This window comes from Martes martes, assembly GCF_963455335.1.
Source record: "Martes martes genome assembly, chromosome: 4".
Taxonomy (NCBI): Eukaryota; Metazoa; Chordata; class Mammalia; order Carnivora; family Mustelidae; genus Martes; species Martes martes.
Window position 1 is genome coordinate 53,394,155 of NC_137891.1, and position 72,089 is coordinate 53,466,243.

The following is a 72,089-nucleotide window of genomic DNA, read 5'->3' on the forward strand; positions in this document are numbered from 1 at the left end:
GATTTGAAGGCAAGCATTCATCTAGAGAAGTCGGCAAGCTCCAGCCCAAATCCAGTCTGCCTCTTGTTTTTGTATGACTAGCAAGCTAAGGAGAGGGAGAGTTTTACATTTTTATTTTTTTTACATTTTTATTTTTATTAAAAAAAATTTTTTTTAAGATTTATTTATTTGTCAGAGTGATACTGCGCACAAGCAGGGAGAAGGGCAGAGGGAGAGGGAGAAGCAGGTTCCCCACTAAGAAGGGAGCCTGATGCCAGGCTCGATCTGAGGATCCTGGGATCATGACCTAGCTGAAGGCAGATGCCTAACTGACTGAGGTACCCAGGTGTCTGTCCCTGGTTTTACATTTTTAAATGGTTGAAAAAATTTTTTCATGGCATGTGAAAATTATATGAAATTGAACTTTGGTGTGCGTAAGTACAATTTTAGTGGAACACAGCCACACTCATTTGCTGAAGTATTGTCTATGGCTTTATTCCCAGTGCAGTGGCAGAGTTGACCAGAATGATAGAGACCATATGGCCCCAAAGCAAAAATATTTACCATCTGACCCCTTACAGAAAAGGTTTGCCGACCACTGGGCTCAAGATAAGCTTAGCTGAAAAATAATATAGATGGCTGTCTTAATAATTTTGAAGTGGAGAAGGTCTTTCTAAACACAGAGTCAAATCTAATGCAGTTGTTAAAATGATGAAGTGGACCCACACTGTTTATTAATATAAAAAGATGTTACTATGTGGTTACATGAAAAAAGGTGCAGCTTATAGATCAGAGCACATAATATGATCACATTGTTTAAAATATAAAAACAGATCAGCCAGTGGATTGATCAACCAACTGATTGATTGCGAAAGGGTGATAATTACCGTATTTTGCTACCAGTAGGCATAGACATGAAACCACCAGAAAGCTGCCGGTTGTAAATAGCTGATACGCTTATTCATCACTGCATATCCCTGAAACCAGCCCTGCAAATAGACATATGCTCATAAGCGTTATTTGGAAGAATAGACGAGAAATGCTAGCAATGGCTATTTCTGGGTAGTGAGATTATGGGTAATTTTTCATGTCTCTTTTTTATTTATTTATACTTTTCTGTATTTTCTTTTTTTTTTTAAACTAACAGCATCATTACCCTTATAATCAGGAAAAAGAAAAAAATCTGTGTCTGTTTGGAAAATAATAAAGCAAACAACTAATCACTCAAAGAGCATAATTTCCATAAACTAAAATGGAAATGATGTTTGTTTCCTAAAATAAGAAATGCCTTGATTTATATATGATTTATCATATAATTTTCTGAGTAAAATAAATGTTTATTGAAGAGAATTTGGAAAATACAGTAAGGGATAAAAAAATAAATTATCCTAAAAATTAACATTTTTGTGTATTTATTTATAGCTTGTCTTTATCTTAATATTTAGATAACACACTAAGTTATCAAATATTTGAAAATATTATTAATGGGTACCTAATATAATGAGAAGCCTAATTTATTTATTCCTACATGATTAGAAATGTTATTTCTCTCTTTTTTTTTTTAACATTTTAAGTAATTCCTACACCCAACATGGGGCTTGAATTCACAACCACAAGATCAAGAGTTGCATGTTCTGCCAACTGAGCCAGCCAGATACCCTATTTTTTTTTTCTTATAAGTAACATTTTGAAAAACATCCTTGTATAAAAATCATCTCTGCTGTGGGACAGTTTTCTAGAAGTGCATTTGGGGGAGCATAAACATTTTTTAATGACTCTTGAAAATACTACCAAATTGTTCCCAGAAAACCTCTACTAGGAGTCCTGATAATCTTAACCTCATACTTGCCAATTTAGAGTATTACAATTTTAAAAAATGACATCATCCATTTTCTAGAATGTTTAATTTATATTTGACTAGTTACACTGAATTATCTTTGTATGCTTATTTGCTATGTAAATGGCATTTTGATGGCAAGTGCTATTATCATAGCACTATCCTGATGACAGTTACATGATAAATAATGGGCCAGAAATTTATGGAAAGGTTTAAAAGAATTTTTTTTTAAAGTAGGGTTAAGGAAGAACTTTATCTGTAGCTCTTATTTCTGTAGATTCCCCCCACCCAAAAAGTGATGGCATTCTGTTAGTCCACCACATGGTAGTATTCTGATATTATAGTATTTTAATTTCAGTTGTTAAGTGAGAAAGAACTTTTGGTATTGATACTAGGACTAGATCATAATTATTCTACTAAATCACTAAGGAATAAAAAGAACTATATTCAACTTCCAGCATGATATTTGCCATTGATATATATGTTTGTAAGTTCACATCCAGAAGGACTTTTTTCTGTGGAGTATTTTTCATGCAGTTAGTATGTGGTAGCATCAGATAACTGCAGAGGTGTGGTTGCTTACTTCACACACACACACACACACACACACACACACACACACCCCAAAACTAGGCTTAGATGCTTTAATAAAGTGACAGAATTATCAAGGAGAGCAAGCTTTTGAAACACACATAACTAACCCTTTCTCACCAAACCTTAAGTGCTACCAAATACCATTTAATATAATCCTGGTATCATCTCCAGTCTTAATTTATACTGTTTCTTTCTCCATTTCTAAAATCTTCTCTTAGAATCACACAGTTCTTTGGTTGGCTTTTCTCTCTCTACTTCACATGTGCTACCAATGCTAATTAATGCTCCTTCATGTAACTGAATCGCTGGCTTTGGCTGACTTTTCCTGCAAGCCCTGATCAGCTACGAATAGGACAAGTTACAGTTGGCTGCTTTAATTTCTCATTTGACAAAAGCAAAGCCCAGGAGAAAAGAGGCATGTGGAGCTCACTGTACACTGCAGCCATAGAACTTTCCAGCACCCTCACCAGCAGTAGGTGCTCCTTTCAACTCTCTTCAAAGAAATTCCTAGTTGGTAGACTAGGTGTCATGGGAGCCAGTCACTATGATTCACTCCCCTGACCACTGCTCAGCGAGTTCTACTTTTACAGTTACTGGAAAGAGAAAGCATCAGAAATAGCTTTTAGGAAGAAACTTTTTATTCATATAGAGAACATTTAAGACACATACTCAAACATTTTTATGAACAAGAATTTAATGGGTTGCATGATAATGGTCATATGAAGATCATTCCAATATACTAATGTGTTTGCTGAATGAATGTTAAATAATTTCACAAAAGAAATTTCTATCCATTTAAGAAAATATGGATTTCAATACCTGTTTACAGCAACAAAAAAGTGATTTAAGATGTCTTCATGTATTGAAAGTTATAAATTACTTGCTACTAACTTTCCATATATACCGTATTGAAAAAAATTGGTTGAGATTGACAGGTAAGAACAGAGAGAAGTTTCTAAATATAGTCTTGCACCTCTTTTGACCCTGTCTTGAGCACAGAAGCTACTGTGAGTCATTTAAAAAGTCTTGCACCTAACAGGAAAAATTTTATTTGAGCCCAGCTTTCCCTGGTAAGAATGGGCACAGCACAGGAACCATTGGTTACTTCCTGGCAAAAGCGTCCAGCTGGGGGTTGGGTGTGTGTGTGTGTAGCTTTTTTAAATGTTTGGACATTCACCCAGTCCTGTAGCTATGACATTCCTGGGCCGGGCCTGCTGGTAGTGGAAATAGTGAAGGTTGTTCAAACCACTAAATTCTCTACAATATGGAAACTGGCAGACTCATCCCAAGCATAATTTCCCCATCCTCTGCCTCTACCTCCACCCCACACTTAAAACATTAGTTCTCAGAATACTAATTACTTTAGGTCCTTATTCCAGTAGGCACTCGAAGAGAAGCTTAAAAATCCTAACTGTCATAATTATGAGGATTGTATAGTGTTTATAATGATCAACTTACACATTTATACAAATTATAAATATATAAATACAGAAATAAAAATCCTCTATTAGAAGTTGGTAAAAGTGAGGATGATATAACTAGAGATTTGTTCATAGAATAGGTTCATCATGAAAAATGACATCTGGATCAAAGATAATTTGGTGTTTTTCTACTACTACTGTTCGAGCTGCCATTGGCAACACTTTTGGACTTGGAGGAGACTTTCTAATCACAAGTGTGAGGTCACAGGTATCTCACCTTACAGTGAGGAGGTGGGGAGAAGTAAATAGGTCTTATCTTGAATGCCAACACCAATGGATCAGGAGTGACTGCCCATCGCCCCTTGTGGGGGATTCTAAGGCTGTGTTGGTGATCCTTGAGAAATAGAGATTTTAGCCATTCGCCCTGTCAGCCTCCAGTGTGGGAGCAGGACATGGCATAATGACCTTACGTTCACCATTCTTGACTTAAACTAAGACATTAATCAGCACACCAGGTAGCCGTGACCCCTTGGCTAAGTTAATATCCTTAAGCCTCAGTTTCCTCCTCTGTAAACAGGGATAATAAAATGCTTACGCTTAGGGACTGTTTTAAAGATTAATGGATTAATGTTAGAAAATAATTAAAGCAGGGTCTGGTGTATGATAAGCACTCTATAAATAAAAGCTATTACTATTATCATCCATGAATATTTTAAAATTAAGTTGGCAGTTACAAATTTTTTAAAAAACACTAGGCTGTGAAAGCATAAGGAATCAGATAAAAGTGAAGCTGTGCAGAGGTTTGGCTGAAGGCCTAGGGCCCTGCCTGTTCTACTCCAACTAACCCCACACCGAGAGAGACATCTTCAAAGAACCCCTACAATCCTTGAGCACAGTTTGAAAATCCCTGAAGAAGGTTATTTAGAAGTGAAAACAATGCTCGTCTTTTGAGGTTTGCTCTGCATTTGTTAGCCAGTTGGGCTTAACTAAGAAAGGTCACAGTCAGGACAGAAAGGTCAAATTTAAGGTAGAGAGAAACACACTAGGCAGTAAATTTACATGGTTACCATCAGAATAAAAAAATCTTTAATTGACACTATTTTTGGCAAATAAGATTAAAGTGGACTTCAGGTTAGTTTGAGAATGAAGTGGATCCTTAGCTCTGTGTTGTATCTAACATACAGCTGGATACAGTTGAGAGAAGTTGGCCAAAGATCAGATGAAGGTAAAAAAGGAGCTCAAGTAGGAAACTCAGAAATGAGGGTAGAGAATGTGGAACTGCCTATTTAAGCACAAATGCAGACAGGGAACATAAAGTGTTCCCACAACACATTCAGTTTGCAAGAAGTACACATTATAAATAATTTTACTGTATTATTTATTTTAAAAAATGAATATTGCTACTAGCAATTATCCTACGAAGTGTATTTTCTCTTTTAAGGATGGATTTTAAAATAGAAATGCCTTGATGGATTTGAAGAGTTTCTGCTAATTAGTCACTATAGAATGCAACAGCAAATATGGTAATGTGGATCATTGTAAAGAAAAAACAAAGGGTCTCTAACAGAGCTAAAGAAATGTATCTGATCTGACCGATAATAACAATCTCATATACCAAATGGACACATGAAAGGAAAACATTTTTTAATTACTCACCAAGTTTACCTGCTCAAGCATGTAAAATTCCCATGAAGCTCAATCATTTATTCTAAAAACTTTCTAAATCACATCTACAAATAATGAAAACTTTTGTTTGAGGAATCCTCTTTCTAATACAGTGTACCTGGTGAGGCTTGTATAAGTTCCTTTTCCAATGACTATGAGTAAGAGAGCCACAGAAATGAGTTAGAGCTTTACCTCTTAGAAGCCTCGGAAAGCTTTCAACTCTGAAACTAAAATATTAAAGGGCTTAAATATATACCATATTCTCATTTTTCACCCACAAGGAAAATACTTTAAACATACTTCAATTATTACAATGGAATGCAATTATATAGTACATTAATCTTTTGTTTCAATTGCCTAAGACTTTGCTTTACTGTCATGCTTAAGTTTGGCTTTTTGTTTGCACCTATGGCTAAAAAATAACACTGACAGTTTCTTAGATATGCAAAATGCAATTGTCTTACTGATCATCTCCAACAATGAATTATGTTAATAAAGGTGAGAATGTAAGAAAAAAGATCCTATTAAAAAGCAGATCATTAATGGCAGTATAATATATTGGGGAAATTCTCAAATCAGATTTTCAAGTCACTTCCTTTTGCAGAACACAGACTCTTAGAGTGCAAAACAAACTAACTCACATTTATTTTCTGCTTGCGGAAAATATGATGTCTGCCTCATTTATGCTTAGTTTCCCCAAAATGGCCATTCAGAGGTCTAGATTAGAGTCACAGTAATACTATAAAGAAAGTGCTTACATTAAACCTTAAAGCTGTAACAAATTGGCATGTTAGTGATAAATGCTTAAAGAGTGAAAACATCCCTCTTTTTCTCTCATATCCATAAATGTCTGAAAATGGCAATGACATTCATCACCTACACCTAGGCAAAATGTCCTCAGATTCTCAGAGCTAGGATTTCTGCTGAGACAAAGATGAAGGATATGATGTAACTGTCAAACAGCATGTGATAAACTTTACAAAATGTGTTTTTGGTAACTATTTTTTTTTAAAAGATTTTATTTATTTATTTGACAGAGATCACAAGTAGGCAGAGAAGCAGACAGAGAGAGGAGGAAGCAGGCTCCCTGCTGAGCAGAGAGCCCGATGCAGGGCTTGATCCCAGGACTCTGGGATCATGACCTGAACCAAAGGCAGAGGCTTTAACCCACTGAGCCACCCAGGCGCCCCTTTGGTAACTATTTTTATGGAGTTTCCTGATTCATATTTTTAAAGTTCACACACTGAGAAAAAATATTATGCTAAGGAGCACTGAGTAATTTTTAAGACTTAATGGCTACACTAATAAGGACAATATTCCATTCTTCCATTTTAGTGACATAAATGCACTAGGAATGTCCTCATAAATTTTTTCAAAATAAGTATAAAAATAAAAACAGCCATAATTATAAATGTATCCTGCTGTTTAAGGAGAGAAATAGTTTGGGCCTGAAGGACCTTAAGTTTTGTAAGAATTTAATAAAAATGAAAAACTTCTCACCTCTTTCTATGATCTAAAATGCAATTAAAGGAAAAAGTAACTCTTCCTTGTAATACATTTTCTAAAGGGAGTTGCATCATTAAATTTGTGTTAAAATTATACTGCATTTAAAATCAGTTAATTATGAAATTCTTAAAAGCTTAGGATTAAGCAACATTTAAATTTTTATATCAAGCTGCAAACTTAATCATATCTTGGAGAAGCAAGTTTAATCTTATATTAAATGTTCTATACCAGTGCCAGCAAATTAATATGCTACTTTATAAGAAATATTTTTGAATGCTTTTCTTGAAAATATTTTTGGTTTTTTATATTAAATTCTTAGCCTTAAGAGTGAAACAATTAAATTGAAAAAGGGTGAACAGCATGATTTTCTGGTACTATATTTACAGGATTGAAAACATACAATAAGGGACGCCTGGGTGGCTCAGTCGGTTAAGCCGCTGCCTTCGGCTCAGGTCGTGATCTCAGGGTCCTGGGGCTGAGTCCCACATTGGGCTCCTTGCTCGGCAGGGAACCTGCTTCTCTCTCCGCCTCTGCCTGCTTGTGTGCTCTCTCTCTCTCTGACAAATAAATAAATAAAATCTTAAAAAAAAAGAAAACATACAATACTGTTTTATAGGAATGGAAAAAAAATTTTTTTAAAGATTTTACTTATTTTTATTTGAGAGAGAGAGAGAGCAGGGGTGGGGAGGGAGGGACAGCGGACTCCACGAAGAGCCCCCACGTGGGGCTCGATCCAACGACCCTGAGGTCAGGACCTAGCTGAAATCAGGAGTTGGGAGGCTCAACCAAGTGAGCCCCCAGCACCCCTAGAAATGGAAAAATTTTGTCCCTAAGTACTTCTCCAATATAGTATACTCACCCCTCCACCTTCCAATTTCCACTGTTACGGAGACTATTACATGGAAGGATGAGAATCTGTGTAGCATTAAGAGATGGAATAAGCGGACTTCAGCTCTACTCAGTTTAGAGAATAGAGAAGCATCTCAGGCTAACATGACCTGCAATGTGAGGTAATAAGCTAGAGAAGAACGTTTATGGAATGAAATCAAGCAGAGGCTGGGTGAACATCAAGAGCAGATGTTTCTAAGGTTACTTCAGTTCACAGATTCTATTGATCTGTATAATTAACAGAGATACATACTTGTTGATACAATAGCTAGATACCACCCCACCAAATCAAGGGTTAACCTGGTTGGATGCATTAAATATCTCCAGAGAAACCAGGATTACAGTTTTTCTAAAGGTGCCTTTGCGATGCAGTATCAGCTCATGGTAAGACCCCATACAGTAGAATATAAACTTAAAGACTCTTGAGGTCATCCAAGAGAAATTAAAGAACTGTGAGCCAAATGAGGGTTGTGATCGAAAATCCTTTGTGTTTCAAACAACGATGCATGGTGTCATTTCAACAAATATTTGTAACCTCTGAACAGAGGTCAGTTATGAGAGTCACCAAGACTTGTCATTGTGATCGTTTGGGCTGAACAAGAACACCAAGGGAAAGAACACTAGAGGAGTGCCCGGCATAGAATTAAGAGAATACCAATACTTACAGGGTCAAGTAAGAGGAAGGGTGTTATGAAGGGAACCAGTCATTAACAGAACCAAATGCTACAGAGATGAGGATTTGGCAACCAGTCATCAGTGGCCTTTATCAGGATAGTTTCACTCAATCATTGAAGTTGCAATTGAGATTACAGTGGATTGAGTGAATGTTCTGCCCAGAAGAGAACCGTGCTGCATTCTTAAGTGACTATGTTCTTTTCAGAGTTGTATCATATATCCCTTCTGCATATATTTGATGCTCCTGATGGGACAGTATCCTGTTAGAAGAGCGACAAAAGCTTTTCTAAATTCCTTAAATCAGACCTCCGATTAATTGGGGCCTTAATAATAAGAAAAAATTCTTGAGATTAAATTTTAGGTCGTTGAAACTTTTTGTTGTTTTTAAGGTTTTACTAGAGAGGGAGGGAGGGAGACTGTGCACAAGTAGAGGGCAGTGCCAAGCAGAGGGAGAAGCACGCTCCCCCCGCTGAGCTAGAGACTGATGCAGGACTCCGGAATCATGACCTGAGCTGAAGGCAGACGCTTAACTGACTCAGCCACCCAGGTGCCCCTGAAACCGTGTTTTAAATAGAAATTTTGACTATGAAGAGTTGTGTTCAATACTTGTTGACATGTATTTAGTAAAAGCCTGCTATTGCAGGAAACTCAGCAACACAAGACCACACGATTATCCTCAGTAGGGCTTAAGATGGGGAGTTAATGTGTCTGAAACAAGGACAGATTTCTGGTTCAGTTTGGTAGTCTTTAGTCTTGGGCTCAAGGGCTTAATGGAAAGTATTTTTCAGGTCAGACTCTTTGGCTCATTTACTCACAAGCTTAGCATTTTTAAGCTATGTCCAAGATGACTGACAAGTCTAATTTATTGGCATCTTTTATGAAAGGAGATATTGAAGATTACCAAGTAGTTTACATTCTAAAAGTTATGGAAAGTCAATACTGTAGAGCTCAATTAAGGTTGAAGCCTAATTTGAAATAATCTTTTAACATGGTTTTGATAAAGTGGCAAAAAAGGGTCTAGATTAGAAAAGCATGTATTTTTATCAAAAAGCAGGGTTTCCTTTTTATTAAACACTTAATGTATTTCTGAATTGGATGTATTCTTTCTCTTATTTAGGAACCAGGAAATGGGGCTGGGGGAGGACACCCTGTACTGCAATACAGTACTTAACCAGGTTCCTAAACAGGTCTTGCTGTCTAATCAAAGCCAAGATGTAAGGTGTTTATCCTTCTCTGCTAAAATGGTGCCATGAAAGTGTTAAATCTTGTTGTGATTCCAGGTCTGTAATTCTGGAAAGAAAAGAATTGATATTAAGAAGGCACAACATTATTTAATGTATGTATTGCAAGAACAAGAGAGTGAGCGAGAGATGAATACATGTGGAGCGCGGTGAGAAGTTAAAGATCAGGGGTCAGCAAAGTGCAGCCTGCTGCCTTATCTTGGAAGGAAAGCTTTATCAGAACATAGCCACACTACTCATTTACATACTGTCTGTGGCTGCTTTCATGATACAACAGCAAAGTTGACTAGTTGTAATGGAGACCTTATGGCCCACAAAGCCAAAAACATTTACTATCTGGCCCTCTAAGGATAAAGCTTGCAGAGACTCCCTACAGTTAGAATCCTGACCAAAAAGCAAACTAAAATACAGGGCAAACATGGGCAAAGTGAGTAAGATTGGAATTTTGAAGACTATTTAATATTGAGACTCAATGAGATGTAAATATAGTGCTTAAAAAAAAAAAGGCGCCATCAAAATTGAGTATGATACTTAGGCTATTACTTTCCTTAAAAATTAACTTGGAGTTTGGGGGGGGGTGGACTACAGAAGCTCGTTTAATTTCATCCTTTGAGAAAAGGTGATGTTCTTTCCCTCTGCCAAAAATAAGTGGACTGAACATTAACCCCAAAGGCCTGCATTTGTATTGAACTTCTTTACTGGATAGGAAAACTCCTCTCTAGGTCCAAGTAACTTCATCATCCCCCCCGCCCCCCAATAGGAGGTAGACTCTGTTAAGGTGTCAGTTTCCCTGAGTACATAAATGGATCTTCTGAATAAGATCTTACACACTCGTCTAATATAGTTCTTGTCCTATAGAACTAGGAGGCACCTAGAAAGTAGTAATAGTCCTATCCCAGAAAAAGATAAATAGCTGATACAAACATTTTTGTTTGCCGTTAATATTAAGGTCCATGCAAAAACTGTATGGCGAGCAAATCTTTTTTCCCTGTGACTTCAAGATATATTTTCAAGGTAATAAAAGTATTCCCTCCTTCTACCATGTTGAAGGGAGACAATGCAAAGTGCCATGTATGCATTTTCTTAATCTGCACCACTTTGTATCTTTAGTTATCCTACCCACTCACAATTCCCAATCATTCCTGCTTTTCAAAAACCACTGAAACAAAGGGCCTATTGGTTCCCTGCTTGCTTTTCAATCTTTTTCCATTGCAAATGGCATGTAATAATTGAGAACATAATACAGCGTGAAGTCATTATCCATCACAGATAACCATTTTTTCACAAATGAGTCTTCGGTATTTATCTGTTGAATACATATATAGCTGAAGAGAAGAGTCCATAGGCTAAAATGGGAGCTCACTTTTGAATACAGAGTAAGTCACCAGCAGTAACAAAGAAGGGCCAGAAAATAGACTTGGGGTGCCAGTGAGTCAGCTACCTTCAGAAGGCACAAATAAGGGCCAAAGTTCAGAATGCCTCCAAAAAGCTGCCTGAAATCTATTGTAGGATTCTAACATACATCTTTAGGTCTGTGAAACAACAAAATCCTAAAAGAGACAAATTTAAAACTGCCAAAAAAAAAAAAAAATTCCATACCAATGCATAAAAATCTGTTTCAAATCTCCCTTGCCATGGGTGACGGTAATTCCCTGGAGTACTCCTCTTGGGAGAGGACTCAGTTTGTAGACTTGCTCTTCCTTGGAATGACTGAATTGATTGAATGCTTTGGGTGACAATTAAAAATTACTGTGGTAAAATGTACTTTGGAGAATTAATTACCCATGTGTCTATGTAAATGCCAACATCCCAGTTTAGGGATCCAGGTCTCAGCAAGAACAGGGAAGAGGGTGAGGGTGACAGTTACATACTCAGCTCCATCTTCCACATGAACACACATTTGTGTTGCACATGGTGAAATATAAATGCCCACTCAACATGCCTCTAACACATACAAAAATCATTAGCAACAAAAGCATCAGATCTATATGATCTTTATTGATGCACTGTTGCACTCTACATAAAGGTATAAACTCTAACGGGGTCTTCTCTAGGTTTTACATCTTCCTTATATATACTATGAGACACTTAGTGGTGACAAGCCAGCCATGATTTTCAAATAACTGTTTTGCAGCAAATGGCTAATACTAAGTTTGTCACTAAGTACTCCAAGTTAAGCAGACGATGTAAGTTAAAAAAGCCTAAAGGCTACTTGCACTGAGATTTCTATAGTCATATTTGCTATAGGTTGGGTTTGGTCATTATGTCTTCAGGTAAGGTCACCTAGGGGCGTAGCAGAGGACAAGGGGGGGAAGTCCCAAGGGATGCCACATTCCCTGTGCTTCGCAACACAAACTGCTTGTAAACCAAATTAACTTGTTAACTATATGCTATTAGATACTAACAAGCAAAATCATAAAAGTTGCTGATATCTTTTAATAATCACTTAACTTTGAGCTCAGATTTATGTGCCAGGAATTACATCTGAATATATTTTGTAGTTCCAAATTTCCATTTTCCCCAATCTTAAATCATTTATCAAACGGGTTTGAATACAGGTAAAATACTGAAATGAAGTTCAGAAATCCTGGATCCCAAAACTGACTGTAAAATTACTGTAGTAACCTCTCTCGCCTTCAATTCCTTTTTGCTCTCAAAATTTTAACCTGAAACATTCTACAATTATCTTGCAATATTTTATGTGTTTTCTTACTCAGTGTTGGGACATGTGCCAAGAAAATTGTCTTTTGCTTATCTTGCACTAATATTTTAAAACATACTTAATTATGCTTGGAAGATTAGTTAATTTCTTATTGCCAAACTTTGGTTGTGTTGGGAAAAAGTATCTGGCTGGCAGACAGAAGGTAGTATCGCTAACATGTAAAGGCAACATGCAGTCACACAACCTATTTTCTTATTCACTTTAACAGAATAGATTTGTGGTTCTTTTTTTTTTTTCTTTAGTTCAAAACTCAAAAAAACTTATGACAAAGGGCTACGACCCAAAGGACCTTTAATTTTCTCATTTAACCATGGGTCCAGTAATTTAATTTCCTACACCAACTTCCAAATATTGGTTGTGATGATTTGCAAAGTGAAAAAGAAAAAAGCTCAAATAGCAATTTTTTCTATACAGTTAAGCATGATTTCTAAATTTCCACTGTGTCTTTCTGGTGTCATGAGATATTTATGCATAACTTTATCCGTGTTTTTGCTAAGCAAAACAAAAAGCTGGTTAACTACAATGGTGCATAAACTTTTAAGCAAGAAAACCAAAACCTATAGATAGGAATGTTTGGTCAATATTACCTTAGCCAAAATGCTCTAGAACATCTCAAACAACAGATTTGGTTTCTTTCTGAAGCAATTACATTTAATCTTTTGCTGATGATTAAAAGCTGCTTTTTAATCTTGAGCCAAGTGGTCCCAGTCTTAACCTCTCAGAACCATACAGAGTATACCTAATTATTCTGCCACATGACAGCTCTTTTACAATTTTAATATACCAAGCCTTATGTTGTTACATGGACAGCCTTCTCCAAACAAAACTCTCATTTCCTTAGTAAAGTCTATCTAGTCATTTCTGATTTCCTTTATTCTATTACTAACACCACCACAAAAACCTAAACACACCCAAGTAAGTATGTTTTCTCTATATTATTAGTTTCAAAGACTTGAAACATGTATTTACTAGTAATTTATTGGTCTGCTAATATGCAATAAAGATGGGATGAAGTAATTTACATTTCCTTTTTTAACCACTTACAAAATTATGCACACATGTAAATTAGAGGGGAAATATCTTAATGTCTTCTAAGACCTGTAAAGAATCCCCAACAAGTCATAAAGATGAAAAGATAGGTGAAATGTTGATTACAAATCACTATTACCTATTAGAGCAGTTCTCCAGGCATCACTAGGAGGTAGTCTGAGTCATTTATGCACTTCATATGAAGACATAAAACCCAAAAAACCCTAATATTCTGTAATTCAAACTTGTAAACCTTAAGTAAATAATCTGAATTATAAGTTTACAAAGGTGTTCCACTACCCCGATTAGTCTAAATTAGTACACTTTTAATGCAAAGAAATCTGAATTAAATGTCAGAGTCAACAAAATTCACGAAGCCAGAACCAAGTTTAGTGCTCACAAGTTTATATTTTTAGGTTTGATAAAGATTCTTGTGTATTTTCTAAATACACAGACAAACAGTTTTGGAAGTTTACATACATGTCTTAGGACACTTATACTAGGTAGGTAAATTACATTTAAAAAAATTGGTCTTCGTAAAAGATCTTCCCAAAGAGCTTTTACAAACAGCAGGCAGAAGAAAGCGTTATGTTTACAGTGTTTAAAATGCTGATTCTCCCATTTCATCATGGCCTCAACCATCCCTCTCTCCTCAACCCAAAATCTTGTTCTCAATAGCCAGTGTACTCCAAATAAGTACCCAATGTCCTAAAATTCCGGGCTAGAAAACATCTAAGTGTGCTTATCCCTAACACATTTTAAACTATCTAGAACGGTTCAACTTCACTTGAAAGCAGGGATACAGCAGGAAAAAAATTTTCCACTTTAAATCCTAAAGTGACTACAAAAAAACACCTGTTAGTTCTAAGCACATATATTATGTACCATAGTTAAGTTTTAAGGATCTGGGTGACTGAACGGCACAAAAACTGGGGTTCACATCTAGTTCTTCACTTTAAAACCATCCTTTTAAAAATAAAAATGCCACAGCCAATTAATAGCATGTGCTACACTGAGGTCAGGTATCTTATTTATAGTCAAGTGACAAAACTGCTGAATTAGGAGGAAAAGAGTGATAAGGGTATTTGAGGAAGGAAAGATTAGACTCAAATTCCTAATGTAGATGGTTTACAGGGAAAATAGGTCTCCACAGAGAAACTTCTTTAAAGCACTGAAATTCTACAAAAGTTGTTTAATGAGGCAGTTAATAGAGCCCCCTAAAAAGAGCATGGGCTTCATTCAGAATCTAATCTGGTCAAAACCCACCTAGCTCTACCACTTAGTAGCTGTGTTATATTGGGGAAGTTATATTATGCAGATTTCTTGGAGAATTTCTCTTCCATAAAATGGAGACAGTAGCACCTACCTTATCGGGAATTAGAGAAAATAATGTAAAGCTCAATGGCACATGTAGGCACTAAAAAAAAAAAAAAAAAAAAAAAAAAAAAAGTAGCTTTTGGAATTATTCGGAAAAATAAACTCTATGTTGACAAAATCCTAAAAATACACATAAAGTTTACCAAAGTTTTGAAATTTATGACTTTTTAAAACTCCTCTTCCATCACACTTTCCCCCATAGTATACTACTCCAGTCATCTTCAGGCCTTTTACACTTCGTTGTATGAATATAGTTTCCCAACCCTGATCCTTTCATCTTGTCTCCTCCCCCTTTCCTCCTGGTTTGCATCTATTATTGAACAAATACTGAACTATGTACTAGGCCTCTACTATGTACCAGTGTTTACAGCATTTTTGTGAATTCGCTCGTTCTATCTCCCTCTTCTCCATCAGGATGGCTCTACCAAAACCAGCTAGTGTTTCCCCCCCAAATTTCAAAGCCATTTATCAGTGTTCAGTTTCCCCTTCCTACAGTTTTTTAAGCTCTTAGTTGCTAGGGTGCTACAATTAGCAACATATCTAGTGAATATGAAAAATGAGGGCCAGTAACAACGACAAAGCAGGGACCATATGGAAGTAACTGTCTCTGAGAATCCTAAGAAAGATTACATGATCTTAATTTATATGAGAGGGTCTGTTACTAGAGTAAATAGCAAAGAAACAGTTTATATTTTTCCTCTTCATTAAAATTACAAGCTCTAAAATAGGTTTCATTTAAAATATAAGTTACAAGAGAAAAATTCAGCAAATGTGTAACACATAATTCTGCCAGGGCTCCACAGACAAAATTATGAGTATTCCATTGTCACCTCTGAGACCAATTGTAAGTTCTTAGTATCTATCAACTTCCTGAAATTGTACTGTAAGTCACAAAAAGAATATACTTAAAAAAAAAAAAATAGAAACGTCCAGTAGTATACCTTAGTACTAAAACTATTTTTTAAAAAGACCTAGAAGGGAAAAGGCAGTCCCTCGAGATCATGAAACAAATAAGTTAGGCAGTCAGCAAGTAGAAAAATCTGTCAATTCTGTTTCTGGTAAAATGTTTACTTTAAAGAAGAAATTTTTATATAGGCTGAGGCTAATATATTCGAGTATAAACATTCCTTTGGATTACCTTTCTAAAAACAAAACTTTTAAAGTATATTTCAGTTGACTAAAAATATAGCCAAATCTGTCACAATACAACATAAAAGGTAATGGACAATTATAGAATATTTTAAATTAACAGTAATAAGCCATCTACATCAAACTTTGTTTCCAACTAAAACCAAAACAAAATCACAACAATCCCGTAGTGTACCAAGTGTGTATTTCAATTTACTGTATGCAGTCTAACAAAAATTTGGTCATAATTTACCAGATATACATAAATGATTTAAGTAGTAAAAGAAAATTCAGTTTAAAGAGTGTAAGTTCATATCTTGAGGAAAAGTAAAAGTACATTAAGAATGTAAAGCCAAGTCCAGTTTCTATGTAATAAGTGAACTGTAGTCTAATAAAGCAGATTTAGGTGATCTTCAGATATATATCTTTTCTCTTTAATATATATTTATATATAGACAGATCTACCAATTGTAAACTATGGTTTATTTTAAAGGAGGGGGATAAATGGGATGAAAGAAATCTTTATACTATACTTACATATTCACAAAGCAGAACATTTTAAGTTTAAAATACTTTTTCATTCATAGTATCTTTGCCCAACTAACGTCTACTTTGGACCCCACCAGAATGACATTATACTCATTTGTCTAGAACACGGAGAATAAGATGTACTCTTCAGTCTTAAACAAAAATCAAACCAAACTATTCCTGTCAATTTTACAGTTATGTAGAAACTACAATAAAGTTTAGATGACAGAAGATGTATCTAAGCCTGTAACTGTACTTTTATCTTGATTCATCCTAGCAGAAAACATCCATGTCTAACATGAAATCATTACACTACCGAAATCTGAGACAATGAGAAAGTTTGTCTCTTAAAAAAAGTATCAACTTTGCAACTTTGATCAGATGGAGCACCAAAGGATTATGTCTGTCAAAGTGTACTTTGCAATTTTTTCCACACAAATAGCATAATTTACTGACCTGATATAAAATAGGAAAATATACTCAATTTCTATTTAAAAGAAAGCTGAAAATAGGATATCCCTCAATCTTATATAATATACAATATGTTCCTGATAAATGTCATGCATGTTAATATTGATTATGTGAAATGCTGCTGTCAGTTTAACAATCAGCTAATTCATCTGTCATCAGACTCAATAAATCTGACCATTTCAATTTAATATCACCCCTTGTACCCTAAAGAATTTAGTTAACAGAGTAATTGTAAAGCCTCTCAATATTTTATTTGTTAAGACTTTTGCAGACAGTTGAATCATGGTGACTACCAGAAAGACTATCTATGAAGTTGTAGTAAAACTTTGAGGAATTGAAAAAATATTTATCTATCATAATTTCAAAACGCTCAATATCCCAGTAAGTATCAAACAAAAGAGAATGCACTTTTTCTGTTATTTTTAATGATAAAAAGGGCACAGGAGTAAAAACCTGATATTTCACTTATATTGCATAACAAGCTAACCAAACTGGACATGGAGGTCAAATTAGGAAACAAATCATTTTACTTATTGTTTCTATGACTTTTCTTTTGATTAGATTTCTGTCTTTTCAAATAGGACTGAGGTATAGTACACTGGCAAAAATATAAAGAGGCAAACAAGAATAGTGCCAAAGTAACAGATACCCAAAACCGAATACCATGTCAGAAAACGTCATGTAATAACCATTTATCAGATTAGAGCAGCAGGAGAAAGTTACTTCTAAATCATAATCATTTTAGTGGTATTTTGTCAACTTCGCCACGTTAACTTTGCAACATCATTTCTTCATTTGTGTAGTAGTAAAATTCATGTCAAAAAGGAAAGGGGGAATGGAGGAAGTCAGTTAGTTCATTCCAATAAATTACCTCTCCAGTTCTTATAAACATGCCCATCAGCACAAAATTGAGAAATAATACCTAAACTAGAAGAGACTTGGTTTAAGTTATGAAGCAAATTAAAATGGAAAAATACAGAAAAGTAGAACCAATGGGGTTGAAAAGGCCCCTCACTGAAAATCTGTATTAAAAAAAATAAAATTAATAAAAATAAAAATAGAAACAAAACTCTACTAGTACAAACTAGCCTGAGTGGTTTGATGGACAGAGTAATTGGGTCAGCTGTCACTGTAGTCTTATAAATGGACTTTCTTCATTCATGTTAAAGTGACACATGAATGTTAACCTCTTTAAGGATAGGTACAATATATTCGTAGGACCCAAACAGTTACTGTATATCCTATAAATAAAAAATATTTTTACTTTGATAACTGACTGAAGATGTGGGGACTCCATGTAATCCAACCACAAGGTTGTTTGCTGTACAGTCCTGTGCAAATATAAAAAAAAAAAAAATTTTTTTTTTTTTGCTATAAGGCTTTTTGACCCTACAGTTTTCACAGCAACATAACTACCATCCAGCATGTACCATATTTTGCAAGCCTTCAAGTTCAACAATTCAAATTGTCGATTCATATTATGTCCAAATGCAGCATCCTTGAGGAGTATAGGTCAGTTAATCATCTAGAGACATACAAACATCTCCTGATTCATCCCACCGAGATGGATCATTCTGATCTTCTCCATCATCAACCAGCTCTTCATCAGCTTCTCCTACTTCATTCTCTTCATATTCTTCATCCCGAGGGAAATCTGTATCCTGTCCCTGATCTACACCTTCTTGCCCTCCTGGCTGTGATTTATCTGCACAGTCTACACAAACACCATAGCGTCGAGATCCATGTCTTATTCCAACACTGGCTGCTAACATGAAGATCTTCTTACACACCATACATTTGTATTTTTTATCCTTTTTATGCACCTAATTAAAGGGGGGAAAAATCCAATATAAGGACAGTATAGACAATAACGCGTTTGAACCATTCAATTAAACCACCCATTTAACAGTAAGTGAATGTATGCTTGTTTTTCTGTATGAAGTTCAGTTCATAAATCAATCTTTGTTTAAAGCAATTTATTTAACAACCAACCTTCCCTAAATTTCAGGTAACAGTGTTAAAATACCTTAAACTTCACTGACATAAATACATTTTATCTCAAAGACCAGTTATATGTATTTAAAGTTACTTACCAGGGAATGTCTTTTCACATGTTCTCTGCGAGTAAACAGTTTTCCACAAATATCACAGCTAAATGATCTGACTCCCGTATGAATGAGCAAATGCCTTTTTAGTGTTCGTCTGTATTTGGCTACATAGCTACAATGAGGGCATTTTAACTTGTTCATGATTAGAGATGATTCACCTTTAAGAATTAAAAAGAACACACACACACAAAAGTAATTATATATTAAACAAAACTGCTGTCAAAAGCTTGTCTATACCTAAGAATAGGGATTATTATAGGACTACCAGTATCTTGATTTTTTAAAACCCAGGACACGGAAAGCTTTTAATTGTGAAAAATCATTTTAAAATTCCCATAGATGTTTAGTTGACTAATACTTGCCATTTTCCCAAGTTTCTTGTTTTGGCCAAGATTCCGGCAATAATCCATACTTGAAATCGTTTGAAGCACCTGGTATCAATCCATACTTGAAATCATTTGAAGTACCTGGCAGCAATCCATACTTGAAATCACTTGAAGGGCCAGGCATCAGGCCATACTTGAAATCATGTGAAGTACCTAATGCAATTGAAAAGTGATTCTGATGTAATGATGGTAATGAAGATCTGTCTCTTACCAAAATTTGAAGAAACCCAGAAAATAACTTTACTGTTTAAGTATTATGATAGCTTATTATAAATAGCTAGATAAAAATCTCTACACTGTAGTCCGAAACAGAAATGTCTTCATACTTCATTATCATAATACCCTAATTGGCAAGCATCTTAAATAGGAGAACTAAAATTTAAAATACAACCATAGGGAGGGAAAAATTCAGTAAAATATATTTCAGTAATATTTAACAGTGTATGGAGACCACACGAAACTACTCTTTTATACTGAATTTCAAACATATTCAAAGCCAAACTCTCTCTTAATTGTCGCCCTATAGCACAGCTTTGGAACAGGAGGATAGTCCCCTTATTGTCTCCAAAACAATCACATGATCTTGTTTTAAGACTTAGCAGTATAGAAAAATGGACTAAGAATGAGAAATATAAATACAAGGAATTACAAATGCAAGGTTCTTGCTATATTATACCCTTGCTTGTTGTTTTAGACACACTAGGCCCTCGTGGGGTTCATCAAAACCTCTTTCTAACTCCATCCTTAAATGAATGAAAATCGAAAAGTAGAATTAAAATAATCAATGTCCCTTACGGAATCTGTACCTGAGGATCTTCAGACTAGCGAAGATAAAAATTACCTCACCCCCCCAACCTTTTTTAAAAGATTTTATGTTTAAGTAATCTCTACACCCAAAAGTGAGGATCCAACTTACAGCCCTGAGATCAAGAGTCGCATGCTCCAGCATGAGCCAGCCAGGTGCCCCCTGGATAGGATTCCTTCTTGAATATATATGGCTTTACCTGGATCCAGGAATCCTCTTGACAATGTAAACATTCAGAATTCTCCATAGCTAGCTATTGCCACCCTGATCCAATCAACCATTAACTCTTACCTGTGGACTATTTTCAATAGCCATCAGAGCCATCCCAGTTCATACTGTTGCCCTCTTACAGTTTGCTCTCAACCCACCAATTGGAAATTGTTTCAGAACTTTTAAGTGAGAACCTGGCACTTAAAAGCCTTTAAGGACTACCCATCTCAAACATAAAAACACCAAAGACTGACAGTATCTTATACAGCCTTACCTAAATCTAGCCCTTTATCTAACCACCCCCTTGGGCCACTCTGTTTCAGGCATACTGGCCTTTGTACTGTTCCTTCATGGAAAAATGGCTCCCTCTGCAAGACCTTTGTACTCTTTCCTCTGCCTGAACACTCCTTTCCAGGCTATATGCTAGTTTACTTGTGCATTAATTTATTAATTTTCCTTCCATGAAAACTATGGATTTTTTTAAAGAATGCTTGCCAAAATAGGTTTTCTAAAAATTCATTTTCCTCCATCTATCTGCCAGATACCCCACTTCTCTTAAAAATTAAAATAACTCAGTATTTCCTCTTCGATGAAAGTATCAATACCCAACAATGCAAACAGGTCCCTAAGGTATTTAAAAATTTCATTACTAATAATGTAAATTATTTTATACTTGGAATACCTTCACCCATTTTTTAAATGTTAGGAAAGCCTTCTGATTTCATAATTATATAATTAAACTACAATCTGTTTTTGTTTGAGGGAAAGTTTTCAGAATCCTGAAGTGAGACACGGTATCTGTGGGGTGGGGGGGGGGCAGGGAATGGAAATTAGGATAGGGGTAGTAGCCTGTGAACACAAATCTATCAATTTTCAGCTTTACATTTCTAAATAAAGTTTGAGCTTTGACTCATAGCTCTTGATCAAATCAGTGCAAAAAAGTTAAGCTCTGAGACCAAGGGCTGTGCCTGTTTTACTCACCTTTGTATTTCTAATGTCCAAAGTATACACCCCTTCAGTTATTTGTTGAGTAAGTGTATCTAGCATATGCTAACACGTATGTATTTTTGACTTGCTCAAAATACTTGTAAAAACTACTGCCAGAAATCAAGTTGGATATGTTAAGACCCTCAAGTTAGTATTATCATTACATATAAGAACAGAATAGCCCTAAAATAATTTATAGGGGGCACCTGGGTGGCTAAGTCAGTTAAACATCTACCTTTAGCTCAAGTCCATGTCAGGGTCCTGGGATCAGCCCCACACATAAGACTCCCTTCTCAGTGCAGAGTCTGCTTCTCCCTCAACCTCTACCACTCCCCCCACTCATGCTTGTACTCAGATAAAAAAAATCTTAAAAAAATTTAAAAACTGATAACCCCAAATTCAGAATTAGAAGTTCCTAATACTTGAAATTCCATGTTTCTCTGGATAACCTATAGCATAGATTAATAAAAAGCATCCATGGTAACAGACAGGAGACACTGTATCTAGAATACAAAATGGTAACTCAAAAAACCTCATCCCAAACTTCTTTCATCTGGCCAAACTCTTTAAACAGTAGAGGTTACTTATTTAGAAGTATATGAGCAGATTGACAAAGGTATTGCTTTTGTAATACAATCACTGAAAGATGATTAAGGTCATTCAAGTTCTCCTTGAAAATTGTGCTCACTGCTCAGTAATATCCTTCAGGGTACGTTTTTCCATAATGGCAAACTAAAAAGAAAGCAGCATTCTTTTGAAGTCAAAGTCAGAAGACAAAGGCTGGTCTCAGTTGCAAAAACAAAAATGGATCAAAATGTCCCCTAAAGAGAAATGACTCTAAATCAAGAGTTTACTTTTTTTGAAAAGGAGATGAATTTTATGGACCATTCTCCACTGAAAATATTTATGTGGAGAAATGAAAACTGTGTATGAATTCACATACCCTGTCTAAACCCATTCTTCAATCAGATTTCTAAACCAAAAATAAAATACCTTGCACTATTCGTGATTTTTTGTACAAGGAAAAAGTCTTCAAAATTCAACCTATATAGATCTGTAAATGGCTCATTTCAAAACTTTCTGTAAATTAGTTTCAACAGTTAAGAGAAACCACCTTAAGGCAATTTCTTTTCTTCAAAATTACATGGTTTAACTGTGGTCAGAAGCCTGTGAAAACGGAGTACCCCTAAGCTGTCCCCCTCCCCATCAATTTTTTAAAGAATTCCAAAGCTATGAGAAGTTTAATCTATGAATATCTATATCCCTTTGTGTATCTTCGACAAATGTTAGTTTTGCCACATGGGCTTTCTATGAATCCACACACCTTTTATGTATTATTTGAAAATCTTCACATCATTGCTTCACCCCTCAATATAGCCAAGTATCTTCTAGAACTTTCTCCTACATAACCACAGTACCTTTATCACATCTGAGAAATTTAAAATTGTCCATCATTTAATCCATACTATTCAAATTCCCAACTTTTCCCCAAATGCCCCCTAGTCATTTTAGAACCCTGATGTCATCAAGACTGACAATGCATTTAGTTGGTTTGCTCCAATCTAATGGTTCCTCTGCTTTGTTTTTCATGACATTAACATTTTAAAATCCATTTTAAAATTAGCTGGATTTGTATAGACCAGTCTGATGTTCTCCCCCCCTCGTGATTAGATCTGGGTTAAACGTTTTGGCAAGAATATTACATGGGTGATGTCGTGTGGTTGCTAATGCATTATGACAAGAGGCATGGTATTTCCGATTTTTTTTTTTATTATAAAGCAATCTTTCCCTCTTTGTAACTGAAGTAATCTGTGAGATTACATGGATACCATGTGAATATGCTATTACAACAGCCTTTTGCCCAATCATTGTGATAAGCCCATCAATAGTGGCTTAACATCCACAGATGATCTTGAATTATCTCCTGTGGGGTATTTTTTTCAATTGTCATTCTGTATTTATTAGCTTGGCATTCTTCTCTAAAGAAAGCTTTTTCTGTTCCTAATTTCTTTATACTCATGTTGTTCTCTGGAATATTTATGGACCCTCTCCCTCTATGTGTAGGATACTCCCCCCAAAGTACAACTGATAGAAATACTGCTATTTAGAATTAACATTTTCTATCTCCATTACCAACCATACTTTTTACATCAATGTTAATTAAATACATTAATCAACTATTCGGATAATGACCATTTTCATGCTACGTATATACTAGCAGGAAGTCACCAGCTCTATTAATTACTTGATATTTATGAATTTTTAAAGCCCTAAGTAAGTGCTCCCTCAAACAATAATAAACACCCTTCCATGTGTAGTGATCAGGCTTCCAAAGTCTTATCATAAACAGCTAACATAAGTTTAAAGTATTTACATTTAATACTCTCCTTTAAGGGAAAGAAATTGCAACAGGTCCTTAATCATGTACACAAACACTTCCCAATCTTCAAATCCTCTTATAATATACTCTTACTAAAATCCTACTGTACCTACCAGCATCACCTCCATCCTGACTGGAGCCGGCTTCAGCCAATAAATTTGTATTCACATTCCTATCACAATCTGGCCCTGAGAGTAGAGCACCATCCAGATCTGAAAAGGAGATGTAGAATAATCTGTTATTTACAACTACACTACAGCCATCATCAACCACTCCTTTCTTGGTACCGTTTCTTATGGAGACTAAATAGAAAAATATCTGCAAGTTATAGTATCTACTATGTGCTTAATGCTATTAAGGCACAAAACCGTAAGACATGGTTTCAACCACAAGAACAAATGCACACTCAACAGTTCTAAGAAGAGTGTACTGGATAAGAATAAGCTTTAAGAGGCAGGGTGAATTAGGTTACTGGCTATGTGAGGATGTGCCTCAGTTTCCTGGTATATGCTTCCAACCACATCATAGATTTGATATAGAAATTAAATTGGGGCATCTGGGTGGCTCAGTTGGTTAAGTGGCTGCCTTTGCCACAGGCCATGATCTCAGGCTCCTGGGATCGAGTCCCACATCAGGCTCCCTGCTCAGCAGGGAGTTTGCTTCTCCTCTCCCTCTTCTGTACCCACCCCCCCCACCCCGCTTGTGCTCTCTTGCTCTCTCTCAAATAAGTAAATAAAGTCTTAAAAAAAAAAGAGAGATTAATTAGATAATGCAAGCCAAGTTTACAAATTAAGAAGTTTGGCACCCAATGACAGCTGCTACTGTTAGTATTAAGTACTAGATGTGTAAAACATTACTCTTTCTGTATTGATTCAGAAGTGAAAAAGACCAATTAAAGCTAGAATAGGAGACTTAAGAGAAGAACTCATTCCTTAATCTTGAAGTATGGAAAGGATGTGAGAGGCAGCTTAAAAGAAAAGATATACTAATGAGATGAATACTTCTGGTTACAATCTGTTTTCTTTTGAATCTGTTCCATTCCTTCTGTTTCTCCACCCCTGCCTTAATTCAGGTACCCATCACCATTCTCTTGGATTAGTGAATTACTGAAATAGTTTCTTGGTCTCCTTGTTTCAAAATACAATGCTAGTACTTATATTCATAATGCCAGAGAGATTTTCCTAAACATAAATCCTAAGTTGCTCCCTTAATTTAAAATCTTCAATGGTTCACCACAGCGTTTAGGCTTACCTTCAAACTCCTTAGTTTAGAATACAGGGTCCTAATATTCGGGCTCCTACTAGTGCACCTAGCATCATCCCACTGGTACTATCTACTCCCCCAAATTAAAAGTTATCTGAAGACAGGGCACCTGGGTGGCTCAGTTGGTTAAGCGTCTGCCTTCAAATCAGGTTATGAACCCAGGATCTTGGGGTCAGTACCAGGTTGGGCTCCCTGCTCCACAGCGAGTACTCTTCTCCCTCCGCCCCTCCTCCCACTGTCCTCTCAAATAAATAGAATCTTTAAAAAAGCATATGAAGACATTTTTAAAATGCCACTTTTTATGGACAATCTGTCCTCTGTCGTCTCAAAAAAAAAAAAAACAACAAACAGCGAAGAAAACACACACAAATTCCTTTTTATATATACAACAGGTACTTGATTCAAAAAAACAATTGATGGTGGGCAAATAAAACCGTGGTACATTTATACAACAGAATACCACCCAATGATGGTTCTAGTGCATAGTTACAAAACCCCGAAACACTAAATAGTTCTAGCACTTATATTCTAAAGGGCCAGTAGGATTACATAATTGCATAATGAAGGAGAGAAAGAATAGTATAAATGATCCTCAAGCAGGCATAGTTAAGAGCACTGCAGGCCATGGTAAAGATTTTGGCCTTTACTCTAAAACCAGTAAAAGGATTTTAAACAAAGTATTAATCTCATTTACCTTTTAAAAAGACTATGCCTGGTATTGTATGAATGTTTAAAGGAGATCAAAAGGAGATGCAGGGAGACTAGTTAGGAAGCTATTTTAGAAATCCAGATGAGAACCAACAGTGGCCTTGACTTGGTTGATGGCAACAGCAAATGAAGAAAGCAGTTGTGGAAGAAGAACCGACAGTGCTTGGTGAGACTGCATATGGGAGAGGCAGGGTTTGAAAGTAATGAGGGAAGCTTCCATCCTATACTAATACTAATGAAAGAGGACCAGTTTTAGGTAGTTATGAAGATACTGAGTCTGACACACCTAACAAAGGAGTTTGTATGTTTGGAGTGGGAATAGTAGGTTAAGTGGGTAAACACTAGATACTACCTGGGACCAATTCTCAGCTCTGCCATATCCCAGCTGTTTGACAGTTGTGAAGCAGGTTATTTTGCTTTTTAAATGCAGTGGTCCTCAAAGTGTAGTTCCCAAATCTGCACCATGGGCATTATCCAGGAACTTGCTAGAAATGTAAAATTTCAGGCCCCATCCCAACCTACTGAATCAGATACTGTGGAGGTGGGGCCTAGAAATCTGCATTTTATAAAGCCTTCTAGGTGATTCTGATGCTTACTAAAGATTGAGAACTGTTTTATTATAAAAGTAGGGAAATTATCAGGGAAAGATCTATGCACTTTATATTTATTATTATTATCCAAGGACCAAATGATAATAAAGAAAAGCATTTAGCTCTAGCCGGTATGTAACAAACACTCAAAATTTTAATTTTTTTTTTTTTAAGCTCCTAAGTGGAGAAATTAGCACCAAAGGCTATACAGATATAATGCTTAAACTGGTGATAAAAATGAGTTGTCAGAATGTGTGTGGTAAATAAGGCCATGGAATTAAACAGATGAGACTATGAGGAAAAAAACTATGACCAGTATGTTGATGAATCCTAGCATTTAAGAAACCAGAAACTGATACAGATTTTAAGGAAAGAGTTATTTCAAGAAGTAGTCCATCATGACAATGCTGCCAAAAATTTAAGCTAGGGACTGAAACATGGAATACTTTCATTCAACAAATGCTGAACACCTAGGAGGTCACCGGTGATCTCAGAGCAAGTGACACTGGTAAATCAGTGGGGCAAGGTGAAAAAACTAAGAGTGGCCTGTATTGTGAATAGAAGATGAAGAATTACATAATATAAACTGAGAAATTTGGTTGCAAAGGGGGAGACACAGAGTAAGAGTATTTTTTTAAAAGGAGAAGTAATAAACATTTAAATGCTGAAATAAGTCACTAAGAAAGGGACAAGTTAAAAGTACTGAAGAAATTCAAAGAGAAGGATTCTGGAATCCTGAAGCAAATGTGTGGGTATTTAGGAGACAGCAAAGACAATCAACATATAGAGGGAAGTTTGAAGACAGATACTTAAGTACAGCATCTACCACCTTACAGGGAAAATAAAAGCTGGAAGAGTAAAAAGTCAGATTATTGCCTAGAGTAAACGGCTTGGAAGTCAGGAGAATGAACAAGTACTTCAGGTGGAGGAGAGCAACAGCAAATAGACTCCTTTACCTGTCCCCTGAGAGGAGGGGTACTCATTAGGTTTTATTTTCCCAACACTCATCACAATGCATGACAAGACACTTTTTTCTAAATGTTGGTTTGAATATTCTTCTCTCTTCAACCTCTATTAGTAGTTTAGTTTTAATTAATGGTATTTAAGGAATACTTTTTCAGTTTTCTGGTCCTAAAAAAACACTAAAACATAACCACAAACTGAAAATGATTAACTGAAATTTAGTGGCTTTATTTTCCTATGAAAAGGTGAATATATTTCTATAATAAATTTAAATCAATATTCAACAACTGTACTAGGGTTTCCCAGTATCTTTTTAAAAACTCATTATTCCAGGCGCGCCTGGGTGGCTCAGCTGGTTAAGTATCTGCCTTTGGCTCAGGTCATTAATCTGAGAGTCCTGGGATTGAGCCCCACATCAGGTTCTCTGCTCAGCTGGGAGCCTGCTTCTCCTTCTGCGTCTCATCCAGCTCATGCTCTCTCTCTCAAGTAAAATCTTAGGGGGGGGGGGAGTCACTATTCTGGAGTGTACAGTCTGTTCAGAGGGCACTTCTTAAAATTCTGCCAAGTGGGTTTGTAAATACAGGCAGGGTGCTTCTATTTATGTAACATTCTATAGTGATTTGTTGAAGGCTTCCTCAGCTAGTTCTTAAAATAGACATTTCCTGTCTCCTAACCCTACCTCTTAAGTATCAGAATTTAATTTGTCATCTTTAATCCTATACTAAGCACAGAACACCTCAACCTGAAAGCTTAACAGATGACAAATATATTCTTCCTGTGTACCGTGTTTTTTTCTCAAACTCTTTTGAAAGGTATCACTTGGTTATTAATATCAAAAACAAATCTCAGAACAGGTGAGCGCTTCCAGGTTGATAGTAACTTTCATAAATAGCACACTTAACTCAGGAATCAATACATTGTTATCACTGTTGTACCTTATTTGAAATCAGCCAAACTGCCTAGAAACTCATTTTAATCAGCTGATGTTAAGTGGGATAGAAGTGAGGCAACCAACCATTCACTTGAAACAGAAATGAATTTTGCTTCCCTAGGAAGTGAAAGCAGTTAACTCTTGGTCATCATCTTTTTCTCCAAATTATAGGATTAAAAAATAAATTCTTCTATACTTGGTTTTTGACGTTTGTGACCTTTCTATGGAAATCCTCCACTTCATTTAAACTTAGCAAAAAGGGCTAAGATATCTCTGCTAACAACAAAAGACCTTTCTGAAGAGCTATTAAAACAGTTTCAGGAGGTAACAATGATCTACACCAAAGCTATGGACCTGGCACATACCAAGTAATAAAACAAACCCGAAACAACAAAAAAAACCAAATCCCCACAATCTGCAATGCTAGAAATAAAAGCGAAGAAGTCAAGTACACCCATCTTTAGTTTCCTAGTGATATTTCATATACTTTTTTGCTAAATGAAAAAATAAACCTTACACTCTGGGATAAACCAACACTCACTTTACTAACTTCTTTATTTAATAAAACCATTTCCAAAATCTTAAGTGTACCAAGATATCAGCTACTATTGTTCTTTATAGTTCATACATGTTTGTCTATCCTTGAAAGCAGTCTTCTCTTCAGGTTCATTTTAATAGAATTCTGATTAACCATATTTTCCATGTTTTTTAGAAAGACTTCTTATTCATGGATTTTTAAAAAACCAGAGTAACATGATGGAAAGAAAAGGAATGATAAAGCAAATCTCAGTTCCTACTCCTCAAAATTCTAACAATCAACTTTATTTTTCTCACATAAAATAGAGTAATGTTTGCACACTTCACAAAGCTGCTATGAAAAGTGACATCAGTATACTGAGTAAAATGTAAAGTAGAATATAAATCTAGGTGTCATTAAGTGAGGTTAATCTTGGTGCCTGTGGTTACAGGTTTCCCTGGGATCACAGGTTAGCAGTGCTTCCAGATCATCTGGTAGGGAGTAGCACAGCACCTGACTCTAAGTGCTAAACAGAACTAAGTTGGGAAGAAGGTTTCCCTGATTTTCTTTCGGTTCTCAAAATTCCAAACATGAGGCAGGTGCAGACCAACTTAGATTTTCTTAAGGGTGACTGGGTGGTTCAGTCATTAAGCGGCTGCCTTCAGCTCAGGTCATGATCCCAGGGTCCTGGGATTGAGCCTTGCCTGCATCAGCCTGCTTCTACATACCCCCCCCCACCCCACCCCCCTTGTGTTCCCTCTCTCGCGGTCTGTCCAATAAAATCTTTTTAAAAAATCATTTAAAAATTCTTTTTCTTGGGGCGCCTGGGTGGCTCAGTGGGTTGAAGCCTCTGCCTTCGGCTCGGGTCATGATCTCAGGGTCCTGGGATTGAGCCCCGCATTGAGCTTTCTGCTTAGCGGGGAGCGTGCTTCCCCCCTCTCTCTGCCTGTCTGTCTGCCTACTTGTGATCTCTGTCAAATAAATAAACAAAATCTTTAAAAAAAATTTTTTTTTCTTAAAAGACAAATATTCTTTTTTTTTTAAAATTTTTTTAAAGATTTTATTTATTTATTTGACAGACAGAGATCACAAGTAGGCAGAGAGGCAGGCAGAGAGAGAGGAGAAAGCAGGCTCTCCACGGAGCAGAGAGCCCGATGCAGGGCTCGATTCCAGGACCCCGGGATCATGACCCAAGCAGAAGGCAGAGGCTTTAACCCACTGAGCCACCCAGGCGCCCCAAAAGACAAATATTCTTAAGAATGAAATGAGAGAAGACAGAAATCAAGGTTTTAGAAATTAACTCCATTGCACAAAGCTCAAGAGACTCAGTAAGACCTTTCCCCACTTTCATTTTCACTTAAATATATACCAACATCAAGTTTCTCTTCTCTGAAGACAGTTTCAGAACTATTTTGTTTTTCAGAAACAGGTATAATTTTTCTTCTTTACTCATTGTGATCGGGTTTTTTCCACTTTTCACTGGACTAACTTCACTTACAAATAAATATATAAAGCATTCTTGACAGTTCCTACAGCAGCCTAGATATTCAACATACAGTAGTTTCCATTCACACCCCACTGACTCAAGTGACTGCCCCATCTTAGACTAAGCTCTACTGTTTCTTCTTTGCACTACCCAAACAAGGCTGTTATTTCTGCTCTCATTAGTCCTTAAAAGGTCTATCCAGATCACTCCCCCACTTTAATCCATGAACACCCTCCAAATGTTTTTTCCCAAAGGCAAATATAAACGACCTAATCTCTAGTTAAAAATCTCCCATGGCCTCAGTATGTAAAATCCACAAATTTACCATGCAGAACAAAGAGAATCACAACTTGGCTCTTATGTATCTATGTAACCTCATTCCCCATTACATTCTTTCTATTCTTTAACCTGCTTGCCCTGACTTCCTGCCACCTTGTAGTCAGTGAATGCCCTTCTCCCTCTCCTGGGAAACTCCTACACAAGATCCAATTCTTTTTTTTTTTTTTTAAATTTTTTTATTTATTTATTGGACAGACAGAGATCACAAGTAGGCAGAGAGGCAGGTGCAGAGAGAGAGAGGAGGAAGCAGGCTCCCCGCCGAGCAGAGAACCCGATGCGGGGCTCGATCCCATGACCCTGGGACCATGACCTGAGCCGAAGGCAGAGGCTTTAACCCACTGAGCCACCCAGGTGCCCCACAAGATCCAATTCTTATTACTGCCTTCTCTATATAGCTTTCACCAAGTCTCCCATTGCACCCCTTGCCGTACTTACTATTTTAACATTGGTCACATGACACTGGCTATGTTTCTACCCCACAGCAATCCTATTATGAACAAGTTCCAGGTAAGGAACTCCTCAATCTTGACATCATCTGGCAAGACGCTTACTTTTGGGGGGGGTTTAAAAAAAATTTAATTACTAAATTTCCTATTATGATATGGAAAGATATTCTTTCTTGTATTCCAGGAAAGTAGCATTTGATTATAATGTAACTTTTCTGGAAATGTAAAACGATGAATGAAGACACCCCCAGAATATTAAGCTGATGTCAGAAATTAAAATTTCAGTTTTACAGATCTCTCAAGATCTACATTTAAAGGGTTTAGATTACTTGATATTGTGAGCAGGCAGAACTCAAAGTGCTTTTGTAAAACTGGTCCACAGGCGGCTTCAACACCAGGTCTGGCCACACAGACTGTTTCTTTAGTGTTTGTAACTTGTATGTAATAATGAGTACCTTCATCTCTTGGGATAAACATGGCAGATAGGGAAGGAAAGGAACACTTAGCAGAAGAAAAGTAAAGAAGGGAAAAAAGATGTCAGAATATTCCTACTACTGGGGTGCCTGGGTGGCTCGGTGGGTTAGCCTCTGCCTTCGGCTCAGGTCATGATCTCAGGGTCCTGGGATTGAGCCCTGCATTGGGCCCTCTGCTCAGTAGGGAGTCTGCTTCTCTCTCTCTCTAACTGCCTCTCTGTCTACTTGTGATCTCTCTGTCAAATAAACAAATAAAATCTAAAAAAAAAAAAAAAAAATATTCCTACTACCTACTGTCATCCTCTTAAGATTAAACATTGGAAGATTCTTACGTATTACTATATTTTATAGCCCATAAAGTACTAATGGGCCTTTATTTTTTAAAATGAACATCAGGCTTTCAAACTACCATTTAACACCCAATTTTAACAGTTTCTGAAGAAAAGTAACATTGTCATTTGTAGCACATCCTTCATAACATCCAACCAAAAGGATGCCTGAAGGTAGAGAACATCTGGAACCCCCTAAGATAGAAGAACAAAGAAAAACTAATCTAGATCCATAAATTTATCTGAAATGCTTAGAGTAAGATGTAGGATGCAGTAATTTTCAGATTTTAGGAAAATAGTAACTACGATACTCCCAGTGGGGTCTAGGGTAGCATCTATAATCAGAACAGTATTTCTGCACAAAACATGAATATTCACATTTAAAGAAATGAGTAAAAGATATAAATAGCTGGTTTTGCTGCTGAGGATTGGGTTTTGTTGCCAAAATGATTAAGAAAAAGCTCTAGATAGTTTTTACTCATTTCAAAATGCCAGAATTATGAAATCTTTCTTTCTGCCCATTAGTGTCATAATGTGGGATACACTCAAGGCTAGTTACAGTCAAGTAAAACTGAGTTGAAAGCCCACATCTCCTTAAACAAAGCCAAGTTCCATGGTTTTTAAACATTTTAAATAGTTTATACAGTAAATTTATATGACATGGTCAAAATATTAGTCTCAAATGTGATGGCCAGTTTTCAAAATTATAAAAATTTAATCATTTAGAAAGCATTTTAGGATTCTGCAACATCTGAAAGTAATGTCAAGTATCAATTATCATCCAAAACATAGAAGAGCAGAAGTGCTGGATAGAACTCTAAAGCGTTGACTATAAACAGAGTAATTCATTGCTTCAAATGCGACTCATTAGAATATCTTAAAGATATTTAGCTTGGGCTTTCTGTTCAAGGTTGTCTTCTAAATATTCAAATTATGTGCTTTCTAACCAAAAGGCAAATAAACAAATTGAAACTGTAAACTGAAACCTGATTTCAACTCTACTTTTAAGGATTAATAAAAATTTGTAAATGTTTTAATACTGTTTTCCCCAAAAGTACAGATGAAAGCAAGGAACTTTTAGGGGTGCGCCTGGGTGGCTGAGTGGGTTAAAGCCTCTGCCTTCCGCTCAGGTCATGATCTTGGGGTCTGGGATGGAGCCCCATGTCAGGTTCTCTGCTCAGCAGGGAGCCTGCTCCCCGCCCCCATCTCCGCCTGCCTCTCTGCCTGCTTGCAATCTCTGTCAAATAAATAAATAAAATCGAAAAAAAAGAAAGAAAGGAACTTTTAGATTTAAAACTCTAAATTCTTTGCTCAAGTAAAATCACCTTGCATCTGAATATTGTATGACATTAAGAAAAAAATCATCTATATAGAATTTTATCAGCTTGTATTAAAGATAAAAAAAATCAATTATATAATCTACTGCTTCCTTTACTAAAAACGTTTTTGAGGATATTGTTTATTATGCTACATGGTATCAACTATATAAAAGCCCAAAATTCAGTACCAGAGAAGTTTGTCATCTTCCAGAACTGGCATGTTTCCTCCTTTGAGAGGCTGCTTAGCATCTTAGAGCCAATTAAAAGCTTAATTAGGGCAACTATATTAACAGCCTCTACTAGCACACTTAACTTCTTTATTGCTGTATTTTATTTGTTTTCCTGATGTTTCTTGTCATTTAAAAAATGTCTGTTCAAAATGAAGTATGTATGCACGCAAAAATTAAATTTATGTGTACACATACAGAGCAGTTATTTACAATGGGTGCAACTTGTGTGGCTGACATAAAATTGAAAAATCTAGATTCAGAAAATAATCCCAAAGCATCAAAAGATCAACAGTAAGATTAACACGTGACTTGCTCTGATTAAAGGCAACAGCATGTGTGAACACACTCTGTAAAACAACTTAGGTATTACACATTTACTCCTATAATTTAATTCCTAATCTCGTATTTTTAAATACTTTATTTGGCAGAAATTTGTTTTCTGGTTGTGTATCACTAAGACAAGGATTTGAAATTTTTGTATTATCAGAGAAACTCATTAATAATACCTCTTTTCCTATTTTATTACCTAGAATTTAGTTTTTTCCTGACAGTTTTAATTTTCCCATAAACTCCAATAAAACAGTAAAAAGGACAGTTATAAGTTATACCTTCAAATACCCTCATATATAAAAAATGATTTGAAGCAAACTGCAGTAGTGAGTCAAATAATGAATATACTAGTTTAAAATTAAAAAAAAAAATCTAAATAAAACCCCTGATATTATTTCTGGGTATACCATCTTATCTTGGTATCTTAAAACACTTCTCTATGAGGCATCCAAAAATGAGCTTCAGTAGTATGTGGCAAGAAGATATTATTTAGAGCTGTGGTTTACAGACTCTAGGCTTTTTTTTTTTTGTTTAAGATTTTATTTATTTATTTGAGAGAGAGAGAGAGCATGAGAAGGGGGAGGGTCAGAGGGAGAAGCAGTCTCCCCGAGGAGCAGGTAGCCCAATGCAGGACTCATCCGGGGACTCCAGGATCATGACCTGAGCCAAAGGCAGTCGCTGAACCAACTGAGCCACCCAGGCACCCCAGACTCTAGGCTTAAGAGTCTGGGGAGGGGGGCGCCTGGGTGGCTCAGTGGGTTAAAGCCTCTGCCTTCGGCTCAGGTCGTGATCCCAGGGTCCTGGGATCGAGCCCCACATCGGGCTCTCTGCTCAGCAGGAAGCCTGCTTCCTCTCTCTCTCTGCCTGCCTCTCTGCCTACTTGTGCTCTCTCTCTGTCAAATAAATAAATAAAATCTTTAAAAAAAAAAAAAAAAAAAAAAAAAAAAGAGTCTGGGGAAGTCATTCTTAAGGGGATCCACAAGTCCAAATATGCCAAGCGTTGCTCATAGGCCATAAAAATAATTTACTATGTCTTTTCAGATATTTACCTACAGAACTTTAAATTTATTTAAAAGCACTTATATCACTGAACATTATCAGTATTTTCTCAATAAGTGGAAATCGAAGTATAACCAGTGATGGTGCAGTTCATAAAAATGTCTGTGGTTTTAAAAGGGACCAATTTTTTTTTTCTTTTTAAAGACTGAGTCTACCAGTTCATTAATTGCAAGGTTTTAATGTGAGTCGGTCTTAAACATGAAACCTGCCTCTATTTTTACTAGCTGAATGACCTTGAGACAGGCCTTAACCTTGATAAACACAGACCCACTGTGTTCTATATTGGTTAGAATTTGCCTCCAGAGTTGTAGTTAATTTTGTACACCAAAATTTCTGGGTGAAAAAAAACCAGGTGGATTGTAAGAAAGATGGTAAAGGGGCTTGGAATTCATAAGGAATTCACTTAGTTTAATAAATTATCTATAATATCTGAAGGGTTGGTTATCTGGTCAATAGGTTAGGCTCAGATTATACTACTCAAAATGGCAGATAATCATGAAGTTTAAAAGAACGAATTTTGGCTCAAAATAAAGTAACTTCTAGAATCTAGTAGAAAGCATACTGCACTGGAAAACTCATTTTAAATAATCACAAATCTCCCATTTTAAGGGGATCTATAATGACCTTGACAGTTGTGCTTTTGTCATTTAATTTTCTTAATTAATTCCTTAAAATAAGTACCACACTTTAAAGATGAGGAAACTGAAGACTGGAGTTTAATTTGGTCACAGTCACACAGTTAAGTACAGAGCTCATCTTCAAATCATGACTCAATTTTGGCTCTTTCCTCTTTGTCAGTGGATCTCAAACTTCATTCACAGTGTAATCACCTACAGAGCTTATAAATATTCCAACAACCAGGCAACATCCCTGAACCAGTTATCTCAATCTCTACTGCAAAGACCCAAGCATCATGGTCTTCAAAGTTCCCAAGTAATGTCAATATGCAGTCAAGAAAGATTAAGACCCACTGCTCTATACCAAGGGTTGGCAATAAAGCTCTACTGAAGCATATTCATAATCTTCTGTGTATACTTAATGTCTGTGACCACATTTTGGGCTGCAATGGTACAGAGTTAAGTAACTTTATGACCAGCAAAACCAGAAATATTTACTGTTTGGTCCTTTACAGCAAAAATTTGCCAAACCCTGGCTCTGTATCATATTATGTCCTAATCATAATATCCTTGTAAGACACCCCATTTCCTGCCACTCAATGACATTGGATTTAGAGGCACTGAGAAGTTGCAATAAGTTTAACAGCTGGAATATAGTGTATCACTGATGAAATGTCAGTTAGGCAAGGTTCAGACACCAAAGTGATACCCCTAACATGATAAAATTTTGTAAGTTGTAAGATGTAAGAGATAAACTGAAAGTGTATTAGACTGCCAAAAATTTATGATACATCTATTCCAGCGATACAAACTCAGCTGAGGGGGTGCTTGCCAAAACAATAGCTAGTAATGCTGTTTTTTAAAGTATGCATTGTAGGGGCACCTGGGTGGCTCGGCAGGGTCCTGGAATCAAGCCCCATGTCAGGCTCCCTGTTCAGCAGGGAGCCCACTTCTCCTTCTCCCTCTGCCTGCTGCTCCCCCTGCTTGTGCTTTAATAAATAATTTTTTTTTAAAAGCAGTTTGTAAACTATGCACTGTGGCTCAATAGTAGTGCTTTCCTTTGAATTATTCCAACTGTATGTGGCATTAAGAAAGGGTTAGCTCTGATCGGTTTTGCCAATACTACCTCCAAAACCTGCTTATCCCTTAAATCGTGTGTGTGCGCACATGCATATGTGTATTTTAAAAAAAACACAAGGTTCCCACCATACTATTAAGTGATCAATCTCTGCAGCATAAAAACAATGTAGCTCATCTTTGAGAATTTCAATGTCTTCTATATTAAAAATTAAGCCAAAATAAAGCAATACTATGAAAATCTACCCTTAATACTTGAAAGAAACTGCCTCTGAGATTTAATTATGTAACCGTCAACAAGTATGAGGGAAAAGATCACTAAATCATATTCATTATGCAAATATGCTGATTTTCACCTAAGTAAATCCGAAAACCAACGGAAATTAAATCTACACCTAAAAGGCCAGCGAAACCATTTCATAGGATTACTATGGCATTCTGTCCTGTAGAACTAAAAACAGTCATTCTTTTTAACAAAGTATTCCATCCCTAGATAATCACCATGATGTAAATCATACACTGAATAGTTACAGAGCTTTGAGGCAGCCGAACAAACACTGAATCATATGTGACAGTGGTAGACATATACCTTAAGTCTGGGGTCTGCATAGGAAAACCTCAAATCCACTGGGCTGCTTCTTCAAGTATAATTAAGTTAAGCAAAGGCAATTAAGTTTCAAATGTTTCTATTTATACACTGTAACAATGGTCTCCCACCCCATTAAAACCCATTAAAAAAGGTCCACAGTACAATGTGACATGCAGATTTTGTATATATTCTTTTAGTTATATAGTGAGGAGAAATGGCTCAGAGTCCTGTCTTCATGAATGAGAATGAAAATGAGGGGACAGTGGGACAAATTTAAAACATTTCAACTTCTATAAGATTTATGGTAAGAACAGCAGCTCTAAACAAATTGGAATAATCCCACTGTCATCTGCAAAATTCTAAAAAACACTTAAATGTTTAATTACCAAAAAAACCACCCCAAACTGGGAATAAAAAATGTTCATTAGGTCTTAAAAATGTTCTGAAATGACAAACTGATTATATATTACAACTAAGATTTTAACTAAGATTACATTGTATCTTTTGCAGCACTGGGTATAAAAAAAGTGATCACAGAGACCAAAGATCAGAGAAGTCAAAGAACTATAAATGAAGAAGAGTGCACACGCCATAAATAATATAAGCAAATACCTCATTATTAGCACAAACTTTGAAGAACTCACATACACATGTGGAGAGAAAAAATGTACCAAAATTACATTATTGTCTGAGTAGTAATCTCCCTTCTAATATAAACTCAAATTTAGTATCTGTGTATTACTTCTATAGTTTAAGAAATACTTTACAAATATACCTCAATATTATATCCAACCAATTATATCCAATTAATCATAGTTAATTAGCATGAAAACTGAGATACCTTTGTATATAAAATATTTACCTGGTTCTTCCTTGATGAATGATAAATCTTCTTCTGGATAGGCAACAGGTGGCTGCATCACTGAACAATCTTCTAAATTTGTTTCATTAGGTGGTATATTATAAATAAATCTCTTTGTAGTTTGGTTTTTCCTCCTTGTTTTGCCAGTCTCTTGAATTCCCTGGGAGCCCATATTATTCCAAATAAACACTTTTGTTTGACCTTGAGATTCATTTTCAGCCAATTCGGGTGAACCATCCTGGACCCAACTACTGTCATTCATTTGGTAGTTTTCTATTTGGCCCTCGTCGACGTTACAACCATCATTTTCAATTTTTACATTACTTGCCAAATTAGTAAGATTCCGAGTTGCCCAAAAACTGGCAATTTTTTGATCCCGTGATGAAGACAGACCATCTCTATTAACTGGTTTTCTATTATTATAGTCCACAACTACAGACTCTGGAGCTTCTGATTTAATGCTTATATTTAAGGCATCTTTAATGAAATTTCGGCAAGTTTGAACAACTTCACTCATTTGTAGATAGCTGGCCACTGTCATCACTTCAATGGCATTTTGGCTTGTGAGCACCAGGTTACCAGAATACAAGAAGTCCAAGATGACTGAAAAACCTTGAACTGCAGCAATATCTAAATGGGTAGTATTGTTTTGGTTAGGGCTTTCTTTGTTTGAAAAGCAATATAAAGTCTTAAAGAAACGGCTGCCTGCAACCAGGATGTTCTTATGAGCTTTAAAGATTTTTCCGCTCACCACAATGCTGACATCGCAAAGAATACCTTTCTTTCTTTGTTCATTTAGTTGTCGAAGAAGTTGATAGCAATAAGAGTTCTCATTTGGCCTACTATTAAAGTCACAGTACCCCTCCTCTGATGGTATTTCTGTCTCCTGTAATTGGATGGAAAACATTAGTATTAAATTTTATTTACTTTTTACAAATCCCCAAATGAAGGAAAATATCAATTTAACTTTTTAAAAAGCGTTAATCAAATGCACTACTTTGTTAGCAATCATGATTTATTGACACTGTAGTGTTCACAATTCCAAATACTGAGAGGAGAAAAGTGCAAAAAGCTTAGTGCCAGCCACTGCTATTTTAAGAAAAATCAAACACATCTGAATTAAGGATCAGCAGGATTTGATTTAAAGAATAACATGTATTGGGGTGCCTCGGCAACTGCCTTCATCTTAGGTCATGATCCTGGGAGTCCTGGAATTGAGTCCCACATTGGGCTCCCTGCCTGGTGGGGAATCTGCTTCTCCCTCTGACCTCTCCCCTCTCATGCTCTTTAATTCTCTCCCTCTCAAATAAATAAACAAACAAATATAAATCTTTAAAAAAAATAGCATGTATCATGTATAAGCCAAGGACATGGGTCCAGAATTATTTAAAATTAAAATAGCAATTACTTTCCTATGAAGAGAAACTTTCATATATAGGAATCAAATTAGTTTGCCCTATCTCTTACTGATAAGAATGCAACCGTCCCTCATTGAATTATAAAATATCTAAGTTATAATATTGGGTACTTCATCCTATTTAACACTACTAAAAAGGTAAATTTTTAGTCTTGGTAAACATCCAATCAAATAGGTCAATGAAATTAAATCTAAAGATAAAGTTAAGACCAGGGTAAGAAAATGTGTTTCAACTATAGGAATACCCAGCCATATAATTTCCCAATTAACTTTCAAAATGCCTTGTTGTCTTTTTAGGGGCATAAATAGTAAATGTAAAGTAAAATTCCTGAACTCAAAACTCTCTTATGTATTATTTTTTTTTAAAAGATTTTATTTTTTTAAGTATCGCTACACCCAATGTGGGCTTAAACTTACAAGCCCCAGATGAATAGCACATGCTCTACCCACGTGAGTCAGCTAGGCACCCTGGAACTCAAAACTCTCAGAAGTTTATAAATTTTCTTATCAACCTGACAAGTATTCACTATAGTTCTGTTTAGCATCTCTTAAGTTATGGTAATTCCCATAAAACAACAGCACACTTTAATAATGGTTTTTAGAGGGGCACCTGGGTGGCTCAGCCGTTACGCGTCTGCCTTCCGCTCAGGCCTTCAGCTCAGGTCATGATCCCACAGTCTGGGGATCAAGCCCCTCATCGGGCTCCCTGCTAGGCGGGAAGCCTACTTCTCCCTCTCCCACCCACCCGTGCTTGTGTTCCCTCTCTCACGGTCTCTCTCTCTCTGTCAAATAAATAAATAAATATCTTTAAAAAAAACAAACAAACAATAATGGCTGTTAGAGAAATAAAATAATCATTTTTTCCAGTCAAAAATGTTCTTAGATATTTCTGGTAGAAAAGATGGTTGAAACTCCTGGCCCTAAAATTCACATTTTCTTTGCATAAAATATTAATTTAAATACAGGCCATTTCTGTAAATGACAAACATCCATGACTATGGGGAAAAAACATGGAAGATACATACTAGACTGTAAAACATGCTGAGAAAACAGATACGCTTGGAGAAGAGGAGAGAGAAGGTAGAATTTAAGAAAAAAACTGAAAGGTGTTGGGAACACAGTTAAGACTGCAAAAGAATTTTCATGGGGACAATATTTTAATTGGTGGTGAGATTCCCAAACAATCCCACAACTCCATTTAACCCCACACGGGTATGGCTAAATTACAAAAACAGTAGGTTAAGTCTGAGTACTGAACACAGGAGGCCATACATAAATAATGTCAATTTCCTTGAAACTAAACCAGGTCAATGATCCATTTAAGAATTTTTGTGTTGCTTTCAAGTATGAGAAGTCAACTGAAAAACCAAAATATTAGAATTCCAGGCCACTTCAGTATTCCCACAGGGGTAATGGAATAGTACCGATAATGCTGGAAGTCTGGGGTATATGATCACTATAGAAGGATGCACGGGAGGTAGAGATTTTCCTTTTCATTTCCAAATGACCCTTGGCAGTCTACTAGTTCCCACTGCCTAGCAGACATAATGCCCTAGTACTATAACATCCTGCTCCCTCACATGCTTATCTATCAAGTCTCAAGCTTTAAATTAGCTCTTTTTACCTCCTACCAAACACCCAATCTTCATGAACAACTGGCAGGTTTAAGGGAAGTAAACAAAACAAATTAATTCACAAGTCCCAAATTTTTGCTTTTGAAGGCGTGAAGTGAAGGAAGTGAGATTAAAAAAAAAAAGATATTGTTTTAACCTTGGAGCTTGTACATAAACCAGTATGTTGTGAATGATGAAATTTTAAACTATTTACCAAAAGGAAATGAAAATGTGTGAATATATAAAGATCTAAATCAATACTAAAAACTACAATTAATGCTACAGTATCATTTTCTGTAAAAGCATCATACTATTTACTTGATGTCCCTTTGAATAAGACTTTTTACTAATTTGCTTATGCTTTCCACTCAATAAAGAAACATCCAAAGTCGACCTTCTGTTAATACAGGCCTGAAACTAAGCATTGCTATATGCATGCCATGCATGTCCAGCAAAGCTCATTTGGTTCAAAGTTCTGATGTTGCAATAACAGTATAAACACTTGGAAGAAGCAAAATTTTAAACACTGATCAAAATTTGGCAGCACATCATGAAGTATTTGTGATAGCAGTGAATTAGCATGTGCAAATCAAGAAGCCACATAAAGTTTATACATCTGGCAGTTCAAACCTTTAAGGAGGAGGCTGTGTCTAACTATACAGTCATTTTAGGCGATGGTCACTGTGTTCTGCATTTTTTGGGCCAGTCTGAAGTTCTCAGCCATTATCAGACCAAATGTCCTAATTTTTAAAAATAACTCAGACAGTAGCCTATCCACCAAAATATTTGCCCATTCTATTTTAACACAAAATATACAAATCAAACACATTATTCAACTACTACTTCTTGTTAATGTTTTAAAAGAATAGTTATGTTCCTCGCTTTTATAAGCACCACCACCAATTTCTTTTTCGCTACTGATTAGAGGACTGTGCCTCGTTTCTGTAGCACCTATTAAATATGCTCTTCAAAATGAAGGCTTTCCAAGTCAAGAGTATGTGTACTCTCAAAGGGGAGTATTATTTGGGCGCTTGGGTAAATCAGAGCTTAAGTAAGGACACAACATTAAAACAAACTGCTGGTATTATTTGCTGAACTAAATATATTAAGAAAATCTTAGTAATGAACATAAAAATCTTAAAGTAGTTTCCAAAGGAACTCACGCCATCTCTGCCTCTGGTTCCTTCTTTAACATTCTCAATGCCCACTCTGAGTATACTGATGAATTCACTGAGATGTAAAAAAAAACACTGATGAAAAGCTTTAAGTAACTCTAGAACTGGTCTCTTCAGATGCTCGGAAACTTTTCTGTTCCTTTTCCCAAAATGGAAAACACAACGTAGCCCAGACATTCATCTAAACTGGCTAAACAAGATTTTAAGAAAATGGACATTCAGCAACGCCTCAGTGGCTCAATGGGTTAAGCATCCATCTGCCTTAGGCTCAGCTCATGATCCCAAGTTATGATCCTGGGATTGAGTCCTGCACTGGGCTCCCTGTTCAGTTGGGAGCCTGCTTCTCCCCTGCTTGTATGTGCACATGCATGCTCTCTCTGACAAGTAAGTAAAATCTTTAAAAATTAAAAAAAAAAGGATATTCAGACTTCAGAAATCAGACAAATTGTTACATCAAAGATTCTATAAATGTGAAAAGTCTTCAAGTTTTTTATTTGTGAAGATGCCCATAAGTAAAATTATGATTTCAGATCTGGAACAGACCTTAGAATCAACTCTTCTAAAATTAATATAAAAAAGAAAATATACACATAATATGCATCTTTAAACTTACTTCCAGAGAAACAAACAAAAAAAAGTAAATATTTTACTTACAGAGGAAAATGTTGCTGAAAGCTTGAAAAATCATGACTTGACTCAATTATTTAATAAACACAAAGTGAATGCAAGTTCTACAACTGTAGACCCAAAATGAGTTCAGACCACTAGAGGGCAAGACTCATAAGGTACTAAAGAGTGTAACAAAGGTGTTAAGAGAGCAGAGAGAAAGTCTACCTAGCTCAGTTATTTGTGGTGGTGGTGGGCCCGGTGGGGAGGTTCAAAGATGGACCTGGGCAGAGCCTTAGAAGATGAAAAAATGGGATGGGAGGATGAACATTCCAAGCAAACATAGCAGCATTAAAAAGAAACAAGACGGTATTACAGCACCCTCACAATTCCAGATTTATGAAAGAACTTCAAGGTGATCCTCCACAAAGCCCAAGAAATGCAATTAATGCCCTTATGAATATTTTTGGAGGCTATAGCTTCCATCCATTATCAAGAGAATCATATTCCCCCCCCAGATTAAAAACGACTGTGACAGGTGCCTTACATCTGATTGGATTATAAAATATAAGAGATGGTTTTGACAGCTAAGTAGGGAACTAATATCACGGAACTAAAACCAGAGATACTGTGACCCAGGTGAAGGTACTGTTAATAGTGCAACATACTTGCAAGAAACCAGGACCTTAACTAACCTAAGACATAAAATGTTAATGGGGGGAGGGGTAATGGGTCAGAATCTGGAAAAATATCTGGAAAATAAAAATCAACAGAACAAACTAGATATTGTGGGGGTGTTGTAGGGTCAGTCTTCAGCACTCTGGCTTGGGCAGCTAGATAATGCCCCAACTGGCAGAGAACCCAAGACCATCACCTAATCTCCCCCACCCTTATGAAAGGAGAGTTGGAGAGAGAATTTCAGTTGCTAACAGTGAGTTCATGTGTAGTCAATCCAAAAAGGATAATACTCTTTAGCTAAAAAAATCAACAACTACTATTTACTTTCTCTACTCAAAATTATAATCCTTTCAGTAAATGGATTAGCAGAAAAAAAGGCATTTCCAATATGAAACATGGACGTGTAAACTGAAAGCATTAAAAACAAAAATCTTGGGGCGCCTGGGTGGTTTCGGCTCAGGTGATGGTCCCAGGGTCATGGACAGACCCTGGCACTGGGTTCCCTGTTCTCCCTCTCCTCCCCAACTCGTGCTATCTCTCTTCTCAAATAAAAAAAATACAATCTTAAAAAAGAAATCTTTACTACGTTCGTTGCAGCTGCCCACTGGAACGCTTTATTTAAAGAATAAAAACATTCCACTTCTAAATCCGAATTTTTGAAGAAAATGGAAATTCTAATTCTATACATCAGTGGTGGAATAGAAATCTTCAGGTGATTTCACTCTTCAGCCAATTTTAGATACCAAAGATATGCTTTATTACCAGCACTCTTCTCAAAACACACACACTAAGCAGGTGTCTATGACAGCAACATATTTCTTCATGATCCTCCCATTTAACACTGCTAAATAGTTTGCCCATTTGTTAACAGAATAAAATACAACCATTTTAGCATGACAAAAGACCCTCCATAGTCTATTACCTATTCAAACTTGATTTTTCATCCTGCTCAGCAACCAATTATCCACTTCTCAATTTTATTTTGTTAATGCTGCTTCCAATTGCAGTGCTTGGAATGCTCACCCCTCCCTGTTCAACACCTAGTCATTTAACACAATGAAGTTCAAGAGCCAATTATACAAGCTTCTCCCAACTTTTCACAAGCAGAATTGATGACTTCCTTTTGCGTTTTCACTGTAACCTGAACATACTTCTAAATTTTATTATGTCTGCCTCTTCTCACTAGACTACAAGTTCCTTGAGGGCAGAGAAGATGTCTGATTTACAGATTTTAGCTCCAGTGCTTTGGATCTACCTCATGTAAATTAAAGAGGGAGAAAAGAAACCAATCCTACATACACTGTAAGGTACTGTCAAAGACTACTAAAAAGTTAAAAAAAAGAAGGGGGAAATGAACCAGCTTAACAAATCAAACATGATGAATGTTAGACCCTATATATTATACAAAATGCTTATTTAATGGGTCAGAGGTTGGTTGGTTATTTAAAGTAGGCTTCACACCTAGCATGGAGTCCAATGGGGGCTTTGAACTTAGAACCCTGAAATCAAGAGCCTGACATTTAACCTAACTGAGCCACCCAGGCGTCCCTCATCTTTAATATTTCTTTATGAAAGGTTCTTCAGCCTTTCTTCCTAAACTGTTAAAAACAAAAAACCTTTAAGCCTTATCTTTGTAAAATGCAAAGAAGGCTGTTACAGACAGACCATGTCAGTTTTGCTTTAGTTGAGGACCTCAACGTACTCTCACTGGTATGTCTATCAGATCATTGACCTAAATTCAGTATTTACTTTTTAGAAAGATTAATGAAATTATAGCAATACATCTGACTGTGTGTTTTAGACTTAGTAAACTGGAAAAAGAGTTGACAGAATGTAATTTAGGCTATGAAAATTTCACAATTAGGTAGAAAGTGATCTGAACCAAGATACAGTGGTAACCACTGTTAAAGCAATTTTGAAGTCCTCTAGGCTAAATAGTCAAATCCTGTATAACCTAATCACTTAACTTTCCTTGATGAAGACAGGTACTACTTAAAATAAAAACTGTATGTTGCCCCTTACATCCTTATGAAGAATATAAGGATGTCTTTGAAATAGAAGGCTCAGAACAGATTCTGAGAGACTATTTTTGACTCTCCCATGAGCAATATATTACAGAACAGCAAACTTTTTAGAAATGTGTTTTAATTCTTTGGCCACCCCGGACTTAATGAAAAAGGACTTTTCTTACTCTCAGCCTAAGAAAGACTTGTGATATTCTAAGATTTGGCCTACCTCCTCTCAAAAAGCATCCGTCTTTTAAAAAAGCCGAGAGGAGTTGAGGGGAATAAAGGCTGTGAACGACCCTTAGCCTCAAACTGAATTCTTGCCTGAAGAACTACAAAACTCTCATTTCATTTTTAAGATAGGACAAAGCTAATGCAAGGTATTCTTATGAAGTGGTGAAAAAATTTGCATGTATGAGAAAGTCTCAGAATGTTTAAAGAACAGGATGGCCAAAGTCTCTGAAGGTATGAAAAGGAAAACTTAGGATTCTCTAAAATCAGGATTGATCCCATAAGATGAAGTGGTTTCCAAACTGTCAAAATTGGTTTAACACTGAAGACATACGAGGTACCAGGCTACCAAAAACTTGTAGTTATTGGTGATAAATAATAATGGCTAGCATTTAGGTGATTACGTGCTGGCACATATACTTTGCATACACAGGGGAACTAGAAGTTAAACTCATTTGCCTGCCCAGAAAGTAGAGGATTAGGATTCAGTCCCCCTAACCTTAAACCAACCCCAGAATGCTCTTACAGATTGTGTTATACTGCCTCCTACAGGTAGTCAAAGGCTACAGGGCAAAGGAAAAAAAAAAACCCCTAATTGAATTCTGCCCGTATGAATAAGTCAATTCTTGAAAAGGTCACTCAAATCAACAAGACAAAGATATGCTGGTAGTACCTGGGGTCAACAGCAAGGTTAACACCCCAAACCAACGTTGCAATGAAAACAGAGAAGTTAGGATCAATTCAGAGTAGAAACATCCAGAATCTAATCAAGGAAACCAATACATAACCTTAGACACATGACTTATAAATTGTATTGTCTTCAGCCTAATGAGAGAATGTCCTAAGAGAAAGATGGCGTGCACATGATATCTTAAAAAGGGGACTTCTGAGGGGGGCAAAGAGAAAAGGAGGAATAATTCAGAGATCAAGTTTAGAAAACGTTTTACCTAGGGACTGAATTCCCTGATCCAGATAATGCCTAGGGGAGAAGGATACACCACTCTAAGTCTATCATAAGGTTATCCAACTAATTCCCCTTCCTCTGATTTCAGGTTCACTAAGCAGCTAATTATATTTTGCATTCCCACTCAGATTTGCCTACAGGGACAGGACTATGCTGATAAGAGTAACTGGTCCACTGTATATTAAGAATATTTCTTCTTTTTGAAATTTTCTGAATAACCAACCTAACATTATTTAGGAAAGTACACTTTCATTTTCACAGGTCCTCCCCCCCATCATCTTACAATGTATTACTTAACTCTTTAAAGTCCCCAACTCTACATCTATAAAATAATTACTTTGCAGAGTAAGGTAATGTGTGCTCGGCATACAGAACACAAGGAAATGTTAGTTATATTTCACTCCATTACCCAAGCTCACAAAGCTAGTAATTGCAGAGATCTGAACCCAGATTTACTCCAAAAGCCATTCTTTTTCCATTACAACATTCCCTATAGGCTCTAGTCTCAGTTGTCATCAGGGACTCTAAGACTTAGGACAATTTACTTAACCTTTTGGGATTGTACATCTTTAAGTGACCTTCCTTCTAGGGCTTAGGCAACTCAAATTTGTGCAAAAACTATTACCATTCTCCCATGGGAAAAATAACCTTATGCTTTAAAGTTAACTTCTGAGAAACTACTGTGCTATGGGGTTATTGGATAGCACCTAATTAACTCCAGTGTAAGTGTTTTGAACAGGAAGATCACTCCAATAAACACGCAGAGGGTCTCACATCTGAAAGTTGACATTCTAAAATCAGCGACTTTTTACCAATACAAAAGAATGAATTCCATCTACCATACAGGTTGTCTGAAAAGACTTAAAACAGGAACTGGCTCAACATCTCTTTCGGCTTAAAAAAGGATTTACCAAAATGGTAAGCCTACTATCTTTAAACTGGAAATACTAAATCAAGAAATAACGACTAAAGTATAGTTTATCTGGGGTTCCTGGGTGGCTCAGTGGGTTAAGCCTCTGCTTTCAGCTCAGGTGGGATCGAGCCCCCGCATCGGGCTCTCTGCTCAGCAGGGAGCCTGCCCCCCCCACCCCCTCTGCTTGCCTCTCTGCCTACTTGGGATCTGTCTGTCAAACAAATAAATAAATAAAGTATAGTTTATCTGTTTTCTAACTAAGGACTTATGTTTTCAAGGAGTTTAGGAAATACATTCTCTACCAGCCTACTACCTGATATAAATAAAATCACACGAAACATCCTTAATATGCAAAGTTTAAAGTAAACTGCATTTACAACAAACTTTTCTTAAAAAGGAGGATTACAGAAAATCTCAGCGCAAAAATCTGGGTAGAAGGAAACAAGTAAAAACTCCAATAGTTTACCAAAGCCATGCCTTTGGTAAGATAAAGTTCAACAAAGTTCAAGGGAGATGAATTTAGTAATATTATTCACAAGGAGTGTTATCCAAATAGCTTCCTCTACATTTACATACTGCGCTCACATTTCACATTATCCAGACCTGATATATAGAATTTTCTCAGCTGAATGTTTTCCTGAAAGGGTGTGCATCAAAGGTTAAGGAAATTGTTTAACTCATTCTTTAAAGAGTTGCCAGATTTGGCTTCCATCAGCATGCTGAAAGTCTATGAAACACAAGGCAGCTTTTCTAAAAATCACAGCTAATAAAATTTTTGACCGCAAAGTCAACTTTAGAGTTAAAACCTTCAACCTCGCCTTCTTAAACTTCTTAAAAATTCTGATGGGCAAAGGGCGGACTCATAATAAATAAATTCAGCGCTACGATTAGAAAATTGTCATTCCGTTCCCCCCCCCCCAACACAGATTACTTTTGAAACTTGTTCCCAGGCTTTCTAAACCCCCACGCATCAGCTCCCTGCAATTCCACAACTGCAACGATGCCTTCACCCAAGTGTGTGTCGCTTTTTGGCTGATAAATCTCTCCCTAAAAGATCTGAAAAAGTAGGAGCAGAATATACTGTACCTGGGCGTTGGCTTCGTGGAGTTTGTGCTCGTTAGAGACGTGGTGTCTCAGAAGAAGGGTTTTCTTGTAGTTTCGGGTCCCTCGCGAAAGCTCATCGTGCCCCACTTGAGGAAGGTCCCCGCTTCCCCCGTCCTCAGGGGTCTTTTGGCACCAGCCGCAAGACATAAGGCCAGTATCCTTGGAATACCGCAGCCAGGGAAAATCTTTGAGCCAAGAGGTCTGGAAGGAGCACTGTAGCTTCTGCATTAGGGACTTGGGCCGCGCGAGCGGGAAGTGCTGGACAGTCTCTCCTTCGCCAGCTCCCACACCGCTGCCCTCCACTTCGTCCCCGCCATCGCCGCCCGACCGCCTGCTGCTGCTGCAGCTGCCGCCTTCCGCCCCGCTGCCGTCGCCCAGGCTCGCCCCCTCCTCCTCGTCCTCGGTGCTGTCGCTCAGGGACGCGCCGTCCTGCATCAACTCCTTCCCCTCCAGCGCGTCCAGCTCCAGATCCACAGCCGCTGGCCCTCGCCCATTGAAATGCCTCAGGGGCCACGCCGAGATCTCGGGGCGGCCGCGGCTACTGCCATTGTTGCCGAGACCCCCGCCGCCGCCGCCTCCTCGGAAGGCCAGAGTCCGACGGTTCCTTTCCGCTAGCAGGGGGCCCCCCGCGCCACCGCCGCCCAGCGAGGTGGGGCCGCCCGCGTCTTGGGGGAGCAGCAACTCCTTGGTTTCCTCGGCGGCGGCAGCGGCCGCCCCAGCGGAGGCCTCCAGGTCTTGGGGCTCCAGGCCCTCCAATTCCACTTCCTCGTCGGCCCCCCGCCCATTGAGCTGCTGAGGCGCTAGCGGCTGGGGCTGTCTTGGCTGGGGCTGCTGAGGCCAAGCCGAGGCCTCCCCGCCAGCGTTATTGTTCGTGGAGCTGCTGCCGCCGCCGCCGCCACTGGCGGTGACCAACCCGCCTCCTCGGAACGCCAGCGTCCTGCGGTTCATTTCACTGAACGACATGGCGCGCGCCGCCGCCGCCGCCGCCGCCCGGTGCCCCGGCTCGCGCCCGGCCTCGGGCCGCGTCCCGCGCGCTCCCCGCCGCTCCCCCTCGGCTTCGCCCCCGCCCCCACCCCCGGCGTTCCGGTCTCGCGGGGCTCGGCCTCGCCCTCCCGCCCGGCCGTCCGGCTCGTGCTCGCTCCCGGGGCTGCCTCACGCGTCCACCGCCGCCCGCCGGGCCGCCGCCTCCGGCAGCCTCCTCGTCCTCCACCCCCGCCCCGCTGTGCTCCGGGCAGCGTCCCGCGCGGAGAAGGGGGCGGGCGGCGGAGAGGTGAGCAGCGAGCCGGGGGCGCGTGGGGCCTTCGAAGTTGAGAGGCGGAGTGCGGGGAGACCCTCCGCTGCCCCTCTTTAAAGCCGCGCGCACACACCGACCCTCCAAACAGATATCCTTCCTCCGGTGCGCCGAGGAGTCCCGACGCCGTCGCCCGCTTCCCAGGCGCTGAGGGCGAGAGGCACGTTAAACTGCTGGGCTCCGCCACATAACGAACCGACAATAAAGCCGGCGGAGCGTTTCCGTCCGACCAGGCCCTGGCGGAGGTCGAATGGCAAATGAACAACGGACCGTGCGCCCACAATGCACCGGGGTAGCAGTAACCGCTGGAGGGGGAAAGGGTGGGGGCCGGGCTGGGGGAGGGGGGCTGGGCTTGGGGCTGGGCTGGGGTGGGGTGGGGGCGCCAGGGGACCAGGAAAGGGGCTGGGCCGCGCCTCCGGCCTGGGGGCGGGGGTGCGGCCAGGGGGGAAGGAAGTCGGCCGAGGGGCGGGGGACAAAAGGCCGAGCTGCAGGCTGGGGGTCTCGGGGAGGGGGCGGGCGTGTGCGGCCGGGGCCGGGCTACGCGGAGGACAAACAGCTGGCGAGTGTCAGGGTCTGGCCTCCTCCCCGCTGCCCACAAGCACCTACCCGCGCCCGGGACGCACATTTTCCTTCTCTCGCCACGAGTTCACCTGGGACTTTGGAAATAACTGTGCGGTGGGAGCTGCTGCGCTCCAGCCTTGTCATTTGCTAGGGGTGGGTGGCGGTGCCCAAGGAAGTGAACTTATTTTGTTCCTTCACAAAGACTGGACCAGGCGGTGCCTTTCACGCGAGGAGGTTACAACCACCGACACCTCCTCGTCTGCAGCATTGTGTGTGCGAGGCAGCACCTCGGGCCCAAGGCAATAATCATTTCACAGAAAATGCACCGCCCCGAGTGTCTTATTGCTGTGATGAAATGGAAATTTAAATAAAAGGTCGAACACGTGCGTTCACTGGGAAGTATTGACATGGGTGTTACATCACCACCAGCCAATCAGATAACTCCAGTCGTGTTTATACTTCTACAACCACCTTGTGAGTATTACAGTATGTCATAACGTTATAAATATTAGGCAGGGTTTTCCCCAGGAGCGGGGAGGAGTCTGTTTCTACGGACGTTGTGTGCGACTCCAAGGATTGTGTATCTAAAAACAAGAATTAGTTATTGAGATTTATTTTTTTAATTGTTTACATTGCATATGGAATTCAGAATGATTAGAAGAACAGACTGAGCTAGAAATGAAACTCGTAATCTTGGTCGAGTTTTTCAGAAAAAGGTTTTCCAACTTACAGCCCTTATACTCCTATTCTTGAAATTTCAATAGGCTAAATTTAGAAAATTCTAAAGTGTTTGGACTCGTTTTACTATTTTAAAATGTGAAATAATCTTTAAGTTCTTTTTATTCAAACCTATTTCAGGTTGAAAAAAGATGTTCTCAAACTATGGCGAGGCTTTTTAACTTTTTAAAGAAATATCTTAATATTAAAAGTTTAATCACAAACTAATACGAAGTATATTCAGGATAATTACTGTTGAAAAAGGGAAAAAGGATGTTTATATGACAGGGTATACTTTTTACGTTAAATACTTTGGGATATGCAAAGAAAAAAATTAGAAATATGTACAAACTTTTTACACTTACAGATTATTGTTAGAGGCTGCATTATGTATTAATGGAAAGTAATATGTTTAATAAGAGCATGTGTTACAATTTTTAGGCCCTCTAGTTTTATGATTCTGTTCTCTTGAAATTTCTATTTCTAAAATGAGATAGATATTATAGCTTTGAATATATAATGTGGAGTGTGGAATATGGTATGTTTCTCAAGATTAATTTTAACAAACAGATTTTTCTCAGACATGTTGTAAAGTACCATTAGTATTAATATTTTTCAATGGATAAGCACATTCATGCACATCGAGACTCATATATACTGTTGATTGTATAGATTTATACAAAGCAACTTCCACTTAATTCATTATAATTTTAATATCTATAGAAATAAACAGTATTATATATCAAAAAAATGTTAGTTTTATCTTATAGATGAAATATAATTTTAATGTAAAGAATGATGCTGATAACCTGCCACAAAAAGGTATTGGCTTTGAGTTATTTTTCCAGTAATAATCATATCGTCATCTGCCTACTAGTAATCAACAGCTTGAAATTATGATATAAATCCTCAGATTGTTACTGTTTGTGAGGTTTTTTTTTTCTTCATTTTGTCCTGCTTTGTTTTAGTTGTTGGGAAATCTAAGACAGTAGAATCATGACACTGACCTAATTTGTACATTGGAGAAAAATGATTCTGCCTGCTTGGGCACATATAATATGTGCCCAATGGAGTGCTTCCATGTTAATATATGGGAGAATGTTATAATAATATTGTACTTTGTCCTTAATGTATTTTTTTCAATTCCAGGCACTCTGCAAATAAATGCATTATTTATTGTATTTTGACCGCCACTGCCTCCACTATAAAAAGAGAGAAGAATTACTGAAGTTAATTGCTTATCTAGGATTAAGGTAATGGTAAGTGAAAATGGACTTACGAATATTTATTTCAACTTTACAAATTGTTTTCATTCCCAAACTGTAAAATGTCTTTGCTTTTATTCATCTTATATGTCTAGTACCTAATAGGCACTCTGAAAGTTTATGCTAGTATTATTATTTTTGCTTTCAGGCAGCACCAGAGTCACCAAAAGTGTTTGAATCCCTAATGGTGTGAATTGTGTCAGGACTGTGTTTTTCTCAGACGTATATCTTACCTTATATTTTGTGAAATCCATCTTGTTTTCTGTCTGGAATTATATTTAAACATGAACTAATTAGGAATGAACACTAGATTAAAATGGTACAAATGAATGACTTAAATTCTAGGACTACTGAACTCCTAATAGCCAAATAGTGTGACTGTGTGGTGTTTGTATGTGTTTATATTTTTATCATTTTTTCTGTATGAATATATATTCAGTTGTCTTTCTCTGAACCCTAGGGAAGATGGAATCAGAAGCAAAGTAGAAGATAGTGCTCACAAATGTCTCAAAACAGCCCTACGAGGGAACTTTGAGTAACAGGGGATCTCCTGTTGTGTAAATGGAGTTTTTAAGAATTCCCCCACCCCTTCCAGTCTCCTGCTAGCAAGCAAGGATCTGTTCTCCCCTTAGCCCCTATATTTGCAGTTGGGGGTTCTACCATATTTAAGGGGATTCCCCCTTATGCTTACCAGGGGAACCCCTCAAGAATGGGGCATTCCCCAACCAATTTATCCCCTAAATTCACTTGAGGCTATGTAAAAGTGCTGTAGGTTACCTTGATACTGGCCCACTAGAACTGCTCTGAGGCTGAGATCCTATACCTTGGTCAGCTGATCTTTGATGGCCAAACGTGACTGTCCTTTACTGCCTTGGTAGGGACACTTTGACTCTTTAGGTTCTAGGAACAATGGTGTATGATTCTTTCTGTGGGATTGACATGTGTCATCTGCCAGAATGAAGTATGTGAGAAGGGTAACTGTGTGTTATTCCCTCTTGTAATCCCCTACGCCAATCCCAGTTTAGCACGTATTAGGCAATTAGGAAATGTTTGTTGAATAATTTATCTTTCCTTGCAATGTGTTTTGGTAGGCAGCTTTTTCTTCTGTTTCTTCTTTTTTCTTTCCTTATTCAGTAAAAGGTGTTATTTTTTAAAGTACTGAGCTAATGTTTCCACTGAATTTATGTTAAAAAATCATATATATACAATGGAATATTATTCTGTCCTAAAAAAAAAAAAGGAAATCTTGGCATTTGCAACAACATGGGTAAAACTGGAGGACATTATGGTAAGTGAAATAAGTCAGACACAGAAGGAAAAATACTGCATGATACTACTTTTTTTTTTTTTTTTTTTAAATATTTTATTTATTTATCTGACAGACAGAGGTCACAAGTAGGCAGAGAGGCAGGCAGAGAGAGAGAAGGAGGAAGCAGGCTCCCCGCGGAGCAGAGAACCCGATGCGGGACTCGATCCCAGGACCCCGGGATCATGACCTGAGCCGAAGGCAGCGGCCTAACCCACTGAGCCACCCAGGCGTCCCGCATGATACTACTTTTATGAGTTATTTAGTCAAAGTCCTAGAAGCAGAAAGTGGAGTAATGGTTGCTAGGGGTTCAGGGTGGGGAGAGGGAAATGAGAGCTGTTAATCAAAGGGTACAAAGTTTCAGCTATGCCAGGCGAATAGTCTTAGACATCTACTGTATAGCATCATGCCTATATTTAACGATACTGTACTGTATAAAATTTTGCTAAGGATGTGGGTCTTAAGTGTCCTTCACAAAAAAGTAAAAATAAAGTGGGCAGTAGAAAACTTTTGAAGACAATGGATATGTTCATGTCATAGGAAGTGATGATGGTTTCACAGATGTATACTTATCTCCATATTCATTAGTTTGTGTACATTAGATGGGTGCAGCAGGGGTCCTGGCTGGCTCAGCCAGAAGAGCATGCTACTCTTGATCTCAGGGTTATGAGTTTGAGCCCCATGTTGGGTGTAGAGATTACTAAAAAAGAAAAAGAAAAAAAAACCTTTGAAGAAATAATAAAAGAAATAAAAGGTTTATATATTTTTTTGTAGTCAGTTCTACCTCAAGAAAGAGGTTTAAGCCAAAAAAGCAATGATAATCATGTATTTGAATATAAATAATATCATATTATGAACACCATTTTCTATGTAGCTTACAGTGTATTACAGTTTACACCCTGCCTTGTAAGTTAAATCAAGGTAGGTATTATTATCCTCATTTAACAGATGAGGAAACTCAAGTACAAAAGGGTTAACCAACTTGCTCAGGATTATCGGATGAGGCAGAAGCTATGCTTGTAAGGTTGAAGACAACCTCTAGTCTAAGGCACCCTTCCCTACTAAAACACACGTGCTACACTATACCTGCATAATTATAGGCTATGCTAAATTTTAAACTTTTTTCATACTTGAAACATGCTCATAAGGGAAAAAAGTAAGAAAGATCACTCATTTTTTCTGGTAACAAAACTAACCACTGTTGTGTAAATACAATCATTTTTTCTGTACCTAGCTGAAATTGTTTTTTGGTATTTATGAATTGGGTCTTAGGATATTTGTGCTTATAGTTATTAATATTTTTAGTGTCATTTTAATGGCTATGGATAATACCATAATTGATTAACCAGTCTTCTATTGTTGGACTTATCATTGTTTATAGATTTTTTGGTCGTTATAAATAATTCTTTAGTGAATATTCTTGAAACTAAAACTTTGTCTCTATTATTTCTTTTGGATAAATCCAAAAGGGGGAATTTCTTGCAAAAGTTATAAATATTTTAGTAAAGTCATTAGTGTTATTTGTTGCCCTCCAGAAATGCTCTCAAAAGTGTAAGAAGTACAGAAAGAACATACAATTAGAGAAGTATTTCTACTGTGAAAGACCTAGTTCTAAGTAGAACACATAAATAAGAGCTTTAAAGAAAAAACTCTGACATAATTGACTATATAAAATTATAAAACTTGTTTTTCAGAGACATAATACAGATTTTTTTTTTAGGTGTACCAGGAAAAAGAAATCTGGGGTATATATGAGAAAAGTTCAATATCACTAATATACAGATGTCTCTTGTAAATCAGTAGGTCAACCACATATCTAGTAGAAGAAAAAAAATGTGCAGAAGACATAGTAAACTATATAAGAAGGAATCCAAATGAGTACATATGGGAAGATACGTTGGCCAGTAACCAGAGGACTGTTGCATAAAAAACACCAGTGGATAAGTAAATTTTTAATCCACCAGAGGTATAGAGGTAAAATAAATATAATTGGGAATGTAGAATAAATTACCTGGTAGGTTGTTTGGCTCTATGTATCCAAATAGAAAAAAAATATATATATATGTGTGTGTGTGTGTGTGTATCTATATATATATATGTATGTATATATCTTTTTATCCAGCAATTTCCTATCTAGAAATTTATCCTAGACAGGTATATTAAGATGACTATGCAAGGATGTTCATTGTAGCACTGTTTATATGCCTAAAAAACTTGAGCTTCTATCAATGTGGGGTTATTTACTTACATTGTGGTACTTGTTTATAATGAATTACTGACCAACCATTAGGAAGGATGATGTGGCATTTTATGAGTCCAAGGCTTATAGTTGAGTGGAAAAAAAAGCAATGTATTAACATACATAATAAGAATAATTAATTCGTCCTATTAATGTTTATTGATAGCCATAGTCCCTAGAACATATACATAAGTTCACATGTGAATACTAGCATGGAAGTAGTTTAAAAGGATAGTCACCAGAATGGGGCCATTAATTTTCTCAGTAGTTGAATTTCAGTTTTTAAAAAAATTTCTTGACACATTTTCTATACTGCTGTATATTGAGAATATAATTTATATTAGGTATATGCTCCAAAAAAAATAAAGCAATTTTCATTTTGGGAGAAAAGTTAACTTTGATAATCGATGACATGCTTTTTCCCAGGACTTCTGGGAAGGAATTTTATTCACTCTTCCTTTTCTATACTCACTGTGAACCAATTTTGCCTTGCCCCTAAAAAATAAACATAAAAGATTTAAAAGACAAAAACCAGGGTTTCTTTTCTTGGAAAATCTCAATTTCCTTAAAACCTGATGTTTCAAAGTCTCAAGTTTACATGCATTTGTTCAGAGAAGCATCTATCTCAGTAAACCATACGTTCTCGCCCTGCCCTCTAATCCATTCCTACAGCAAAGCCAGTAATCTTTTCAAAATGCAAATCTGATCCTATCTCCCCACCCACACTCATGCTTAAAACCTTGCAAAGGTCTCGGTTATTTTCTGTTGGTGTGCACATCAAAACACTTTTTTTTTTTTAAAAGATTTTATTTATTTATTTGACAGAGATCACAAGTAGGCAGAGAGGCAGGCAGAGAGAGAAAGGGGGAAGCAGGCTCCCCGCTGAGCAGAGAGCCTGATGCGGGGCTCCATCCAAGGACCCCGGGATCCTGACCCAAGCTGAAGGCAGAGGCTTTAACCCACTGAGCCACCCAGGCGCCCCCAAAACACTTTCTATTCGCCAGCCTGTAGAGTCCAGCAAGGTCTGGCTGACTTTCCTACTCAAGCTCCATCTCATGCCTTGTTTCTCCCTGCCTCTGACACTCTCCTCCTAAAGCTAGCCTTTTTCTTTCCTTCATGTTTGCTTTGTTACCTACCTTCCTGGCCTTTGTACAGGCTGTTCCCCGTCAGTAATGTTTTTCCCTCCCTTCTCCTAATTAATTCACATTCATCTTTTTTTTTTAAGATTTTATTTATTTGTTTGACAGATGGAGATCACAAGTAGGCAGAGAAGCAGGCAGAGAGAGAGGAGGAAGCAGGCTCCCTCCTGAGCAGAGAGGACCCTGGGATCATGACCTGAGCTGAAGGCAGAGGCTTTTAACTCACAGAGCCACCCAGGCACCCCTAATTCACATTCATCTTTAGATGAATTTTCCTAACCACTCATACCCACCAATATTCAAATATCCTGTTGCAGATTCTCCTAGCAGTTTTTTTTTTTTTAAGATTTATTTATTTATTTATTTGTCAGAGAGAGAGAGAGAGAGGAGCGAGAGTGAGCACAAGCAGACAGAGTGGCAGGCAGAGGGAGAAGCAGGCTCCCTGCCGAGCAAGGAGCCCGATGTGAGACTCGATCCCAGGATGCTGGGATCATGACCTGAGCCGAAGGCAGCTGCTTAACCAACTGAGCCACCCAGGCGTCCCTCTCCTAGCAGTTTTTTAATTCTCCTTTACAGACTTGTCATTATTGTAGTTTTTAAACATATATAATTATTTGATTATTGCATGCTCCCCCGATAAACCAAAATTCCATGAGGGTAAGGACCATTTATGGTTTTGCTCAATATTTGTATTTCCATCATCAAGAAACAGGGACCGTGACATCACAGACAATCAGTAAGTAAGTAAGTAAGGATTGGTCAAATGAATCAATATATGAATGTGCAAATTTGCAAACACTAGGTATATACAACCTTGGACTTTCAACAAAAGGCTAAAACGTAGAGTAAATTGATCAGAACAGAATAAACTAGTAGAGCAGAAATGCTGTAGGTGTTAAGTATTGATAATATTTGCATGCTGTACAATGTAAGGCATTTCTATAAAGTATATAGTTGTAGGAAGATTGTTTCAAAGGTTTTTTTTTTTTTAAAGATTTTATTTATTTATTTGACAGACAGAGATCACAAGTAGTCAGAGAGGCAGGCAGAGAGAGAGGAAGGGAAGCAGGCTCCCTGCTGAGCAGAGAGCCCGATGGGGGGCTCGATCCCAGGACCCTAGGATCATGACCTGAGCTGAAGGCAGAGGCTTAAACCCACTGAGCCACCCAGGCACCCCTGTTTCAAAGTTTTTAAGAACTAAAGCTAGTGAATAAAAATAATTGAATTATAGCTGCTATGCTAGGTCATTAAAAATATACAAAAATGAAACGTTACTTTATCTGTGAAGTTATGGTTTTATTTATTTTTAAAGTTTTTATGTATTTATTTGTCAGAGAGACAGCATAAGCAGGGGGAGCGGCAGGCGGAGGGAGAAGCAGGCTCCCCGCCGAGCAGGGAGCATGATGCCGGATGGATCCCAGGGTCCTGACCTAAGCCTAAGGCAGACGTTTAATCAACTGAATCACCCAGGAGTCCCTGTGAAGTTATGGTTTTAATTGAAAGTATTTGAAAATTCAGGGGTGCTTTGACTGGCTTAGTTGGTAGAGCATGTGACTCTTGATCTCATGGTTATAAGTTCAAGCCCCATGTTGAGTGTGGAGCCTACTTAAAATTTAAAAATTTTTTTAAAAATTAAAAATTAGGTGAGTAGCACTTAAAAAATATTTGAAAATTTAGAATTTAATGATAGCTAACCATGTTGTATTTGCAGTTTGCATTTCATTTTTTATTTTAATTTTTTAGAATGTCTTCTTTTAAGCTCAAGTGATCTTTGCATTTTAATTAATCACAAGTAGGAGTTAGCTCACTGTTCTCTGAGAAAGTTGAAGTAAAAAGTAAAATGCCTTCTTCATGTATGTGAGTTGTAAAAAAGTAGCTTATTTTTACAATATGAATTTTTTATTTTGGCTGTAAAGAATGAGAACAATGAAGTAGGGATAGAGGTTTAACATTTATTTTTATTGAAAATTCAATTACTAAAACCACATATACAATATCAGTTTTTATAGGAGATCAATATTTAGCTTGCAGATACTGTTTGGCTCACAAATTCATTTTCCTGATCAGTTGATGAACTAGGCTCTGATCCGTAGCCACAGATTTCATGCCAATCCTCTTTTATAAGTTTACAAATACAAACCATTTACCTTCAGAAGGACCATGTGAGAAAACATGGGAGAAAGATGTCAGGGACATAAAGGTACAGTGTTATGAAGAAATGTCCTGAAGTGGGACTTTCTATATAACTTCATGCAATAATTTCATAGGGGGCTTAAATTCCAAATAAGTTAACTTCCCCCAGAATTTGGAGGTAATGTCAAAGTCAGAAAATACCACACTTTGGGGGCACATAGGTGGCTCAGCTCAGTCTTTAAGCATCTGCCTTCCGCTCAGGTCGTGATCTTAGGGTCTTGGGATCCATGTCAGACTCCCTGTTCAGCGGGGAATCTGCTTCTCCCTTTCCCTCTGCCAGCTCCCCCTGCTTGTGCTGCCACTCTCAAATAAATAAAATCTAAAAAAATAAAAGAAAGAAGGAAAAAGAAAATACCACACTTTGAAACTAAATCTAATGGAATTAGTATTCTTTCAGTTCTAGTCCAGTGCTCCTCAAAATGGGGTATACTCAGCTCGGGAGGTATACCAGGAATTTCTAAGAGATGTGTGAGCTGCGCATAGATAGTTTTTAAGAGAATTAGTGGTTAGGCTTTCGACTTCCATATGTACTGTTTTTCTAAAACTGAGCTGCTAAAGAACCTGCCTCACCTTGCCCAATCATCCTTTTTCCTTTTCACCAAAAAGAGGCACACCTTTCACCCACTCCTAATCTTACTGTGTTAACATTGCCCCAGGATGGAAAAGGGGCACCAGAGACAGAAGTAAAATGTCCCTGATTACTTCCTAGCAACCCTTTTGCAAATGGTTTTCAGCTTTTCCTTTCAATGAAACTGAAGAAGGACTTAACCAAAGTATCAGTTAATCATTAAAAATAGTTTTCAACAATAAATCACTAAGGCTTTTTTGCACATAACTTGGAAGGCGTTTAAAGAATTTTGGGATGTAGCTAAAACAAAACCCCTTCTATTTCCGTCATTCATAATTTTTCATGAACAAGTAGTCTCAGTACATCTTCCAAAAGAGGAAAAAAAGGAATAAAATGTATTTTATTGTACAAACCTTTTCTGAGCCTAGCAAATTCTGACCACATTAATTAGTTGAAGAAACTTAGCTAACTAAGAAATGTATTTTCAGTAAATGTTTATGTCATGTTTAATATCAAAATATTTATGTTGCTTTGACCAAATGTGCGCTAGTAATTATAATGTTAACTCATTTCAGGATATAACATTTAAGGTTACAGAAATTTTTAAAATTAAATTTTAGTTGATAATTGACTTCTAAGTATAAATGTCATATTATAAAACTCTGGAAGTAGAATGGAAATAAAAAGGAATTATGTAAATTTTTCAACTGCTTGTTCATATATATATATATATATATATATTTTTTTTTTTTTTTTTTAAGATTCTGTCCATTCATTTGATAGACAGAGATCACAAGTAGGCAGAGAGACAGGCGGGGGTGGGGGGGTGGGGGGGGAGCAGGCTCACCGCCAAGCAGAGAGCCCGATGTGGGGCTCGATCCCAGGACCCCAGAACCATGACCCGAGCCGAAGGCAGAGGCTTTAACCCACTGAGCCACCCAGGTGCCCTTGTTCATATATTTTTAAATGAATAATGGTGGGTATTAAATAACTATGGTATATAGATTCCAATGGATAGGTTTTCTAAGATATTTTGTAGTGTCAGTATTTGTAACATGTCATAAATGACGTTCATTACAACAATTTGAACTTACTCTGAAAATATCTCAGATGCTACCTTAAAAATGTGTAAAATACATAATATTTCAAAATTATTTTGGGGAAGACATGGCCTATTTTTCATAAGCTGATAGTGAAATGAGAAAAAAAACTTTCATAAGGAAAAATTTTCATGAAGTTAGATTTGTTCAGTTTAAAAGATTATTATTTTAAATTATATCCTTTGTTATGGCTTAGACTTAAGATATATTTTGAAATTATGGTGTTAATGGACAGTAGCTTTATTTTTAATGTTCTTTTCTTCATTACTCCCTAAAATGTTTTTAAAAAGTTACTTTTACTAATGCACAAAATTCAAAACCCTGAGAGAATCACTGGTCTAATAGAATGTAAAGAGGAATGTTTATTTTATAAAACAGAATATTCTGGAATTACTGAGGAATGGAGATAGCCAGTTTACTACCTAGTGTGATGGACATAGCCAACAAGCACTTTAAAGACATTGAGTTTCTACTGTGTACTAAACATCTTGATTTATCAGATTAATAAGATTGTCCCAACCCCCAAGAAACTCATCTTTCAGTGAAGGAGAGGAATAAGTAAATTAATAATTATAACGGTTAAGTGTTGATAGAGATATGTAAAATTGCTGTGGAAACATGGAGGATAGAATGATTGTTGCTGGTTTTAAAAATTGAATTGTTAGGGAATATAGATGAACATAAGAATTTGGCCAAAATAAAAGTATATTTATCCTAAAAGTAAGGCCATTTTAAGTAGTTCAGAATGTTTAGACTCTAGAACTGCTCAAGGTGAGATTTGTAAAGAAAGAACAAGGAGACATGAATAAAGAGTTGGTTTTTTTTATCCTGAAAGTGATGGGAAGACTAAGAGACATTTTAAGCAAGGAAATAAGTAAATCAGACACTTCTTAATAACATCTAATTCCTAATTATATGCTCATTCAACAATTTGATCTTTAACTTGGCCTCCTATATAGATTCACCCATAGGAAGAAATACTCTTAGTAAACATAAACGAAGTAGGTTAACCTGCCAGGTAAATGTTCTTCTGAAAAATAATGAATTGCCAATCTCTTCTAAATTAGTTTGAGATCATGTCCAAAATCTAACATGTTTTAAATATAGTGAACAAGCCCAGTTTGGAGATGGTCCAAGTGAGTTGCAGATCTAAGACAATATTATTGAGATCAACAAATTATTTCTGCTTCTCGAAGTTCTGCCGAAAAAGCTAGTGGGATGTCTAAAGATTTTCTCCATCCTACCCTAAAGATTACATATCCATCAGCTTCTCAGGTCTATTGAGAATTCAGTAGTCACGATGAAAGTAATTTCATAAAAGATGATAATGATAGTTTAGAAATCCTTAACTTCCAGAAATGAAGATGAAGCTCTTCCAAGCATTCGTAATCAACCAACATAAAATTTGCCTCAATCTTTGAGATAATACTCCTGCAACAAGAGTCATAAAGAATGGCTGTGCCATCATGCCTCTGTTCTCAAAAAGAGTGGACCAGACAGTGTGGGTGGGAAAGGAAAAATTCATAATCACCTTTGGATAAACTGCGCAAAGGAGTTGCACTCCTTAGAAGGGCTCAGCAGAGTCTTCTGCATGAACGAGGATAGTTGACATGAGTGAGGTGAGTTGTTTTCCTTTTGGTGAAATGAGAATTCAATCATTTTGGCTTGGTAAGTTTTTTTGGCTGCTTTGAGATCCATTCCCCCAGGCCAGTCACAGTCAGTGTTGTACTGTGCTAAGTTATTATGCCTCACTGGTCAGTGGAACAATTAGGCTCACTGAACAAGTACAATTCAGGCCCAGCCTACTTTTTTCTTCTGTTTAAGTAACCTGACCTAACAACCGTGGGATTCTGTTGTTGACTCTTAAATATTTCAGGATTTTCAGGTTTGCTGAAGAGACACAAATGATCAATTTGTAATTCAGAGACTTCTTCCTGCTCATGTGCTGAATGTCACATTAGTTAATACACTTACGTCTACAGAGGTATCCAGGAGGGATGGGTTTATGGATTTACAGTAGAAGACTTCAGTTTTCAACCTGCGACACTTGGGGAAATTACCGGTTATCTCTAGACCCTGGTTTTCTCATTTCTAAAATAGAGCTAATAATAGAAAGGCAGTAACCTTCTAAGTCTGTTGTGAAAATTTAATGAAATTATACACATAAAGCACTTAGCTCAGTGCCTAGCAAATATAAACCAACAGGTTAATTTATTCAACTCTTCAAACACTACATGCCAGGTAGCAGAGGGAAGGACTAGAGATAAAAGCAAGAATAGACAGTTCTTGATCTCATGACACTTAAAATCTCGTGGAGGAGGTTGACAATCAAATATCACAAAAACAAATGTAAAGAAGGAGGAGGAGAGAGAAGGAGAAAAACATGGTTTTGGAGCTTATAATAGATAAGACTTGGCTTTTGAGGGTGATCAGAGAAGATTTCTCTGGGAAAGTGGTGCCTGAAGGATGATTAAGAGTTAACTTGGTGAAGTAGAGACGAGAGAGATGGCTTTCCAGCCTGTGCAGAGGCCCGCAGAAGCATGGGCCATCACAGGTTTGAAGGATAAAAGGCAAGCACCAGTGGCCAGAGTAGTTGAGGGGGTGGGAGCAAGATGTGAGAAAAGGCGGGTTTGAGATGAAGTGGATGTGATCCATTGAATAGCAGTTTTAAGTTTGTCTTTTTGATAAGAGCAATGGGAAGCTGCTGAGGGGCTTTTGAATGCAGTAGGAGGAAGGGACAGCATAAAGTAGCATGATCAGATTTGGATTTTCAGATCATCTTGGCTGCTGATAACAGATAAGATGAGGACCAAAGGAAATAGAGGCGATTATAAGACATGATGAAAACTTGAGCCAGGTTAATAAGGGTAAAGGTGGAGAGAACTGCACAAATTTAAGAGATATCTGGGAGGGAAAATTATGTAAGTTGGTGATGGATTGGATGTGGGGATTGAAAAGAGTGAAGTGTGGAGGATGACTCTTAAGTGTCCGGCACCAGTCACTAAAACAGGTAACATCAGAAGAGCAAAGTTTGGGGATAAGGTTATGAATTCATGTTTGGAAGTTTCATTTTGAGTTTCTTTTGAGATCTTTATGAGGCATATTGAGTAGGCTACAGCTCATAGGATATATATGTCTCATAAATAGATGTGTATACACACATGCACATATATATATGTCATCTGTGGGTAGGTGGTGACTTTTTCACCTGTAAAATGGGCAATACCAATCCTGCCTCACAGGAGTGTTGTAAAAAATGAGTTGGAGAAGATGTGCATAAAGTGCCTAAGCGTGTATCCATAATTGTACCAGGCCGAGAGATGGAAGAAAAGGCACTGGGTCTGGTAGTGGCAGTGCCCGAGGAAATGGTGCAAGGAGTGTCAGATAAGCAGCAGCTGGAATCAGGTGTGATAAACACAAGACTCTGATATATATGCCACTTTTGAAGGTTGATCACTAGATTCTGTCAGCAAGCTCCCTAGATGTTTTCTAAATGGGCAGTTACTGAATCTGAAGTCTGGAAAGGCTCTTGCTAATACTAACTATGACATTAAAGTATTCAAGGCAAGTTTTCATGGAAATTCATGAGCATTTATTGAGGATCACTAATCCAATGTGATCCTCACATTGGAGGATTTCTGGAACAGGAGAGTAGAAGTTGGACACAGAAGTAAGGGGGAAGGTGTGTTCTAGGAGGAGTAAAGCATACCAAGACTTAAAAAAGTACAGACCTGTAAAAGCACAATGGGATAAAAGGAGTGAAATTATCTTGTAATTAATAACATTTGGGGGAAAGACAGGGTTGATATTGGATAGGTTAAGGGACCAACTGATGGAAAACAAGTAAACGATGGGATCTATCAGAAAATTGTAAGCCGGGAAATGATTGGGTTTGCTTGTAGATAGAAAGGTTCAGACCATTATATAGACCAGAGGGTGGAATTGAACACTGGAGAGACAGTTATCAGTTATGATGCTATTGCAGTAGAACAGGTAAAGGATAGAAGCCTGATGTCCAGGAGGCATTTGGAAAGTAATCTGGATTGGAGAAATATATAGTATATATGCTATACTAAATTTTACTGTAGTATACTATATATAAACTATACTATACCATAGTGTATATTGAATATACTATGTACTATAATATATTTTATATTGTGTATATACTATATATGTACTAATATATATTATATATAAATACCCCCAAACATATATGTGTTTGGGGATTATCAGTTATAATAGGTAATTTAAATCAGTGTAAGTGAAATAAATGAAGGCCAAAGTGAAAAGAAGAATAATTTAAAAAGGACCCTGTGAAATAGCATCATTTAAGGAACAGGTGTAATAAGAGGATCCTGAGGTCTCTTATCCAATAACCCTCATTCTTGAAAGTTCTTCCTTATGTCTAACTTAGATATTGCATGCTGTAATCAAAGTCTGTTTCTTCTGTCCACTCTTCAGTTGAGATAGAAAGCAACTGTTCATCATCTTGTATATAACAACCCTTCCTAGGCTTGCATACTGTTATTAAGAAACCTGGTAGTCTTCTCTAACTTAGGCTAAATAATTTCTAGCTCCCATTTCCCCAACCCTTTAATCATCTCTGTGACTCTCTGTTGAATCCTTTCCACTTTCTCCACATCTCTCTTTAACTTACAGAGTCCGTTGCTGGACGTTGTACTTTTCAGATTCACTTTGAGGATCATGGAAGACTTTTCTTAAAATTTTTTGTGTAGTAACTTCACGCATCCCAGTGTTGTGCTTGGATTTGCTCCATGTCAAATACAGGATCTCTAGTAAACCAGTTATTTTGGCTACTTATGCCTAACTAACTATTTTTTCTTATTTATTGTTAACATTAAATCCCTTTTGATTGTGACATTTTGTAGAGATCATTCTCAATACCGTGATTGAATGAAATACATTTGTCAGCCCTGGTTTCGGTTTTGGGTGGGAGGTAAAAGCTTTGTATTCCCATGTACTAGCATAGGATGACATATATTAAGCATGTGTTCTTTTCCATCTCCCCTTTCTTGTTTAAATTGTGGAATTAGATTAAAACATGAATGTGAAAGAACCTCACTTATTCTGCATGTCTGTACCCCCACTCCCTTGTGAGCTCCTTGAAGGAAGAACGCAATTCTGGTTATCTCTATATTCTCAGTTTACTTTTTTATCTCAAGGGAAATCACATTTGATGCCTGCCTTAAATCAAGTGTGAAAAAGGAAGGTCTTGACCAGTAGTGGCAGTCAAGTTCCACCTTGCTTGTCAGTTCCAATTGATTGGTAGCAATTTAATTATTGCTGAGCAATGTGATTAAAAGAATTCTGCAACAGAGTCCTAGATCATCAAAAAATGTTGTGGCAAATTAGAATTGTCCAAAATTAGAAATATGAATTGCCATAGCAATTGTTTACCTTGGCTGGACATGAGGCATAGGAGAGGAGGCATAGGTAGTCCATATTTGCCCCTAAAAACAACAGAAGTTATGCCTTCATTCCTATACAATGCCTTGGTCCCAGACAAGTAATGGACTCCTTCTCTGAGAAAGAAAATAGCACTTTGTTCAGTTTATAGATCATAGTGAAAACAACAGAAGATCTCAGAGGTCATGGCCCTACTTAAAAAAAATTATCCACCCACTTATTTTGCCCAATTGCATAAGGTCTATCTTTAGTAGCTCTTGGAAATTGTGTCAGTGTTAATCTGCATGATTGCCACACATGATTATGAAATGTCATTATAAGAGTTTTATTCATGGTTCTTTCCTTGAAGCTGCTCAGGAAATAGTTTTGATTTAACTTAAAAGTCAACAAAAATAATAGGGTGGTTTTTTTTTTAACTAATCAAAGAATTCAGCTGCTACTTTGAAAGTTCCACAAGAAATCTTATGGTACTATTTCTAATTGTTACTTTGATAGCATTTGTCCAATGATGTATTAATAGACAAAGGATTGACTCGCTAAAAATTTAGTGGTGTCTTTGCCAGATAGTTTGATGAGAAAACTGGACTAAGAGGTAGAACAAACTGAGGAATTAGTATGTTGGGGGAGTATTGTTGAGCCTTTGGAATGTAAGAAATAGTCATGAAGAACTGTCAATACATTTAATTTTAGATATTTTGTTTGCTTGTCTCTGTTGTTCTGTGGTTCCTCACTTAACATGAGCCTCCATGTCTGGACTCAGAAGACAACCTCCAAGATATATCAAGTAGATTGATCCAGTCATGGTAGGTACTGAAGCTAAAGTCTGTAGTTAATTGTGGAGACAAGCACACTAAAAATATAACTTCACCGTGAGTTGAGAGGGAAAAATTCTCTACAATCTTTCTGAGTTGCTTGACCCGTTGACATGACTTTAGCTATCACTTGGTAATGGCACCAAGTCTACAGCTGTACCTCAAAACTTTCTGCAGAGCTGCTGATTGGCTGCTACATCAGTGTTTCAATTACACCTCAGACTCAACAAATCTAAAATTATTGAAGTCCTCACTTCCTCTGAAGACTACTCCTTCTCCTGTATTCTCTGTTGTACTGGGTATGGTGCTATGCTTCACAGTCGTCTTTGACTCTTCCCTTTTCTGTATTTCCCACATTCAATCAATCACCAGCTGTTATGCATTTTACTTCCTAATGAGTTCTTGAATCCTTTTCCTTCTCCCCACTTCTGCTGTCACTGTCCTAGTTTAGGCTCTCATCTTCTCTTATCCTGAATATTATGACATCCTCTTAACTAGTCTTCTAAGTCTCTGGTCTGGCCCTGTCATTATTGTACACTTTTGTCCCCCTATTTAAACATTCTAGTGAATCATCATCATTGTGAGATAAAGTTCAAGCTCCTTACCATGGAATTCAATAATTCTATCATCTGGCCTCTCTCAGACTTTCTGTTTCAATCTCTTACCATCTCCCTCCACTTCTTATCTTTCACTTTGCTCTCTAACAGTGGTGCTATTGGAACACCTTCCTTTCTATTCTCTTTCTCATCATTTGATTAATTACTAATTATTCTTTGATAAAACCTACCTCAGTTATCTCTTTCTAAAAAGTCTTTTCTGCCTACCTACCTACCTATCTACCTACACACACACTCACCCACCCACACACACATCCCTTTGTGCCTTTGTAATACCCAGGACCCCTACTTATCTTTGCCCTTCCCATATTAGATAAACATGCCTACATATGATTTGCCTATACCACCACACTATGAATTCTCTAAAAGAACATCATGTCATATTTACTTCTGGATCCATAACAGACTAACATAGTGTCTTATATTGGCAATCTTTCTGTAGATGTTGATGGAAAAAATAACAGTGTATCTTTATTAGTTCCTGCAGTAGAATACAATTAGAAGCAGTAATATCATTAACTTGAATTTGCAACAGATTATATTGATATGGAGAATATAAAATATAGTGACTAAGCAAGGATAATAACTCTTATTTGTACTTTTAAATCCCCTAGAAATCGCTGAAACCTGTAATTCAAATGAATATAGCAAATATGAATAATTATTCATCTTTAATGCCAAATTATCATAAATGACTAAGTAGGATATTTAAAGGTTGCTAACCAAATCAGAACTATTAAATAACACATTTCTAAATGAAAGTATTTAGACCAAAAGAAAAAAGAAAAAACCAAAACAATTTTCCGTAGAAGTACAAGCCCATCTTACAAGGGAAATCTGCAAAAATGTATTACTGTTTATCAATTAATTAATTTTTTGAGAAAGCCTAAGAAATTTTATTTGCATACACATGTATTACTGTTATTCAAAGCACAAGACGATTAGAATCATCAGTATTATAAAATTAGAAAGAATGGCTAGTTACGCCCTATTCTTTCCTTCATTGCTAGTCTTCGATAAAATACATCATTTGAGTTCTAAAAGTATGTATATATATTTTTTCCCAATAATAGTAATTGCATTTTGAATGAAAAATTATAAATATAGTCATAATATTTTTATTCTCCCTACATTATCTCCTAGGCCTCCCCCCAACCACAAAAAAGAACCAAGTTTCTAGAATAAAATGGACAATTTTATTTCATTTTATTTTATGAACAATTTCTTGTTTATGGAGGTCTTGGAATCTAGGCCTTCCCTTGCCTGGTTAATTTTCCCTGTTTATTCCCCCAGGGTAATTATTTTCCCTGCCAGCATGTTTTATGGTTGTGTGTGTTTGTTAAATTGTCTACAAATGTACTTGTGCAGCAAGTTTATTGAAAAACCTTAAATATTACAAGACAACTATAATTTTGTTTTAAAGACAGCTGCAACTTTAAGGTCAGTTAAGTTTAAGTTTTGAAACCTTACTGATATTTTTGTTTTTAAAAAGGAAATCATGAAAATACTTCTTTGCTTATTTTGGAGTACCTGGTGAATTTTAACAACTCATTCTTTGAATGTTTTGGTTATTGTGCATTCTGTTTTTACTAGAAAATAAGTTCTTCATATTTTGCTCTCAGAAAAATACAGAAGCGTATGACCATGACTAAAATACCCAACTGCCCAATCTTCAGTTGATTAGTAGGGATGTTGGATGAACGTTAGTGCCTTCAGAGATTTCAGTGGGAGGATACTAAGAAGTCTGAGGGGCCACGGTTGCTCCATTAGAGCTGTTTTATTGTCCCATTTAATTTTTACCCTAGATAAATTTAAAATGAGATTGTTTAATGTAAAATTTAGTTTTCATGTCCAAGGGGCAATCTGAGTCAAAAATGCCTTTTCCTTGACTCATATGAAACAAAAAGGATGCTCTTTGTCTTAACTATGTGCAATTATGCCTTCTTTGCTACTTTCCAAAAGACCTATGCCTACTTTCTGAAGCATTTCAGTGTTTTTCACACTCATTCTCTTTCAGTCAGATAAAGTCAAAAATCTTTAGGGATTCAAGAATTTCATATAGGTGAATGTTTTTTAAAATTAACTTTTACAGTTGGAATAATAGTTCCAGGCCTGTCAAAGGTTCTTAGTAGATACGTGTTGAATGAATAAACAAGGCAACCAGTCGGTGCACATGGAAAGGATGACGTGCTTTAAAATTTTCTGTGTCATTTTTAAAATATGTTATTGTGGACATCTATTGTTTTGTCTACCAAGCGATGGTTCTTGGATAGCCCCTCCCTTGATTCCTAACAGAGCTGCCAAGTTCCCATGTGACACTGCTGGACATAGTGGTACGCACTTGAAACAAGCTGGACCGATAAATCCCAGGCTTTTTGAACTTTTTGTCTAGAAAATAAGGTCAGTTGCTTTCTAGTGGTTGAAATTATGAGACGTAAAGTCTGACTGGTGTTAGTGGTAGCTTAGCAGTCTGAAATGTGGGCTCTGAACTTCAGGAAGCTTCCAGTGGCCAAAGGTGGGACAATATGGGCATCAATAAAAATAGTAAATGCTACGGATTGAAACAGTCAAATATGTTAGAATCTATGAGTTCATAACACTACCAAAAAATACTAATTGGGTACTTTTGCTAGGGAATCAACTCATTATTTTGAACACTAATTAACAGAGGAAAAGAATTGAGAATTTATGTTGTTTTTAAATTTACAATACATTAAGATAGTTAAATAGTTAATGAGGAAAATTTTAATCTGTAGAATTATTCCAGCTAATAAACAGAGAAGGAATGATAGAACACATTACACTCAGCTGCAGGTACCATAATGAGCTATACAGTACAATATCCACTAGCTATCCATGGTTATTGAGCACTTGAAATGAGGCTGGTCCAAGGTGATACGTGTTATAAGCAGTGCTGTGCTGGTAAACATTTAATAACTGGCTTTCTGAGATGGAGAAAAAAATCTGCTTTGTGATATTTGCTGTGATATAAATACTACCACTGTGGCCAGTTTTTAGCTACCCAATAGGATGTCATGAATCCCATCCCATAAAGCTGGAATGAGATGCTCAGCCTTCATGGGCTGGTGCAAGCAGCTTCCAACACCTACCAGCTATGAGTGGAAAAAATGCACAGGACTTCAGAAAATTAGCCTGAAAATAAGACTATAAAATATCCTAATCATCTTTAGTAAGTGTTGAAATGATAATATTTTGGATGTATTGAGTTAAATAAAATATATTATTAAATTATTTTCACTTTTTAAAAATAGGGGTACTAGAACATTCTAAATTACATGTGTAGCTCATGTTATATTCATCTTGGGCAGTGCTGCTGTGGACAGTGATCATCACTAAGTGCCTACATATCAGGTAGATAGATAATCAGTTATTATGTGACTCCTGGTGGAAGTATATAACACCACCTATGAAGCAATCTTTTTAAAGAACCAACCTGTACAATATCAATCCTTTAGCATAATTACTGGGTTAATAGGAAATAGAGAAGGCAGAAGAACATGTTACATGACATCATAGGGCTATAGTCAGCAAAGTCCAATATATCAAGGATATACTGTAGGATCCAGTTTCTTCAATAAATATGTACATTACAAGGGAGGGAAAGAGAAATGGAGGGAGAACCTATGTGGTAAAAGAGGCTTAAGAAACTATCAACTGATTATAATTTGTAGGCCTTACTGGGGTCTTCAGCCAAACAAACATACTATATGAAAGAAGCCCTATTATGACAACTGAAAATTTGAACACTGGATAGTTAATGATATGTAGGTTTTGTTGTTAATAGTTTAGGTGTGATAATGGGATTTTTGTTATATTTTTTAAAAATCCTTATCCTTTTTAGAGATAAATACTAAAATATTTACAGATCAAATGATGGCATGTCTGGAATTTCTTCAAAATAATACGGGAGAAGATAAATGAGTGGGGCTATATATGAAACAAGATTAGTCATGATTATTGTTGAAGCTTATCAAGGGTACTATGTCTACTGTTTTATGTTTAAAGTTTACCATAATCAAGTTTTTAGGAATTTGTAAACAAGGTGGGTATAAGTGTAT

The 72,089-nt window shown here is 37.1% G+C and overlaps 1 protein-coding gene across 2 annotated transcripts; it reads right to left on the minus strand.

Annotated features, from left to right (window-relative positions):
• Positions 1–12,774: 12,774 nt before the first annotated feature.
• ZBTB10 (zinc finger and BTB domain containing 10) lies at positions 12,775–49,744 on the minus strand. 2 transcript variants are annotated; one of them, XM_080802680.1, is made up of 6 exons: positions 48,755–49,744; positions 38,066–38,951; positions 24,051–24,149; positions 19,532–19,636; positions 19,155–19,327; positions 12,775–18,884 (listed from the first exon to the last, which is right to left on the minus strand). In XM_080802680.1, the coding sequence occupies exons 1-6, from the start codon at positions 49,733–49,735 to the stop codon at positions 18,579–18,581; spliced, it is 2,550 nt and encodes an 849-aa protein (XP_080658806.1). In that variant the 5' UTR covers positions 49,736–49,744; the 3' UTR covers positions 12,775–18,578. The 2 variants fall into 2 exon arrangements, with proteins under 2 accessions (XP_080658806.1, XP_080658805.1); XM_080802679.1 differs by having other exon boundaries at positions 19,532–19,708.
• Positions 49,745–72,089: the final 22,345 nt, after the last annotated feature.

What these genes read in the sequence shown, in the direction of transcription:
- ZBTB10 (XM_080802679.1), bottom strand. Translation starts at nt 49,735, where the DNA reads ATGTCGTTCAGTGAAATGAACCGCAGGACGCTGGCGTTCCGAGGAGGC. An exon ending in TCCACGAAGCCAACGCCCAG is followed by an intron (nt 38,952 to 48,754) that starts GTACAGTATATT and finishes ATCCAATTACAG; the next exon opens with GAGACAGAAATACCATCAGA. An exon ending in TCAGGATGGAGGTGATGCTG is followed by an intron (nt 19,709 to 24,050) that starts GTAGGTACAGTA and finishes CAATTGCATTAG; the next exon opens with GTACTTCACATGATTTCAAG.